This window comes from Oratosquilla oratoria, unplaced genomic scaffold (genome assembly GCF_046742065.1).
Source record: "Oratosquilla oratoria isolate Oo_2021 unplaced genomic scaffold, ASM4674206v1 SCAFFOLD209, whole genome shotgun sequence".
Lineage (NCBI taxonomy): Eukaryota > Metazoa > Arthropoda > Malacostraca > Stomatopoda > Squillidae > Oratosquilla > Oratosquilla oratoria.
This window is the reverse complement of record NW_027467561.1, coordinates 49,440-108,048: the sequence shown is the minus strand read 5'-3', so window position 1 is coordinate 108,048 and position 58,609 is coordinate 49,440. Positions and strand designations below refer to the sequence as shown.

Below are 58,609 nucleotides of genomic sequence, written 5' to 3'. Positions count from 1 at the left end.
ATTAATCCAATTGGTATAGCTTAGTGTATGTGAGGATAGAATGAATGGCCTGAGGTGAAGGTGGGACAGGGCCTGGGTTGAGTAATGTTGCCATAGGTTCTAGAAAATAATCCCCATTAGGAATCCCCCCCCCACAGAAATAATCCTCTAAAGGGAAATTACACCATTAGGAAAATAAAAAAATAAAAAACATGGAAAAAAAATTCCTATAGGAAAATATCCTCCATGAAAAAATCCACCATGGAAGAAATCCCTCTGATTGGTTGGGTAGACTTCTGTGGAGATTATGTGCCCTTGCTATATTAAAGAACTATCAACCTCTCTTGCATTTTATTAGGTCCAGATTTTCCTCTCCAAGCAAACCAGGGCCACATCTCAAGTATGTTGAACTATCACATAGTTCTTATAATTATTAGTTTTAGCCATATTAGTTTATGTGTGATTGTTGCAATTCGGTCGGTTTCACAACCCTCATACATAATCCTTCCTGGCAACCATCTGCATCACAAGATCACCTTCCCTACATTCAATATGCTGTGGCAGTTTGTCCAAACAATCCACGAGTTCCTGCAAATCCCCAATCACTAGCATTTTACCCCCATATAAAGTAACTGAGGCTTTTGAGGTTTTAGATGAATTTATGCCTGAGGAAGCAACCGATGTTTTATTGGAAAAGGATCTGTTTTCCTCATCCAAACAAATAATTCTTACTTTAGTTAAACTAATTCAAAAGAGAAAGTTCAATCTTACCTTCTTCTTGATATTTTAGATGTAATTAAAGAAAAGGCGGATTTTCGAGAGACCGGTTTTAACTCGGCCGAGTTATACTTACGTCCCTTTCGCCTTTTTAAGTTTATCCGTTATTTTCAATTGTGTAATCTTAAACTTTGTTTTAAAGAGACGTTTCTCTTTGTAGTTGGGAGTAATTGTTCCTCCGAAATTGATTTTCAGTAGTTTCAGTTGACACAAATTCTAAGCGTCTTGACTTGGCGAATACAAGTATTTGAGTGAATCCGGTGGGAGGCCACACGCAATATCTATAATTTTCGCGACCATTGTTTACTTTTCACCGACCAGAATTTTCGGTATTTATTTCATATGTTTAATTAAATTTTTCAATAGACTACAAATAATCAGTAGCAATTGATCATTAACATTATTAATTATTCAGATTTTATCCAATAATTTAAATATACATTTTATTAATGAAATTAAACTTCTAGAGTTCAATAAACGAGTTCAATATGACGTCACCTTTTACGTAATTTCTAATAGTTTTGAATTATTTTGAAGATACACACACCATCGGAAAACAAACTTGGAGATTCAGAAGACCACCAAGATTTGATGTCAATATGTGGAATATGTTTTCATAAGTTCAAGATGATTTGCCAAAAACAAATAATGCTCTGGAAGGGTGGCAGTGAAGTATCACATCACTGGTTAGCTGCTTTCATTGAAGCATTTGGACTTTCATAAAATGTATACAAAAGGAACATGCTCTGTACCGAACTCGGTATAATTAATAATTTTTCAAAAATATATTTAAACTTTTCCTCATCGTGTTTGACTGCCTTATAATTTATCCGGTGATTTTTTCTACAGGGAATATTTTTCTATGGGGAATCCTTCTGTGGAGGTATTTTTCATGATTTTTTTTTCCAGGGGGACTTCTTCCATGGGGGATTTTTCCTACAGGGGGGGGGATATTTTCCTTCGGGGGATTATTCCCTACCACTGTTACCATGGTTACTCAATGTGCATATGGATGGGATGTTGAGGAAGTGGGAAGGGGGCCAGCTGTTGTTTGTGGATGACTGCACTTATGGTTAGTTTGAGGATAGACTGAAACAATCAGAGATGGAGTTTGTAAGGAAGGATATGTGTGAGGAGAAACCTAAGAGTAGATATGGATAAAAAAAAAACAAGGTGATGAGATGTATAAAAAAGTGTTGATGGTGGTAGGTTGAATGGGAGTTCAAATGTGTTAGTGAATGGAGAAGTGGAAGTGCATTAGAGTAACAAACAAATAAATATATAGGAAGAATGAAAAGTGTCATGAAAATTACATATTTGAGGATGGATGCAAACAAAAGTTGATGTGGAAAGAGTTGTTAGAAAGGGTAGATGAAAGAATGCTGAGGTGATATGAGCATAAAGAATGAGTGAGGAAAGACAAGCAAGAAGAAATGGATAGAGTGAACTTCAGAGGAAGACTAAAAAGCTGGATGAATGGGATAAAGGAAGTATTGAATGCAGGATTAACATCTGTCAAACAGGGAAGAGAGTGTTCAAAAGGTAGGCATGAATGGAGAGTGAATGTAAATGGATGATGATATGGACATGACCCAAAGATATGTGCTTGTCCACTCCATAGATATTTTGGGTGGATTAAAAGGGTTGTTATGTATGCAAGTATTATATATGTTATAATGTTGAATATCAAGGATATGTCATCCCTTGTAGCATAGGATTAGATTAAGAGGTCAAAATACTCATTTCTTGAGGTTTGTGTTTTTTTTTTACATTGTATCTATACTCCTTGCATGAGGTAAAATCAAGTAATGTATAAAACGAAGTTCTACATTTACCTAAGATCCTCCACAAGAACCATGAATGCAATGCAAATGGTGTTGTAACAAGTTGATCAAGCTCAACAAAATATTAGGTTTACCTAGCATCTTAAAAAGGTAAGACAATGAAGTTGTGACATACAACAGGAGAGTCACCATATAATGAAGTGGGAGTATACCAAATTGAGCTGTCAGACCCTGCTTTGGAGGCACTGTGTCTTGCTGTACTGACTTTGACCTCAAGCAGTATGGCAGGGACATGGGTGATCATTCATTCTTGTAGTTTGATTTAGGAAGGACAATGAATGGGTGTGGTTTGGGTGTATAATTTTATCTAGCTACATCCCTGATAAGGGTAGGGGGAAATACCTTTGGTATGCATATAAGAACATTGTGAGAAAAGACATGGTAGAAGCTAGTCTGAGGTCACAAATCATGCATTTGTTAGAACAATATTTGTGAGATCCAATAAATATTTGTGGACTTGACTGCAACCTAATTATGATGGCATGTGTTAGTTATGATGGCATGTGTTAGTTATGATGTCATGTCATATGTAAGTCTCCCCTAGATCCAGCCCCAGGTGACCATAGTTGTCAGCTGTGCAATTGAGACTATTGCATATATTTAGTCATTTCTCTATATCTCTCTCTCTCATTTCCATTTCCCTAGAATCCTAATACTGAAGTTTTCTACTGTTTCTGTCCTTACCATTATAATTACCTGTGTTTGTGGACTCGTATCCAATCCTATCTCAATGATGTATATTATTTTTGGTTCCTTCAGCTTATCCTTGGCTTTGGCATGTTGAGGGGTTTGCAGTAGTCTGCTTTCCTGGTATGTTTAAAGATCCATTGCAGGAAGTTCACCACATTTGTATACACAACTGGGAAACAGACAAAGGATGTCCTTTAATGCAATAGAATCAAGAAGGACAACATACATAATTATTATGATAATGAATTAATGTTGACTTCCACTCTCCACATTTTGTAACACTCTTTACATGAGTAAGGCTCACAAGAGTTTGCAAGTAGAATTTAAAATTAATACAAACTGTTATGCAACTGAATACACAGGATATTCAGTGGGATAACAATTTCTATTCAGTTTGTATTCAGTTGCAAACACTTGTGAAACTTGTGTGTTCATATAGCCACCATAATCAAATGGGAAGAATTGCACAGGGACACCAACATACCTCCTGTTGCCCTTTTTGCTTGCCCCCTCTCACTAAGAGTAAACATTTAAATCTGTCAATGCTTCTATTAAGAAATTTTCCTCGGTGAAAACTGATTGGAAACTTCTGTCCATTATGTTTCTTCCTACACTTTTCAATCAACTATCAATTTAGAGATTGTTTTCTGAGTCTCACCTCACCAGTGATAAATCTGTAGAATAGTTTAGACCCACCTCTGCATTTTGTCAATAGTCCCTTTTCCTGTGTTCTCCTCTCACCAAGATTCTCATGTATTCACTTCTTTTCATTCTTTGTTTTACCAGTCTTCATGTTTCACCCATGTTTTATATTTTCTACACCACATCTCTGGTTTTCTTTGCTAGTTTCATATATGTTATTAAACTAGTAAGAAAATCCTGTTGTATCATTATTATTATTATTAAACATTATTTTTGGTTACTCCTTCATCAGAGTGATGAAAAAACTAAACAGATAAAAATATTATTTATTTTCGGTTTTCTTGCAACTACCACTGTACTTATTTATCTAGAATATGTTCAAGAGGTTTTTGTCTATATATTAAAAGCCTCTTCCCCCTTATAAGGGAGGTAGCCAGCCAAAGCACCATTCCCGAACCACGGAATCGCCCACACCTTCGTCGTTGTGCCCCAAAGAAGACGAAAATTCTGAGATATACGACAAAAGAAGGAAACCTGGTTTGTATTGAAGTGGGAGGGGAGAAATCATGGGTGTCTGAAATGAAATCTCTGCAGTGCTAGTTAAATGGAATAAGACGTATGATAAAAAAAAAAGGAAAATAGCGAAAGGTCTGACTCAAACGACGACTTGACAGCTGAGTCATCTAGCAACGCCATGCCGAAGTACGATATAAACATTGTGAAACGCCAGCGGCCATGCGGTTATACCACAATGATTCTTTCTCAGGATTCGGTAAGTACGAAAGAAGGAGTTTAAGTCAAATCTTAGATATAGAAATGGAAATGAGCAAAAATAGAAGATGGTGGGAGAATGAAATCATGGACTTAAGGAAGGAAACTGTTGAACTAATGGATTGCTTAGCGTAAGCTAACATTGAAATTTCCGACCTAAGGAAAACTAACTTGGAACTAAGAAACGAGATAAAGGAAATTAAAAATGATATAAGAGAGGTGAAGAGTGAAAATGAAAAGAAGAAAATTAATGATACTACCAATAGCGCCAACTTAAAAAAAACGAGGTAAATAGCAAAACACAAGAAATGACAGAAAAAAATAAAGAAAATTTAGGTGAGGAAAGTATCCAAAAGATTTAGAAAATGAAGGAAAACAGAAAATAAAGAAATTGCCTTCAAAGAAATAGTCCAACAACAAATGTAGGAAAATGCAAAAGGCACAATTATCAAAGTAACTAATAAAAAGGCAAATTGGATCAGAGAAGCAGTGGATAGGAAAAAATGTATTGTGTTATATGAACTAAAAGAAAAACATGGTCTGGCGAGGTACATGAGAGAAAAAGAAGAAAAAGAAATAGCAATAGCACTCCTAAAAGAAATTCAGGATGGAGCCCAGGAGGTAGAGAAGGACATCGACGATGCGTATAGAATTGGTCATTATTGTAAGGAAAGAAATCTACCTTTAAAGATAAAACTATGAGCACAAATGTTAGTAGGAAACATATTGAAAAAGTAGATAAGTTGGCAAGGAGTGAACATTACAATAAGATATGGATAAAAAGAGAAATGAGTATTGGAGAATTAGAAAAAGAGAAGACACTAAGAGATGAAGCTAAAAAGAAGAAAAAAAAAAAACGCAAAGAGAATGGAGACCGAAAGCAAGGAATTCTGTTGGAGAGTAATCGACATGAGACTGAGAAAATGGTACATCAGAATGGGAGTACCAAAGACAGAAAAAAAGATGGAGAAAGGAAAAAAATAAAAGTGGCCTATACTAACATTGACAGATTAATTTCAGGACTGAGCAAACTTAACCCATTCAAGACCAGAAAAATATGATGTCTGTCCTCGCAGGAAGCAAGGACTGACGTCATATTTTTCTGGTGTTTGATCAAACATTTTGGTGTTTTATGATTTTTTGTTTTATTTGACCAAATGACAAGAATCTTGTCATCAGAGTTGATGGGTTAATGATTACCTGTTAGAAGAAAAAAAAACAGACATAATGGGAATTGTGGAGAATAAACTAAGGGGTGCAATACCACCCATCTATGTTGGACAAGGACTATACAATTACTGGATTAAAAACAGAGACAAGAAACAGGGAAGAGGAGTCATGTTCTTGGCCAAGAAAAACTTGAATGTGACAAAAATTGCGGAGGGCAAAAGTAATGTAGAACTGATCATGATAAAAGTCGAAGACAAGGACATGAAAAAAAAAAGTTTGTGGTGACTTATGTGACCCCAAAAACAAACGCTTGGAAAGAGAACGATAATATGAAAATGGTAGAAGATACAAGGCATTCATTAAATGAGATACTAATGGGCACAGGTAACCTGGTAATTATGGAGGACTTTAACTGCAGAAAAAAATTGTTGGGAGGGCATGACTGAAAGGCGGAGAAGACTTGTGGGGTAATGTATTACTGGCCATGACCATGGAATATACAATGACACAGTGGGTCAGTGAAAACACCAGATACACAAATAATGAGGAGCCGTCGAGACTAGATTTAATATTTACAATAAAACCTGAAATTGTGGATAAAATCCAATATAAGACACCAATTGGTAAGAGTGACCATATACTTATTGAAACTGAACAAAGGAAGAAATATTCATGGAGAGAAATGAAAAGCATAGGAAAGGAAGATTGATGTACAGCAAAACGGACTTTGGAAAACTGAAGAAATTCCTTTAGAATGTAAATTGGGAAAATTTTTACATGGAAGACACAAAAGTGGAAGAGAAATGGGATATCTTGATGGAAAATTACAATGAAGGGGTGAATATGCATGAACCAAGACAAAAGCAGCTAGAGAGTGTGTACATTAAATGCTGGTTCAACAGAAGATGCAGTGAGGCAAAAGACAGGAGGGACAGGGCTTGGAAAAGATGGAGAAAAGATAAAAAGAATAAAATAAAAATGGAAAATGGCAAGTATATATGAACTATAGAAATGAGTATGTAAAAGTGTAAAGAGAGGTAAAAAGGACCTATGAAAAAGACATTATAGATAAATGCAAAGAGCATCCTAAGCTATTCTATCGATACGTCAATGGCAAACTTAGAAATAAACAGGAAATGGTGAAACCATGCCAAGGGAATATAGAATGCACAGAAGATTTAGAAATGGCCGAAGTCATGAATAATCACTTCAAGTCTGTTTTCACAAGGGAGAAGGCACAATATTGGGGCAAAGAAATGAAGTGCGATCTCCCCCCCCCCCATGAGCAAGATAATAATAACGCAAAAAGAAATAATAGAACATCTATCAAACCTTGATGTCAGAAAATCGCATGGCCCGGACGGAATTGCAAATTGGATTCTAAAGGAATGCAGAGAACGACTAATGAATAAAATACATAACATAATAAGTTGCTCACTTAAAGAAGGAATAATACCATAAAACTGGAAAAATGCTAACATTGTACCAATACATAAAGGAGGGAACAAGGAAAAACCAACTAACTATAGACCAGTCTCACTAATAAGCACTATAGCCAAAATTTGTGAGAAAATTATCAGGAATAGATGGGTAAAACACCTGGAAGAAAATAATATAATAAAACCAAGACAATTTGGGTTTAGACAAGGAAGATCATGGACCACAAACTTAATATTCTTTTACTCACGACTAATAGACATAGTGCAAGAAAGGAATGGATGGGCTGATTGTGCCTTCCTGGACTTACAAAAAGCTTTCAATAAGGTACCACACAAAACATAAAAAAAATTGAACATATAGGAGGGATACAAGGGAACCTACTAAAATGGATGGAGGACTTCCTGATTGGTAGAAAGATGAGAGTAGTACTGAGAGAAAAATACTGAGGTTGGAAGGAGGTGATCAGTGGAGTTCCACAAGGATCTATATTGGCTCCAATAATGTTTGCTATTTGTGTGAATGACATGGATGATGATGTGCAATGTTGCATGAGCTTCTTTGCAGATGACGCTAAATTGTTAAGGAAAGTAAAAACTGAAACGTATTGCAAATCACTGCAGGAAGACCTGAATAAGGTATGGAACTGGAGTCAGAAATGAGAAGTGGACTTCAATATTAAGAAGTATAGCATAATGGAATTTGGAAAAAGTAAAAATAGAATATCAGGACAATATAAAATTGGAACTAAGGAGGTAAAGAATGTGGGATCCGAAAAAGAATTTAAGAGCAAACTAGACACTGCGAGATACAAAGGTGGGACACCACAAGCAAAGGTCTCCTTCCCATAAAATACAACTAGGTAAATAAAACTAGGTAAATTCACTCCCACCTATTCCACACCCATCCACCAGCCAATTTTTCCCTCTCAGCTCTTCATGGATGGTCATCCCTGCCTCCTCCCCACTGCCCAGGCCAGAAGTAATACAGCAAAACACAGTACATCTACAACAGGGCCATTTCGTTTACATGACAACCCTCCCTCCTCTCTTGTGCAGAAAATAGAGGAGATGGGGAGAAATCTGTTTGGGCTGAATCAAAATATCATCCATACACAACCATTCTCAACTCACCCCTATTCCCTTCTTGCTCAAAGCCTCCTATCCATCTCATCCTTGGTCATCCTCTCAAGTTCATTCCATCCACCTCCACTTTCTTCACTCTTTTTGCTAATCTCATTTTTTCACTAATTCTTTCCATGTGCACAAACCATCACAATAACCTTACTGAGTATATCAGCACTATCTGCCAACTCCCTTTCTACCCCTGCTCTCCTTTTCACCTCATTTCTCACTCTATACAACCTCATAACCTCCACCAAATTTCTCACACATTTTATCTCAAACACATTTAAACTTTTCTTTTCAACCTCTCCTAAATTCCAAGTTTCCAGCCCATACAGTGTCATTGGTGTAATCACTCCTTCATATAATCTTTTCATTGCACCCATTCCCAGATGCCTATTTTTCATGACACTTTTCAATCCCCCAAGATATTACTTGCTTCCCTCTACATATTACCTTCACTTCTATTCTTCCATTTCCTGCCACATGTAACCATGAATACTTAAAACTATCCACTTCCTCTAGCCTCTCTTCTGTAAGGCTTCCAACTTGCTGCCACTCTCTCCCCTTGAACATCTCATCACCTTACTTTTACCGACGGTTACTTTCATTTTCCTCCTATTGCATACTTTCCCAGACTCTTTCACTAACTGTCTTAGACCTTCCTCTGACTACACCATAAGTGCATTGTCATCCCCCAAAAATCTGGCTCACTTTCCACTTCCCTCCATTATCTCTAACCATCTCCAATCCCCTATCCACCACACCCACTACCTCCCATACTACTCCATCTATGTACACATTCAACAGCTATGGCGACATGACACAGCCCTGATGCAGCCCCACCTTCCCCTCAACTCATTTGCTCTCTCCATTCCCTATCTTAACACAAGATTTATTATCCTCATAAAAACTCTTGACTGCCCTTAAGAGCTTTCCTCCAACCCCATATATCTGCAATACCTCCCACAGTGCCTTCCTGTCTACCCTGTCATAACCCTTCTCTAAATTCATAATGGCAATTTTTTTTTACCATTTGCCAAAAACTCCCCACAAATCTTACCACAAAAAATTGATTCATGCATCTTATACCTTTCCTAATCCCACACTGCACCTCACCAATTATTACCTCTGTTCCTCTCCTAATCCTCTCAATTTAAACCTTCCCAAAAGTATTTCCAATTGTGCTCAACAAACCAGTACCTTTAAGGATATTACATTCGCATCTGTTCCCTTTTCCTTTGTAAAGTGGAACTATACAGACCCTTTTTCAGACCTCCGGCACCCTCCACATTAAACAACCTCACTAGCCTATCCACTACAACCGTTCCTCCATTTTTCAGACACTCCTCATGACACCCATCCTATCCAGGTCCCTCACCAGCTCTCATAATTTTCAATGCTCCTTGTAACTCAACTTTTCCTACATCTTTCTTCCTCCATATTCATATATGTGTATACATATATATTTATAGGAAGTGGGAGATGGAATTCAATATTAAGAAGTGTAGTATAATGGAATTTGGAAAAAGCAAAAAAAAGAATAGTGGGATCATATAAATTGGGAGAAGAAGGAATAAAAAAAGTAGAAAATGAGAAGGACCTGGGAGTCATTATTATGAATAATATGTCCCCTGAGAAACATATAAACAAGATTTTTGGAGAAACTTATAACTTAATAAGAACAATCAAAGTGGCATTTACATACCTGGACGAAGAAATGGTGAAGAAAATACTAGTCACTTTGATAAGACCAAGATTGGAGTATGCAGCGACGACGTGGTCACCAAATACAAAAAAATGTATAACAAAACTTGAAAGAATACAAAGAGCAATTACGAAACTGGCACCAACACTCTCAGAACTATCATATGAAGAGAGACTAGCAAAACTGGAACTACAGACATTAGAACAAAGAAGAGAGAGAGGAGACTTGATAACTATTTATAGAATCATGAAAGGCATAGAAACTATTGATAGAGAGGATCTAATAAAATGGGATAGCAGAGATACAAGAGGACACGGAAAGAAAATCAAGAAGAACTGTTATAGAAGAGACCTGAAAAAGAACAGCTTTCCCCACAGGGTGATAGATGTTTGGAACAAATTAGATGAGAAAGTGGTGTGTGCAAAAACAATACACGAATTTAAAAGCAGTCTATACAAAACAAGATATAAAGACGGGACACCATGAGCATAGCTCCCCTTCCCGTATAATACAATTAGGTAAATACAACTAGGTAAATACTCCCAAATTCAAAATGACTCCTCCCTTTCAACTTAGTTTCACTTAATACTAACACATCCATCTTCCTTCTCACAAACATACTACCAATCTCTTCCTGTTTACTCTCATCTGTACCACAACCATGCACATTTAATGACCCTAATTTTAGGGTTCTAGTTGGAAATCTCCCAGACCCTCTTATGCATTGACTTCTTGTAGGATGAATATACAGAAAGAAGGATACTTAGTCCCATGACTCCATCCCACTTTGTTGTCTTTTATGACTTGCATGGGAATAACGGTGGCAGAATTCTTTCCTTCCCCTACCACAGGGTATACAGGGCAAAAGAATTGGTATAATCAAAGAAGCTGTAAAGGGCAGTTTCAAGGGAACAGCATAAAGGAGGGATAGTCATAGTACAAAAATAGCACCATTCCTCTTGGAGTAGAGATTTTACTCTAACATAGACAAATGATGTGTGGCTATAGTCTGGAGGGGTGCCCCAAAACAGTCCCTAAAGCATTGGTTACATACTACTCTGTAATTATTAATACTGCTTATAAGCAATTTCTACAATGCATAATTGAATGAATATGATAACATACTCTGTAATAGTGGCAGGTTTGCTGGAACTTTCTAAAGAGAAAAAACCAATTTAACTCACTTGGGAACTTAAATTTGTTGCATTTGTAACCCCAGCTGACGATCCCTACTATGGCAAACCGGCCAGTGAGCTTATTTTGTACAACCAAAGGTCCTCCAGAATCGCCCTGCAAGAAACACGAGGAAAAATAAATCTGTATCATCAGAAGAATTTTTGAGATATATTGGCAGAACAGACATATTTTGTGAATACATTTAAATGGGTAAGTAAAAAGTTTTGTGAGGAATGCAATTATTATAGTGTTGGGGAATATCAGTGATAGAATAGGAAATGAACCAATAGATGAAGTAGTATGGAGATACAAGGTGACAGGTAAGAATTATAGTTGAGAGATGCTAGAGATGTGTTATAAAATGGAGATGATGATAACAAATACAATGTTTAAGAAGAGAAACAAATATAAAAATGCATGGGCCAGGGTGATGGAAGGGTGATCAAGAAGTCATTAATGGACCATGTAGTGCTACCAAAAAAGATTGAAAGAGTTCTAGATGTAAATGTTCTCAGGAGAGAAAGCAGGGAATTGTCATATAATTATCTGACAGAGGAAAATTGAGAGTGGAGGGAGGCAGAGAATTGCTGAATGTGAACAACTTAAATGAAAAGGAAAAGAGGAAAGATATCAGAAGCTGAGGGCATTATGGGAGGTAGTGAAAGATAACAGAAACAGGAATAAAGATGGGTTTGCTTCAAGGAGGATGTGATAAAGTAGGGAAGATGATATGTAGGACAAGGTGGATAGAGGAGAACACAAGAGGCAGGAAATGGGGTGTGAGGGAGGTAAAGAGGATAGTAGTTGGTAAGTGAGATAGGTGTTTGATGCAGAATTTTGAAAATAAAAAATATGCAAGAAAGTGAAATGAGTAAGGGGAATATAAAAATCTCTCTGTCCCAACAAAATATTCAAAATACCAATACGTTTTCTCCCCTAAACCCTCTTAACCCCCTTAATTTTGAAAAGAGTTAACAAAAAATTCCCATGCATTCTTGGCCAATGTGATGTCATTCAGCTTAATAGAGGACCTTGTGCCAAAAGACATAAGGCAGAAATTTTTACCTTTTCCAACCTCAGCACCACCTGTAGCACTTTCTATACATATAGTAATAAGGACTGCAGCTGCAACATTACTATAAAGAGCAGAATTTTCCAGCACCCCAAGAATTTATTTCAGTATCCCACATTAAGACACATTGGTTTGAAGTTAATTCAATAACCCCCTTTCCTGTGATTGTCCCTATAGGAATTTTATTCTTGCTAATACCAAACCATTCTATTTAGCCCAGATGAAGACCTTGTGTTGGAGATAGTGATGTTTTGTAATTGTTCCAGTCAATCAAGTTGTTTCCCCTAGTGTCTCTTGCAGAAGACCTGTAGGCTCCAGGAAACCAGCAACATTCCATTATGTCCAGATCCCTTCACTCTTAGATTTTGTTGGGAATAAATCCTAACAGAGGCGTTTTTTAGAGTAGGTAAGCTATAATTACCAATTAATATAGGCATCTGTAATTATGACTGCAGTTAATCTAGTGAACTGATAGCTGTAGAATTAGGATTAAGATTATTAAAGCATATCAAGATGTATGAAATCAGTATTCTTGAATGCTTAGTGAAGAAAAGAAAGTTAAGTGACATTGTAAAGATTTCTAAAACCTATCAAGGGGATAATATATATATATATATATATGAAAACATTATACAAAAATTTTGAAGTAACAGACTTGATGCCATAGGACCAAGTATGGTTGACTACCCTCTTAAGGAATGTTGAGTTACCAATATATTATTTTCATTATTAATCTTTCAATTTCACTACTTGATGACTGCTCTATATTTGTTCTGGAGTATTAACCATCTCTAAATCCCATATATGCAGATAATCTATTACATGTACCTGTAGTCATTCTTCTCTTTATAGTGTAAGTAGTAAGTATTCCCTATACAGTATATGTAGAACTTAATCCCTATATAGTAGTTGTTTTATCTATTTAGTCTGCATAGCCACTACTTAATTGTTCTACATGGTAGTTTACATGTATCTTTCGACCTACACAGTTCCCATATATGCACTCAGTCTTGCGCTGGTGCCATATCTGTATTCCATAGGTATTCATGTATTTTATGTAACATTACCTCTAATAATTTTGCATGCAGGTTCCTCATTTATATGTAAGTGTTTTCCATTATGTTGTACTGTATTTCTTTAATGTTATATATATATGAGAGTAATTCGCTAATAGCAGCGACATCAAACCGATAATTTTTTTTTTTTTTTGTGGTTAGGGCACTGGGAAGGTAATTTACGGATGGCCGAGTACAGCGGGTTCGAATCCCGCATGCAACTGTCACAAAATAATTATCGGTTTGATGTCGCTGCTACTAGCGAATTACTCTCATATATATACATATATATATATATATATATATAATATATATATATATATATATATATATATATATATATATATATATATGTATGTATGTATACACCTATCTATATTGTTCTACCTACAAATCCCACCTGGCAACAGGGTGCCAGAATGTGTGCCATACCCTAATGTCCCTGGATGCCCAGGCCTATCCAGGCCTACGCCTGAGGCAGTGGGCGTGATGTTTTGACGTGTTTAAGTGTGTATACGTTCTTGTAAATTTTGCATTCCAAATAACTTTGACATGCATTCTAAGTGACTTCGACGTGTGCGAGCAAAATTCATATTCCAAGTGACTTCGATGTGCGCGACACCATTGACGCCTTATGGTACACGGATCTATACACAACCAGATACCTCTACGATCTCCATACCGCCTACCTAACCCCCAAGAATCATGGCTAATAACGACACCATGACTGTCTTAACGCATGCGCATCCAGTCGCCACGCCCATTTCACCGAGAGCAGCAGCAGCAGCAGTCCCCTTTTCCACCATACCCCTGCATCCAGTGTTTACACCTTCATTCCCTGTTGTGGCAGCTGTCACTGTTTGCCCTCCACAGTTCAACAAAGCGTCACCAGCAAGATGGTTTTCGTTGCTAGAGTGACAATTAGCACTAGCCAACATCAGTGTCCCCCTCACGAAGTTCCACCATGCACTCTCAAACTTGCCTCTTTGAGTGCTCAATCAGCTTGGCAACAATGTCATTAACTCCGGCGACTACGAACGATTAAAGAAGACACTAATTGATGTCCTTACCAGATCTCCACTAGAACTGTTTGATGCCCTGCTACATCAGAACAACATATGTACAACAAACCGACGGCCTTCTTTGTGAAGTGCGTAACTTCAGCAAACAACTTGGAGTCGATGATGATTTCATAAGTCTCAGATTCCTCCGCGCCATGCACGGTGATTCTCCGGATGAATTGGCCCGCGTCGCCGAGACACTCATGGCCCATGGCGTCGAGAACAGGGTTGCAAATGTGTCATCAGTGAATAGGCCAGTGTCAAGGGCCCCGAATCGTGATAGTGCACTGGTACCTACTTTATCCGTCCACCAGATGTATCATTCCCCTTAAGACCTCTGATGTTCCTACCTCTTCATATGTGGTGCGTTATTGGGATATTGGTTCAAGAGCCTGCTCTTTTTTTCGGAATTCCCTGTACTCACCAATTGTCAAATACTCAACAACTGGAAAGAACTATATGCCATCGTATAGATACGGGTGATTCAGCTCCAGTTCCATTTAAGGCAAGACCATTGATGGGTGAGAAGCTCAAGGCTGCTAAGAATGAATTCCAATTTTTGCTTAATGCTGGGATCATTCGACGTTCCAACTCACCTTGGGCGCCTCCACTTTATTTGGTTCCAAAGAAAGAACCACATTCCTGGAGACCTTGCGGAGATTACCGAGGTCTGAATAAAGTAACTGTAAATGACAAATATCCCATACTATGCTTGCGCTCTCTCACCATGTCACTTAACAATAAGCATATTTTTACTAAGACTTACAATGCGCATATCTGCAAATTCCTGTCGCTGAACAGGATATCCCTAAGACTGCGATATGCACACCATTTGAGTTTTCATACATGCCATTTGGTTTAAAGAATGCTGGTGCTACCATTCAGCACTTTATTGACACATCACTAGCTAATATGAACAATACGTATCTCGATGACGTATTGGTTGCTAGTGACTCTTGGGGAGCATATTTCCGATGTTCAAACTGTTCTTTCCATTTTGGCTAAGAACAGCATGAGACTTTCCCTCAGCAAATGTGAATTCTTCAAGTCAGAACTTACTTTTCTTGGTTACGAGATTAGTTCAAGAGGGATTAAGCCACCTAAAGAGTATGCCGCACCCATTTCAGACTTCCTTTTGTCCCAGACTTCACAGGTTTCGTCTCCCTCAGGGCGAAACCTAGGTTTCCATAGATCGATTAAAACCGGCTTTTCTTCCTATCACTAGTCGGACTCAGTTTCACATAAATGACGTCCCCGTACCCAGCGCACCCCAATGACCAATGTCACTAACTCAGCCACTTCAAGCATGACTGGCGCTGCCCGCCTGGGTACTTTGCCTCAAACAGCTCATGCCTCCGTTAGTGCCCTTGACCACTCTGTTACCTTTCCCCCTCATGCCCTTTCTCCTCCTCTCCTCCCTTTGTCCTTCCCTGTGCGACCCATTTGGGCAGGACCGTCCGCTTCCATGATCTTTCTGACTTTTCTTACTATTGACCCTTTTCCTTTTCCATACGCTCTGCTCTTGCGGGGAGGGGGGTGAGTATATGTAGTCATTCTTCTCTGTATAGTATAGTCATTCTTCTCTTTACAGTATAAGTAGTAATTATTCACTATATAGTATATGTAGTACTTACTCCCGATATAGTAATTGTTTTATGCATTTAGTCTGCGTAGTCACTACATAACTGCTCTACGTGGTAGTTTATGTGCATCTTTAGACCTACGCAGTTCCCATATATGCATTCCACCTTGTACAACGTTAGCTCTAATCATTTTGCATGCAGGTTCCTCATTTGTATATGAGTGTCTCCCTTATGTTATATTTCTTTTATGTTATAAATATATATATATATATATATATATATATATATATATATATATATATATATATATACATACATATATATATATACATATATATATATATATATATATATATATATATATAGATATATATATATATATTGATGAAGGTGGAAAAAGAAGTCACGGGTCTAGTTCCGAGAACTAGACCCGTGACTTCTTTTTCCACCCTCATCAACTTGTCACAAAATACCAGCATATATATATATATATATATATATATATATATATATATATATATATATATATATGTATATGAGTGGAAAAGGTGGAAGAGAAACGCGGGTTGGAGCGAGAGCACTATATTCCTGAAGTTTCGACTACAAGTCAGAGTGAAGAAGACTTGTAGTCGAAGAGTGAGGAATATAGTGTTTTCGCTCCAAACCGCGTTTCCCTACCACCTTTTCTACTCATCTGTCTTATCTTTATAGCAACATATATATATATGTATGTATGTATATATATATATATATATATATACATATAGCATATACATATATATATATTATATATATATATATACATATATACAGACGCTCCTCTACTTACGTTCATTCGTTTTACGTTTTTTCGATTTTACGTTTGAACTGACTGTAAAAAAAAGAAAATTGTAAAAATAAAAATTTTGAGTGAATTTTTTAGTTTAGCGCGCTCTCCGTAGTTCAAACGATACTTGCGCATGACGCTGCGTCCATTGTTTATATTGCACAAACGACAAACTGAACATGCCTTGCCTCATCATCATCATCCTCCTCCACCATCTCAATTTATGTTGCTTGAATTTAATTTATTTGAAATTAATGTTATTATTTTACAATGTTATGTATACAATTAATGATTTAGGGGTGTTTTATAATATACGGTAATAGAATTTACGGATGTATAGTACAGTAACAACTTACGTTTATTTTCAACTTACGTTCGGCCGTTCGGAATGTAACTAAAACGTAAGTTGAGGAGCGTCTGTATATATATACCAATCACGAAGAACCCACAGTCGGAATAAAAGGAAACTTAGAAGAAAGTATAATTTCTATATTTCGGCTAATAGCTATAGCCCTCTTCAAGAAAGTACAGATTACAATAACTTGCAGAGACATAAGTACAATTGAGATGTGAGTAGAAGGGGAACACACAGAGCTAAAACCGGACAAACCGTCGCGCAAGGCGGAGTCAGAGGTGAGGGGATGTGTGGGTGGAGGAGTGAGGTCAGAAGTGAAGTGGGGTGGGAACGGGGTCAGGAGCATGAAAAATCTTAACCAAACGGCTCACAGCTAGCCATGAGATTATGTCCGGAGACCATTGACCTTTGGAGATGTTCAAGTTCGGACATTCTTCGATTAAGGCTGATTGAACTATTTTTCTTCTAAAGCTACAGTTGGACTTCAACAAAATTTTGGCCTTGTCCCAGTCAAGACTGTGATTTTTTATACTGACGTGTTGAAACAAAATACCCATTAGGTTTGCCCAGGAAAATTCCGCTGTGTTTCAACACGTCAGTATAAAAAATCACAGTCTTGACTGGGACAAGGCCAAAAATTTGTTTAAGTCCAACTCCGTTAACCTAGTGTTAAAATCCCTTCCGGTCTGACCAAGGTACACTAAATCACAATCTTTACAAGGAAGGCTATACACTCCTGGGGCCTCGTTTCCCTTTAACCTTTGGTGAACATTAACAATTTGTTTGTATACAGTGTTAGGGTAACGGTAGGCAACTGCAACAAGCGTCTCACAGTTGCCTACCATTACATGGAACATGATGCATGGAACATAAGAGCATGGAACATCAGAACATAAGTGACAGAAAATCACCAAATGGCCCCAAGGCCACAGTAAGCAATGATATGATTTATGAAATGTTCAGAACAAACGATTGGAAATAAGATAAATTATTAGATATTCAGCAAAGACACATGATGCTTTGTGTTGTAATTGTACTTTTCGAGGTTCGATGAGTCCCTGCATATCAAAGGTATGTAGATTTTTGCCTCTTTGTGAACACTGTAATGTCAGAGGAGTATCCCAGTATTAACTCGGTGAGACAGTCACCTAGACTGAACTTACACCATCAACATTTACTTATCAAAAGGGATAGGAAAATATGTTGGAAGTCAAAATATTCTCCATAGTTTTTCCTATAGCACAACAAGATATTGTGTGTGCTTGTGACATAATCGGAAGCATGCTGGTGTTGCACTTGCTTAATTATGGATTCAAATCCCACACTCCTCCCTGATTCCCAGCAGTGACTTACCTGCTCCAATGGTCCAAGCACACAGGGTAAAGGTGGCAGCTATGTCTGCAGCTACATGCTTCCTGACATAGGCTACTCACCTTCTTCTTCAACAATATTTTCATTCGCATATTTCACTAGGAATGCAACATGAACTTGTATATATATATATATATATATGTGTGTGTGTGTGTGTGTGTGTATGTATGTATACATACATATATTTTTTCCTTTCAAATCCCCTCAATCTAAAATGAATACTCGTAGGTAGGAAAACTTACCAAGCAAGCGCTTCCATGTAGTGTCTCAGAACATATCATGTTTTCTGATATGGAAGATTTTTTGTAACCGGAATTCTTGTGACATGACTTTCTCGACATCACTGTGGAGGAGAGGCACATATAGCTGAGCATTAGAAAATATATTCTATGTTTATTTGTAGACAGTGAAATAAATGTATTTTAGACACTCAAACTGAGCAGGGACTGAATTCAGATCACTGAGTTAGCAGGCAAGCATGGCACCACTACACCAGCAAGCCACTGGTAGTAGAAGACATATTTGAAAAAATTAGGTAAGTTGGCAAGGAGTGAACATTACAATAAGATATGGATAAAAAGAGAAATGAATATTGAGGAATTAGAAAAAGAGAAGACACTAAGATATGAAGCTAAGGAAAAAAAACGCGAAGAGAACGGAGACCGAAAGCAAGGAATTCTATTGGAGAGCAATCAACATGAGACTGAGAAAATGGTACATCAGAATGGGCGAACCAAAGACAGAAAAAAATATAGAGAAAGAAAAAAACTAAAAGTGGCCTATACTAATATTGACAGATTTGTTTCAAGACTGAATGAACTTAATGATTACCTGTTAGAAGAAAAAAAACAGACATTATGGGAATTGTGGAGACTAAATCAAGGGGTGCAATACCACCCATCAATGTTGGACAAGAGCTATACAATTAACAGACACGAGAAACAGGGAGGAGGAATCATGTTCTTGGCCAAGAAAAACTTGAATGTGACAAAAATTGCGGAGGGCAAAGGTAATGTAGAACTGATGATGATAAAAGTCGAAGACAAGGACATGAAAAGTAGAAAGTTTGTGGTGACTTATGTGACCCCAAAAACAAGCGCTTGGAAAGAGAATGAGCATATAAAAATGCTAGAAGATACAAGGCATTCATTTAGTGAGATACTAATGGGTGGAGGTAATCTGGTAATTATGGGGGACTTTAATTGCAGAGAAATTTGTTGGGAGGACATTACAGTCAAAGGTGGAGAAGACTTGTGGGGGTAATATATTACTGGCCATGACCATGGAATATACAATGACACAGTGGGTCAGTGAAAACACCAGATACACAAGTAATGAAGAGCCGTCGAGACTAGAATTAATATTTATAACAGAATCTGAAATTGTGGATAAAATCCAAGACACCAATTGGTAAAAGTGACCATGTACTTATTGAAAATGAACTAAAGGAAGAAATATTCATGGAGAGAAATGAAAAGCATAGGAAAGGAAGATTGATGTACAGCAAAACGGACTTTGGAAAGCTGAAGAAATTCCTTCAGAATGCAAATTGGGAAAAAGTTTACATGGAAGAGACAAAGGTGGAAGAGAAATGGGATATCTTGACGGAAAATTACAATAAAGGAGTGAATAGGCATGTACCAAGACAGAAGCTAGAGAGAGTGGTTCAACAGAGGATGCATTGAGGCGAAAGACAGAAGGGACAGAGCTTGGAAAAGATGGGGAAAAGATAAAAAACCTGGAAAATAGCAAGTATATATAAAATATAGAAATGAGTATGTAAAAGTGCAAAGAGAGGAAAAAAGGAACTATGAAAAAGACACTATAGATAAATGCAAAGAGCAACCCAAGCTATTCTATCGATACGTTAACAGCCGAAGTCATGAACAATCACTTCAAGTCTGTTTTCACTAGAGAGAAGGCACAGTGTTGGGACGAAGGAAATGAAGTGCAATCTCCACCCATGAGCGAGACAATAATAATACAATATAGATAATAGAACATTTATCAAACCTTGATGTCAGGAAATGGCATAGCCTGGACAGAATTGCAAATTGGATTCTAAAAGAATGCAAAGAAGAACTAATAGACAAAATACATAATGTAATAAGTTGCTCACTTAAAGAAGGAAAAATACCAAAAGACTGGAAAAATGCTTACATTGTACCAATATATAAAGGAGGAAACAAGGAAGAACCAACTGACTATAGACCGGTCTCACTAATAAGCACTATAACCAAAATTTGTGAGATCAATGGAGTTCCACAAGGATCTGTATTGGCTCCAATAATGCCTGCTATTTATGTGAATGACATGGAAGATGATGTGCAATGTTACATGAGCTTCTTTGTAGACGACGCTAAATTGTTAAGGAAAGTAAAAACTAAAACGGATTGCGAATCACTACAGGAAGACCTGAATAAGGTATGGAACTGGAGTCAGAAATGGGAAGTGGACTTCAATATTAAGAAGTGTAGCATAATGGAGTTTGGAAAAAGTAAAAATAGAATATCAGGACAATATAAAATTGGAACTAAGGAGGTAAAGAAAGTGGGATCTGAAAAAGATTTGGGAGTAATTATCTCAAACGACTTGTCCTATGATAAACAAATAAACAAAATTGTCGGAGAATCCTATAACTTGCTAAGATCAATAAAAGTGGCATTTACATATTTGGACGAAGAAATTATTAAAAAAAATATTAGTCACACTGATAAGGCCTAGACTAGAATATGCGGCGACATTGTGGTCACCCAGTACCAAAAAGAATATAAAGAAAATAGAAAGAATCCAGAGAGCAGCCACAAAAATGGCTCCTGCACTTTCAAACTTGTCATATGAGGAGAGACTGGCTAAATTGGAGTTACCGACTCTGGAGCAAAGAAGAGAGAGAGGCGACCTACTGACCATCTATAGAATCATGAAGGGCACAGAAATACTCGATAGAGAGGACTTGTTAAATTGGGACAAGAGAAACACAAGAGGACATGGAAAGAAACTCAAAAAACATAGTTATAGAAGAGATCTGAAGAAGAACAGTTTTCCACATAGAGTGGTGGACACTTGGAACAAACTGGACGAAAAAATAGTGTGTGCAAAAACCATTCATGAATTTAAGAGCAAACTAGACACTGCGAGATACAAAGGCGGGACACCACGAGCGTAGCTCCCCTTCCCGTAAAATACAACTAGGTAAATACATAATTGTAGTTTACAGGAAAGGAGTAACATTTGTTGGGTCCTGTCTCCTACTCTCCAATTCATTATACCTAGCCTCAAATTCATGTACAGTTCCAACTTTATTTATATGCTTGATTTCCAGTTATCATATTTAGATTTTAATCGATGTGTTGTTCAAACTTAGGATCTTCTAAGCTATTCTAAGTATATATGCATCTGTATGGAAAACTGTATTTCTTCACGTCCTTTAGGCATGTGGTCTTTTGTAATTTGTTCCCATGACCTATTAAAGCCCTCCCATTCATAAGAGGTTACTTCTGTCATAGCAATCTATCCCCTTTAGTGACCTGAATACTGAAATCATTATCACCTCTTTTTCTTTGATCTTTCAAAGTTGGTAGACCCAGTGCTTTCAGTCTTTCCCCATATGGTTTATCTGCCAGGCTGTATATTTACCTAGTTGTATCTCACAGGAAGGGGAGCTAGGCTGGTGGTGTCCTGTCTTTGTATCACATGGTGTCTAATTTGCTCTTAAATTCATGTAAAGTTTTTGCACACACTATTGTTTTATCCAGTTTGTTCCAGATATTCACCGCTCTGTGTGGAAAACTGGTTTTTTTTCAGATCTCTTCTATAACTATCCTTTTTGAGTTTCTTTTCATGTCCCCTTGTATTTCTCTTATCCCAATTTAGTAATTCCTCTCTGCCAAGGACTTTTGTGCCTTTCGTGATTCTGTAAATGGTCACCAAGTCGCCCCTTTCTCTTCTTTGTTCCAAAGTTGGTAATTTCAATTTAGTCAGTCTCTTCTCATATGACAGGTTTGAAAGTGTTGGGGCCATTTTTGTGGCTGCTCTCTGGAGTCATTCAATTTTCTTTATATTCTTTTTGGTCCTGGTTGACCATAGTGTCGCAGCATACTCTAGTCTAGAGCTTATTAGTGTGATTAGTATATATTTTTTTTTTTAGCAATTTCTTCATCTAAATAGGTAATAGCCACCTTTATTGATCTTAATAAGTTGTAAGATTCTCCAACAATTATCTGTTTATCAGGGGACATGTCATTTAAGATGATTATTCCCAAGTCTTTTTCAGATCTCACTTTCTTTACTTTCTTTGTTCCAATTTTATATTGTCCTGATATTCTTTTTTAAATTTTTCCAAACTCAATTATGCTACATTTTTTAAAGTTTAAGTCTACTTCACATTTCCGACTCCATTTTCAAACCTTGTTCAGGTCTCTCTGTGATTCAAAATCCATTTCGGTATTCACTTTCCTCAGCAATTTAGCATCATCTGCAAAGAAGCTCATGTAACATTCCACATTTTCATCTATGTCATTCACATAGATAGCGAACATTATTGGAGCCAATACCGATCCCTGTGGATCTCCACTAATCACCTTCTCCCAAGCTGAGCTCTTTTCTCTGAGCACTACTCTCATTTTTCTGCCATGCAAGAAATCCTCCATCCAGTTTAGTATTTACCTTGTATCCCTCCTATGTTTTCAATTTTTTTTTTTTTTTTTTTTTTTTTTTATAAAATTTTTAGTCTTGAGTAGAAACAGATTAAGTTTGTGGCATATGATCTTCCCTGTCTGAATCCAAATTGTCTCGGGTTTATTATATTGTTTTCTTCCAGGTGTTTTATCCATCTATTCTTGATAATTTTTTCACAAATTTTGGCTACAGTGCTTGTAAGGGAGACCGGTCTGTAATTTGTTGGTTCTTCTTTGTTTCCTCCTTTATATATTGGTACAATATTGGCATTTTTCCAGTCCTTTGGTATTTTTCCTTCTTTGAGTGAGCAACTTATTATGTTATATATTTTGTCCATTAATTCTTCTTTACATTCTTTTAGTATCCAATTTGCAATTCCGTCTGGGCCGTGTGATTTCCTGACATCAAGGTTCGTTAGTTGATCCATTATTTCTTTTTGTGTTATTGTTATTTCCCTCATGGTGGTGATCGCACTTCAATTCCTTCGTCCCAATGCTGTACTTTTTCTCTAGTGAAAACCGACTTGAAGTGATTGTTCATGACTTCAGCCATTTCTAAATCTTCTGTATATTTTATATTTAAGTGGCGTAGTTTTACTATTTCCTGATTCCTGATTTTTAAGTTTACCAATTACATATCTATAGAATAAGTTGGTGAGACCATACCTGGGGTCGAAAGGGGGTCAGTAGATTGCTAGGGGGTCGAAAGGGGTCAATAAATTACTATGAGGACGAAAGGCAGTCTTTAAAATTAAATGGTTGGCATGAAATGACCCTGTTCTCTTCCCGTACTGAAAGAGTGACAATAATCAACCAACCAATATCTAAACTTAAAGAAAAACCATGTCAGTTCACTCTGAGTCGAAAATCCTCCCCATTCGGTGCATGTAGGGAGAATCTCACATACACACAACCACATCGTGAATGAACATCAAGACTGTGTAATATTATTGGCTTGAATATTACTTATAGTAATATAATAAAGAATATAAGATATCACTCTTAAAGCTATTGGTAAATTATAAATATTTTAAAACACTTATGTTTATGTATATTATGTCGTTATGTCGTCCTGGCTGTTCAACTTATACATGGATGGGGTGGTGCGAGATGTAAATGCAAGGGTAGTGGGTAAGGGATTGGAGATGGTTAAAGAAAATAGAGAAAAGTGGGAGGTGAGCCAGCTGTTGTTTGCGGACGACACTGCACTTGTGGCAGGATCGGAGGAGGGATTGAGGAAGTTGGTGGCAGAGTTTGGGAGAGTATGTGATAGAAGGAAGCTAAAGATAAATGTGGGTAAAAGTAAGGTGATGAGATGTACAAGGGGTGAAAGTGGCAGTAGACTGGAAGTGAGCATTAAGGGAGAGCGACTGGAGGAAGTGGGTAGTTTTAGATACTTGGGTGCAAATGTGGCAGGAAAAGGTGGAGTGAAGGTGGAGGTAGAATGTAGATTGAGAGAAGCGAGTAAATGCCTTGGTGGATTAAAGAGTGTAATGAGGAATATACATTTGGGAATGGATGCTAAGAGGAGACTGTATGAAGGAGTGATTGTGCCAACAGCACTGTATGGGGCAGAAACATGGAACATAAGAGAAGAAGAGAGAAGGAGTTTGAATGTGTTTGAGATGAGGTGTCTGAGAAGTATGATGGGGGTTACTAGGCTAGATAGAGTGAGAAATGAGGAGGTGAGGAGGAGAACAGGGGTGGAAAAGGAGCTGGGAGATAGGGTTGATGAAAGAATATTGGTATGGTTTGGACACATGGAAAGAATGAGTGAAGAAAGACTAGTAAAAGAGGTATGGAAGGCAGATGTGGAGGGAGTGAACATGAGGGGACGTCCTAGGATGAGGTGGATGGATGGGGTGAAGGGGTACCCAGACTTTTGGCCGACGTACATATGGCCGACGGACATTTGGCCTAATGGACATTTGGCTTAGTGGACATTAGGCCGAATGTACATTTAGCTAAGGGACGTTTGGCCGAAAAAGTATAGTAACAGCCAAGACTTTAAAGTATATTGTAAAAACTCATTTGATTAACAAGATGTTTATTGCAGAGAGGAAATTCAATTAAAAATAGTTTATTGTAGTAAAAACTGAAGGAATTCATAGTTCACTCGCTCATATAAACATGAGCGCTCATATAAACATAAGCCAAACGTCCCTTAGTTAAATGTCCATTAGGCCAAATGTCATAGTTCACTCGCTCATATAAACATGAGCGAGTGAACTGCATGTTTAAACAATAAGGTGAAGGACTGAGCTAGTTGTGTTGTTTAAGTTTGGTGAGTTCAGAATGGCAGTTACTATAAATACATACAATTCAGTATTTTAGATATCTTATTCGTAAACTGGCTAATTTTCAGATAAAAAATTCTTTGTGTTAAACACAGACAGACAGACAAATATGAGAGTGAGAGAGACAGTAAGAGTGAGTCCACTAAGTCAAATTTCCATTAGTCAAAATGTCCAATAAGCCAAACGTCCCTTAGTTAAATGTACATTCGGCCAAATATCCATTTGGCTAAATGTCCACTAAGCCAAATGTCCATTAGGCCAAATGTCCGTCGGCCATATGTACGTCGGCCAAATGTCCTTCGGCCAAAAATCCGGTCACGGGGTGAAGGGGGGTTTGGGGAAGAGGGGAATGTCTGTTGAGAAAGGACGGGAGAGGACAGAAGACAGGGGTGAATGGAGAATGGTTGTATATGGATGATGTTGTGATTGCATGAGGTGGAATGGGTGGGGGGGATGGGGGGTGAGGTAGTATGTGTGAGCAAAATTTGACGCAGCCCGAAAGGGATTTCTCCCCGTCCTCTCCTTTTATGCAATGGGGGGACGGAGAGGGGCGGGGGGTCGCCGATTTAATGAAGCGGCCTTGCTGTGGATGTGCTGTGTCTTGCGACACTGCTTCTGACCCAGGGCAGTGGACAGGGTGCAGGGATGACCCGTCACCCAGGAGGTACTCAGATAAGAGGGAGGGTGGAGGGGTGTGGAGTGTATTCAGGGATGGAATGGGTGGAAATTATTTTATGCCCTTCCCTTTTTGGCTACCTCCCTTGTAAGGGGGTAAAAGCCTTGGTATATGTATGTATGTTTATGTATATGTGAAAGTGTCTGTATAATTATTGGAACGCCGTCGCCTTGATGAATGTTGCCATTTGGCCCTTTCATAACGGATGAAAATAAAAATAGATAAATAAATAGATAAGAATAAAAGAATAGAATAAGTAAAATCAACAAACACGAAAATTGTGACTATAGTATTTTAGAATTACAATAAGTGATTTATGAGACCAAACAGTAAAGAATTAAAACAATAATATCAACAACAAAAATGATAACAATCATAATGATGATAATTACACTATTGATAACTAAAATTCTAATAATAATAATAAATAGTAATAATAATATTAGTAATAATAATAATAGCATTAATTACAATAACAATATAAATAATATCAATAAACTGACATAATTCGTGAATTAATAGTTTGGGGGTCTATAGAAAATCTTAAACTTTACTAGTATGGGGGGTCGATGAGCTGAAAAGTTTGGGAACCCCTGTTCTACAGTGTTTACTTTTTTCAACAATTTTGCATCGTCCGCAAAGAAGCTCATATAACTTTCAGTTCCTTTACCCATATCATTAATATATATAGCAAACATCATTGGGGCCAGAACTGTTCCTTGTGGAACTCCACTAATCACTTCATCCCAATTAGTGTTTGTCTCTTATCACCATTCTCATTTTTCTTTCATGCAAGAAGTTTTCCATCCACTTCAGCTGGCACCTTCTTATGTGGCACCTTATCAAAAGCTTTTTTCGGGTCTAGAAATGCACAATCGGTCCATCCATCTCTTTCTTGTATTACACCTATTAGCCTTGAATAGAAACACATTAAGTTTGTGACGCCTGATCGTCCTTGTCTAAATCCAAATTGTCTTGGATTTAGTACTTTTTTTTCCAAATGCCTTACCCATGTAATTTTGATCCTTTCACAAATATTAGCTATCGTACTTGTAAGAGAGACTGGTCTATAGTTAGGGTTTTCCTTGTTTCCCCCTTTATATATCGGTACTATATTTGCTCTTTTCCAATCTTCGGAACTTTTCCTTCTTTCAATGAACTGCTTATTAGACTATGTATTTTGTCTGTTAGTTTGTTCCTGCATTCTCTCAAAATCCAGTTTGCCATTTCATCTGGTCCATGCAATTTCTGACATCGAGATTACTCAAGTGATTCATTATTTCTTTCCTTGTTACTTCTATCTCTTTCATAGGGGGACTTTCTCCTCCCGCTCGACATCTCTAAGTTGTATGTTCTCCCTCATAAACACCGATTTAAAATGCTTGTTCATAATTTCTTCCATTTCTATTTCCTCTGTGTATTCCTCCTTGTCGTAGTTTCTCTAATTCTTGTTTGTTTTTCAGTTTGTTGTTTACAAATCTATAAAATAGTTTTTGTTGATCGTTACATTTTTCTGACATCTTTTTCGTATTTTTTCTTTTCTTCTCTGCATACTTGTACATATTGATTTCTATAACTATTATATATTTTCAATTTTTCAGGTCTTTTGTATTTCTTCCATTTTATCCAAGCTTTATCCCTTTTGTCTTTTAATTCCCTACATCTTTTGTTATATCAACACTTTACATATCCTTTTTTTTTTTTTTTTTCTTTCTTGGAACATACTTTTCCACTCCTTTATGAATTTTTGTCAAAATTTTCCATTTCTCTTCTACTGTTGTTTCCGCCTTGTGTATCCTTTCCCAGTCTGCTTTTTGAAAGAATTTTCTTATCTTATAAAAAAAATCTATGCATCAATTTTCCCTTTCTATAGTGTTCGTTTTTTCCAAGCATTTTTCCTCGTTCAGTTCCAGTTCAAGCACTATGTGGTCTCTTTTACTTACTGGTGTCTTATATTCAAGCTTGTCCACTATTTCAGGTTCTGTTGTGATGATTAGGTCCACTCTCGATGGTTCTTCCTCATTTGTATACCTAGTATTCTCTTGCATCCATTGTGTCATTGTATGTTCTATAATCATATCAAGGAGTACATTTCCCCATAGGTCATCTCCACCCTTCACTGTCATCTTTTCCCAGCAGATTTCTTTACAATTAAAGTCACCCATTATAACTATTCTTCCTCCATCTTCCATTATCTTATATAGTGTTATCCTTGTGTCTTCTAACATATTTTTGTGTTCTCTGTCTTCCCACGAAGCCGTTTTAGGAGGTACATAATTTACCACAAACTCCCTGCTCTTCCCATCCCTGTCCTCCACTTCCATCATAATCATCTCTACTCTATTCTTTCCATATGTGACATTCCTCACATTTATATCCTTCTTAGTCAGGAACATAACTCCACCCCCTTGTTTTACCACTCTGTTTCTAATCCAATAAATATATGCACCATGTCCTACACTGTTGGGTGGTAGTGGACCTTTCAATTTTGTCTCAACAATTCCCATTATGCCCGGTTCTTTTTCTTTCAGGTAATCATTCAGTTCGTTAAAGCCTGTTATTAAGCCAACTATATTTGTGTAAGACATTTTCAATCTTCTGCTACTTCCATCGTGTTTTCTGTTCCCCTTCCGTTTTTCTCTGCGATGAACCATTTTCTCACTTTCATATTCACTACTCTCCAATAGAATTTCTCTTTTTCTGTCTCTGTTCTTTTCTCGTTTTTCTTCCTTCGCTTCTTGTCTTTTTGCTTTCTCATCCTCTCTTTCCTCTTTATTCATTTCTCTTTTTATACATACCTGTTTAAATTGTTCACTGTTTGCTAGTTTCCCTGTTTTTGCTCAGATATTCTCTGCTGTTGTTTGTGACCTGAATTTGATCTTAATTGGTCTGGTCTTATCTATATTGTATTTCTCTAGTCTATATATTTCTTCTATTTCTTTCTCTGTCTCCGTTCCATCTTCTTGAACTACTTCCAATATCTTATTTACTTTCTCCTTCTCCTTTATTCTTGTAGTCCAATTTGTATTATACTTCTCTTCCATCCCCAATATAATTATACATTTCTTTTTATCCGCTAAGTCTCTAACTATATTCTCCTTCTCCCTCATCACTTTAATAATTGTGTCTTTAGTTTGATCTTTCATCTGTTGTGCCACTATATCCTTAAATACAATTTTGTTATTCTCTTGGACTTTTTTCCAACCCTGTACTTCTTTTGCTATGGACTCTTTATTCTCTTTATTATTCCTCTTTAATTCCTCATTCTCATATTTTACTTCTTTTAACTGTCTTTTTAATTCTTCTATTTCTTTAGTTAGGGTTTGGTTCTCCTTCTTTAACTCTTCCAATTTATCAACTCTCTGCGCAATCCGTGTAAGTTGACCGAACCTACTCTCCCAATGTTCGGTCATTTTCTCTAGTTTTTCTTCTAGACTTGCTAATCGGGGGAGGTTGGCATCCCCCCTTCATTAAATTCATGGAAATTATTATTTTCACTTTCCATTGTGTTGTTCTTATGTATATTTCTATCCTTAATGCTTTTAGTGATATTTTCAATTTCCCCTGCGTTATCAGCAGACCTCTTGTTTATATTTTTTCTGCCGTCAGGGGGAGCCCTTTCGTCTCCCTCCTCATTTCCTTCCATTTCCCTCAGTAATCCCTCCCCTTCTCCCCTTTCATCACCTTCCCACTACACCACGAGCTTTCCCCTTCCCTACTAATACAAAAAGCTACTCCCTCGTTGAGATCCACGAAAATTTCATTTCTTCTCCGGAGTTGCAATCTTCGCCGTGAATCCGTTTACGTGTGTGTGTATTTACCTAATTGTATTTACCTAGTTGTATTTTACGGGAAGGGGAGCTATGCTCGTGGTGTCTCGTCTTCATATCTCATTTAATCTAAACTGTTTTTTAATTAATTTATTGTTTTTGCACACACCACTTTCTCATCTAGCTTGTTCCAAATATCTATTACTCTGTGGGGAAAGCTGTTCTTTTTTTAGATCTCTTTTATAACTGTCCTTTTTGATTTTCTTTCGATTTCCTCTTGTATTTCTATCATCCCATTTTATTAGGTTCTCTCTATCAATAGTTTCTAAGCCTTTCATGATTCTATAAATAGTTATCAAATCTCCTCTCTCTCTTCTCTGCTCTAGTGTCTGTAGCTCAAGTTTGCTAGTCACTCTTCATAAGATAGTTTTGAGAGTGTTGGTGCCAATTTCGTAATTGCTCTTTGTATTCTTTCAAGTTTTGTTATACATTTTCTTATACTTGGTGACCACATTGTCGCTGCATATTCCAATCTTGGTCTTATCAAAGTGATTAGTATTTTCTTCACCATTTCTTCATCCAGGTATATAAATGCCACTTTGATTGTTCTTATTAAGTTATAAGTTTTTCCAAAAATCTTGTTTATATGTTTTTCAGGTGACATATGATTCATAATAATGACCCCTAGGTACTTCTCATTTTCTACTTTTTCTATTCCTTCTTCTCCCAATTTATATGATCCTACTATTCTTTTTTGCTTCTTCGAAATTCCATTATACTACACTTCTTAGTATTGAACTCCATCTCCCACTTCCTACTCCATCCCCATACTTTATTGAGATCATTCTGTAGCGACTCACAATCTTCTTCAGTGTTCACTTTTTTCAACAGTTTTGCATCGTCCGCAAAAAAGCTCATATAACTTTCAATTCCTTTATCTATGTCATTAATGTATATAGCAAACATTATTTGGGCCAGAACTGTTCCTTGTGGAACACCGCTTATTACTTCATCCCATTTTGAGTGTTTGTCTCTTATCACTACTCTCGATTTTTCTTTCTTGTAAAAAGTCTTCCATCCATTCAAGCATTTTGCCCTGTATTCCTCCTTCAGTTTCTAATTTCTTAAGTAACTTCTTATGTGGTACTTTGTCAAAAGCTTTTTTTTTTATGTCTAGAAATGCACAATCAGCCCATCTATCTCTTTCTTTATTATATCTATTAGCCTTGAATAGAAACACATTAAGATTGTGACGCATGATCGTTCTTGTCTGAATCCAAATTGCCTTGGATTTAGCACGTTGTTTTTTTCTAAATACCTTACACATCTACTTTTGATCATTCTTTCACAAATTTTTGCTATTGTACTTGTTAGAGAGACTGGTCTATAGTTAGTACGGTCTTCTTTATTTCCCCCTTTATATATAGGTACTATATTTGCTTTTTCCAATCTTTTGGAACTTTTCCTTCTTTCAAGGAACTGTTTATTATGCTATGTATTTTGTCTGCCAGTTCATTCCTGCATTCTTTCAAAATCCAGTTTGCTATTTCATCTGGTCCATGCGATTTTCTGACATCAAGATTACTCAAGTGTTTCATTATTTCATTCCTTGTTACTTTTATTTCTTTGATAGGGGGGACTTTCTCCTCCCATTCGATATCTCTAGGTTGTATGTTCTCCCTTGTAAACACCGATTTAAAATGCTTGTTCATAATTTCTGCCATTTCTATTTCCTCTGTGTATTCAACTCCTTGTAGTTTCTCTAATTCTTGTTTGTTTTTCAGTTTGTTGTTTACAAATCTGTAAAATAGTTTTGGTTGAGCTTTACATTTCTCTATGATTTTTTTTCGTACTTTCTCTTTTCTTCTTTGCACACTTGTACATTTTCATTTCTATAACTAGTATATATTTTCCATTTTTCAGGTCTTCTGTCTTTTTTCAATTTTGTCCAAGCTTTATCTCTTTTGTCTTTCAACTCCCTACAATTTTTGTTGTACCAGCACTTTATATATTCTTTTTCTTGCTTTTGTCTTGGGACATACTTTTCCACTCCTTCTTTATGATTTTTTTTTTTCAAAATATTCTATTTGTCTTCCACTGCTGTTTCCTTTTTGTATATTCTTTCTCAATCTTTTTTTTTGAAAGAATTCTCTTATTTTATCAAAAAAAAATTTTTCATACATCAATCTTCCTCTTCTATATTGTTCATTTCTTTTCAGGTATTTTTACTCATTTAGTTCCAGTTCAACCAATATGTGGTCACTTTTACTTATTGGTGTCTTATATTCAATCTTTTCCACTATTTCGGGTTCTGATGTGGTTATTATGTCCAGTCTCGATGGTTCTTCTTTACTTCTATAACTAGTGTTCTTGTGAATCCATTGCGTCATTGTATGGTCAATAATCATATCAAGTAGAACATTTCCCCATGAGTCGTCTCCACCCTTTACTATCATCTCTTCCCAGCAGACTTCTTTACAATTAAAGTCGCCCATTATAACTATTCTTCCTCCATCTTCCATTATCTTATTTAATGTTATTCTTGTGTCCTATAACATTCTTTTATGTTCTCTCTCTTCCCACGAGGCCGTTTTTGGAGGCACATAATTTATTACAAACTTTCTGCTCTTCGTATCTCTGTCTTCCACTTCGATCATAATCATCTCTACTCTATTCTTTCCATATGTGACACACCTCACGTTTATATCCTTCTTAGTCAGGAACATAACTCCACCCCCTTATTTTGTCTCTCTGTTTCTAATCCAATAATTATATGCACCATGTCCTACACTGTTGGGTGGTAGTGGACCTTTTAATTTTGTCTTAACAATTCCCATTATGTCCGGTTCTTTTTCCTTTAGATAAGCATTCAGGTCGTACAAGCCTGTTATTAATCCATCTATATTTGTGTAAGACACTCTTAATTTTCTGCTACTTCCATTGTATTTTCTGTTTCCCTTTTGTTTTTGTTTTTCTATTTTTTTTTTTTTTTTTTCTGTTATGGTCCATTTCCTCACTTTCATATCCACTACTATACATTAGAATTCCTTTTTTTCTGATTCTGTTCTTTTCTCGTTTTTTTTTTCTTAGCTTCTTGCTTTTCGATTTTTCCTCCTCTTTCCTCTATATTCATTTCTCTTTTTATCCATACCTTTTCATATTGATCACTGTCTGTTAGTTTCCCTGTTTTTGCTAAGATATTCTCTACTGTCGTTTGTGACCTGAATTCAATCTTAATTGGTCTGGTCTTATCTGTACTATATTTCCCGAGCCTATTCATTTCTTCAATTTGTTTCCCTATTTCAGGTTCATCTTCCTGAACTAATTCTAATATATTGTTTACTTTTTTTTTCTTCCTTAATTCTCGTAGTCCTGTTTAAGTTATACTTCTCTTCCATCCCTAATATAATTATACATTTCTTTTTATCTGCTAAGTCTCTTACTATATTCTCCTTCTCGCTCATTACTTTAATAACTGTATTTTCAGTTTGTCGTTAAATACAATTTTATTGCTCTCTTGGACTTTATTCCAACCCTGTGCTTCTTTTGCTATGGACTCTTTATTCTCTCTATCATTTCTCTTTAATTCCTCATTCTCATCTTTTACTTTCTTTAACTGTTTTTTTCAATTCTTCTACTTCTTTAGTTAGGTTTTGGTTTTCCTTCTTTAATTGTTCCAATATATCAACTCGCTGTGCAATCTGTGTGAGTTAACCTAGCCTACTTTCCCAGTGTTGAGCCATTTTTTCTAGTCTTTCCTCTAGCCTTGCTAATCGGGGGAAGGTTGGCATCCCTCGCTTCATTAAATCCATTGAAATTACTATCTTCACTTTCTATTTTATTGTTATTTATATTTCTAAACTTAATTATTTTACTGAAATTATTCACTTCTCCTGCGTCAGCTGAGGACCTTTTGTTGACTTTTTTCCGTCAGGTGGCGCCCGTGCGCCTCCTCCCTCATTTCCTTCCACTTCCCTCAGTAATCCCTCCCCTTCTCCTTTTTCATCACCTTTCCACTACACCACGAGCTTTCCCCTTCCCTATAAATACAAAAAGGTACTTCCTCGTTGTTGAGATTCACGAAAATTTCCCTTCTTCTTCGGAGCTCCAATCTTCGCTGTGAATCGGTCTGTGTGTGTGTGTGTGTGTGTGTGTGTGTGTGTGTGTGTGTGTGTGTGTGTGTGTGTGTGTGTGTGTGTGTGTGTGTGTGTGTATTTACCTAGTTTACCTAGTTGTATTTTACGGGAAGGGGAGCTATGCTCATGGTGTCCCGTCTTCATATCTCATTTTATCTAAACTATTTTTAAATTCATGTATTGTTTTTGCACACACCACTTTCTCATCTAACTTGTTCCAACTGTCTATTACTCTGTGAGGAAAGCTGTTCTTTTTCAGATCTCTTCTATAGCTGTCTTTTTTTATTTTCTTTCCGTGTCCTCTTTTATTTCTATCATCCCATTTTATCAGATTCTCTCTATCAGTAATTTCTATGGCTTTCATGATTCTGTAAATAGCTATCAAATCTCCTCTCTCTCTTCTTTGCTCTAGTGTCTGTAGCTCAAGTTTTGCTAGTCTCTCTTCATATGATAGTTTTGAGAGTGTTGGTGCCAATTTTGTAATTGCTCTTTGTATTCTTTCAAGTTTGTTTTTTTTGTTTTTTTTTTTACATTTTGTTTTTTGTTTTTTTTGTGCTTGGTGACCATATCGTTGCTGCATATTCCAATCTTGGTCTTATCAGGGTGATTAGAATTTTCTTCACCATTTCTTCATCCAGGTATGTAAATGCAACTTTGATTGTTCTTATTGAATTATAAGTTTCTCCAAAAATCTTATTTATATGTTTCTCAGGTGACATATTGTTCATAACAATGACTCCCAGGTCCTTCTCATTTTCTACTTTTTTTTATTCCTTCTTCTCCCAATTTATATGATCCTGTTATTCTGTTTTTGCTTTCTCCATATTCCATTATACTACACTTTTTGGTATTGAACTCCATCTCCCACTTCCTACTCCATCCCTGTACTTTATTTAGATCACTCTGTAGTGATTCACAATCTTCTTCCGTGTTCACTTTTTTCAGTAGTTTTGCATCATCTGCAAAGAAGCTCATATAACTTTCTATTCCTTCATCCATATCATTAATATATATAGCAAACATTATTGGGGCTAGAACTGTTCCTTGTGGAACACCGCTTATTACTTCATCCCATTTTGAGTGTTTGTCTCTTATCACTACTCTCATTTTTCTTTCTTGCAAAAAGTCTTCCATCCATTTAAGCAGTTTGCCCTGTATTCCTCTTTCAGTTTCTAATTTCTTAAGCAACTTCTTATGTGGTACTTTGTCAAAAGCCTTTTTTAGGCCTAGAAATGCACAATCAGCCCATCCATCTCTCTCTTGTATTATATCTATTAGCCTTGAATAGAAACATATTAAATTGGTGACGCATGATCGTCCTTGTCTGAATCCAAATTGCCTTGGATTTAGCACGTTGTTTTTTTCTAAATACCTTACCCATCTACTTTTGACAATTCTTTCACAAATTTTTGCTATTGTACTTGTTAGAGAGACTGGTCTATAGTTGGTAGGGTCTTCTTTATTTCCTCCTTTATATATAGGTACTATATTTGCTTTTTTCCAATCTTCTGGAACTTTTCATTCTTTCAAGGAACTGTTTATCATTCGATGTATTTTGTCTGCCAGTTCATTCCTGCATTCTTTCAGAATCCAGTTTGCAATTTCATCTGGTCCATGCGATTTTCTGACATCAAGATTACTCAAGTGTTTCAATATTTCATTCTTTGTTACTTCTATTTCTTTCATAGGGGGACTTTCTCTTTCCATTCGATCTCTTCATGTTGTATGTTCTCCCTTGTAAACACTGATTTAAAATGTTTGTTCATAATTTCCGCCATTTCAATTTCCTCTGTGTATTCAACTCTTCCTTGTCTTAATTTATCCAAGTCTTGTTTGTTTTTCAGTTTGTTGTTTACAAATCTGTAAAATAGTTTTGGTTGATCTTTACACTTTTCTATGATATCTTTTCCATATTTTCTCTTTTCCTCTCTGCACGTTTGTACATATTCATTTCTATAACAAGTATATATTTTCCATTTTTCAGGCCTTCTGTCTTTTTTCCATCTGGTCCAAGCTTTATCTATTTTGTCTTTTAACTTCCTACAACTTTTGTTGTACCAGCATTTTACATATTCTTTTTCTTGTTTTTGCCTTAGGGCACACTTTTCCACTCCTTTTTTTGTAAATGTTTGTCAAAATATTCCATTTCTCTTCCACTGTTGTTTCTTCTTTGTATATTCCTTCCCAGTTTTCTTTTTGAAAGAATTCTCTTATTTTATCAAAGTTTGTTTTTCATACATCATTCTTCCTTTTCTATATTGTTCATTTCTTTTCATGTATTTTTCCTCATTTAGTTCCAGTTCAATCAATATGTGGTCACTTTTACTTATTGGTGTTTTATATTCAATCTTTTCCACTATTCTAGGTTCAGATGTAATTATTAGGTCTAGTCTCGATGGTTCTTCATTTCTATATCTATTGTTCTCCTGTAGCCACTGTGTCATTGTATGGTCAGTAATCATCTCAAGTAAAGCGTTTCCCCATGAGCCGTCTCCACCCTTTACTGTCATCTCTTCCCAACAGATTTCTTTGCAATTAAAGTCGCCCATCATAACTATTCTTCCTCCATCTTCCATTATCTTATTTAATGTTAGCTTTGTGTCCTCTAACATACTTTTATGTTCACTCTCTTCCCACGAGGCTGTTTTCAGAGGCACATAACTTATCACAAACTTTCTGCTCTTCTTATCTCTGTCTTCCACTTCGATCATAATCATCTCTACTCTATTCTTTCCATATGTGACACACCTCACGTTTATATCCTTCTTAGTCAGGAACTGCACCCCTTTGCTTTGTCTCTCTGTTTCTAATCCAATAATTATATGCATCATGTCCTACACTGTTGGGTGGTAGTGGACCTTTTAATTTTGTTTCTACAATTCCCATTATGTCCGGTTCTTTTTCCTTCAGATAATTATAATCATTCAGCTCATTCACTCCTGTTATTAATCCATCTATATTTGTGTAAGGCACTCTTAGTTTTCTGCCATTTCCATTGTGTTCTCTGTTTCCCTTTTGTTTTTCTCTAGTATGTCGAATTTCCTTACTTTCATATTCACTACTCTCCAATAGAATCTCTTTTTCTGACTCTGTTCTGGTCTCGTTTTTTTTTTTTTTTTTTTTCTTAGCTTCAAGTATTTTATTTTTTTCTTCCTCTCTTTCCTCTTTATTCATTTCCCTTTTTATCCATACCTTTTTATATTGTTCACTTGCTGCTAGTTTCCCTGTTTTTGCCAAGATATTCTCTGCCGTCGTTTGTGACCTGAATTTAATCTTAATTGGTCTGGTCTTATCTGTACTATACTTTCCGAGCCTGAATTTCTCTTCGATTTGTTTCATTATTTCTGGTTCATCTTCCTGGACTAATTGTATTAAACTGTTTACTTTTTCATTTTCCTCTTTGATTCTTGTGGTTTTATCTGGGTTATGTTTCTCTTCCATTCCTAATATGATTATACATTTCTTTTTGTCTGCTAAGTCTCTTACAATATTCTCCTTCTGTCTCATTACTTTGATAACTGAGTCTTCAGTTTGTTCTTTCATTTGCTGTTTAATTATATCAGTAAATGCAACTTTACTATTTTCCTGTATCTTCCTCCACCCCTGTGCCTCTTTTGCTATTGTTTCTTTATTGTCTTTATTGTTCCTTTTTAATTCTTCATTCTCCTCTTTTACTTCTCTTAACTGTCTTTTTAGTTCTTCTATTTCATCAGTTAAGTTTTTGTTCGCCTTCTCTAGTTCTTCCAATTTTTCAACCCTCTCTGCAATTTTTGACATTTTACCGAACCTAATCTCCCAATGTTCAGTCATTTGTTCAAGTTTTTCCTCCAGTTTTGCCAGTCGGGGGAGGTTGGTATCCGCCGCCCCCTCATTAAATCCTTGGAAATTATTATCCTCACCTTCCATTGAACTGCTCTTATCTATGTTTCTAATCTTTACATTTTTGTTAGTCCCATCATCGAAATCCAAATCATCGGTTCGGCGTTTGTTTACAAGCCGTCTGGCCTCTTGGACCAAGTCCTCCCCTTCCTCATTTCCTTCCATTTCCCTCAGTAATCCCTCCCCTTCTCCTTTTTCCTCACTTTCCCACTACACCACGAGCAATTTCCCCCACCCTGTAAATACAATAGGTACTTCCTTTGCTTTGGGATCCACGAAAATTTCACTTTTTCTTCAGAACGTCCTCTACGCCGTCCGTTCGATGAAGTGTGTGTGTGTGTGTGTGTGTGTGTGTGTGTGTGTGTGTGTGTGTGTGTGTGTGTGTGTGTGTGTGTGTGTGTGTGTGTTTGCGTCAGATTTGGAGTATAGGTAAGAGGGAGTAAAATAAGATAAAAAGTAGACAAAACACCATTTGATATGTGGCAACATGTCAGGTATTATTTTGATACTCAAAGGAATAACAACAACAATAGCAATAGATAAATAAAAACAAGTATTGATCTGCAAAAAACAAAGTTTATGAAGACAAATTAATCATATGTACCTTTGGTTTTGACTGTCAACAAGACAGGCGACATCTTGTTGACACCATTTTTTGTTGTTCCCCATCCCATGACTGTCGCATCTTGTCCGTAGTAATTCACCAAAGGGCTTGGAAGGCATATCGGTGCAATTTTTCTATCGCGGTTGAAGTCCACCGTAACATTGATCAGCAACAGGGCAATGTCACCGTCTATAGTCGAGCTGTCATAACTGAATATGCAAGACTCATGTTAATTGCACTGGTAGTTGAACTGCATATTAGGAAGGAGGTAAATATGTATGAACACATACATGCGCATAGTGAAACTACGTCAAGGGAATACAGAATATAAAGAAGATATAGAAATGGCTAAAATTATGAACAAATATTTCAAATCTGTATTCATAAATGAAAATACACACAATTGGAATGAAGGAAAGGGAGAAAGATCCCCCAATTAAAGAAATAATTGTGACACAGAAAGAAATAAAGGACCAAATATTAACCTTGGTGTCAGAAAATCACATGGACTGGACAAAATTGCAAACTGGATACTAAAAGAATGTATAAATGAACTAACGGGAAAATATATAAGATAATAGATTGCTCACTCAAAGAAGGAAAAGTACCACAAGACTGGGGAAATGCCAATATTGTGCCAATATATAAAGAGGGAGGTAAGGAAGACACAACAAACTATAGACCAGTCTCTCTTACAAGCACAATAGCTAAAATATGTGAAAAAGTGATCAAAAGTAGATGGACTAAACATCTAGAAGAAAACAATATACTGAATCCAAAACAATTTGGTTTTAGACAAAGAAGATCATGTACCACAAGCTTGATTTTTTTATTCAAGGTTAATAGATATAATGCAAGAAAGGGACGGATGGGCAGATTGTGCTCTCTTGGATTTGCAAAAGGCGTTCGATAAAATACCACACAAAAACTATTAAGAAAACTTGAAACGACAGGAGGTGTACAAGAAAAATTATTGAAATGGATGGAAGATTTCTTGCATGGGAGGAAAATGAGGGTTGCACTTAGAGATAAAAACTCGTCCTGGGAAGAAATGATAAGTGGAGTCCCACGAGGTTCAGTATTAGCTCTGATAATGTTTGCTATATATATAAATGACATGGATGAAGGTGTTGAATGTTATTTGAACTACTAAAGAAAGTAGAGAAAAAACCTGAATCACTATAGAGAGACCTGGACAAAGTCTGGGAATGGAGCCAAAAGTGGGAAGTGAACTTCAACATCAAGAAATGTAGTATAATAGAGTTTTGAAAAAAAAAGTATAAAAAAAATATATATATCAAGAAAATATCAAATCAATACAAAGAAAGTAAAGAAAGTCCCGAAAAGGACCTAGGAGTAATTATCACCACAGACATGTCCCCAGACAAGCAAATAGGCAAAATAATCGAAGAAACCTACAATTTACTAAGATCAATAAAGGTGGCTTTTAATTACTTGGATGAAGTAATGGTAAAAAAAAAATATATTAGTCACACTGATAAGACCAAGATCAGAGTACGCTGCGACACTCTGGACAGCCAGTAAAAAAAATATTATATATATATTTATATCATATATATATATATATATATATATATATATATATATATATATATATATATATATATATATATATATATATATAAAGAAACTAGAAAGAATCCAAAGAGCAATGACAAAGATGGCCCCAGCACTTTCAAAGTTGACATACGAACAAAGATTGTCTAAACTGCAATTACCAACCCTGGAACAAAGAACAGAAAGAGAGCATCTATTGGCCATTTACAGAATCATGAAAGGCATGGGAGTCCTTGACAGAGAAGACTTATTAAAGTGGAATAAAAGAAAAACAAGAGGACATAAAAAGAAACTCAAAAAGGATAGTTATAGAAGAGATATGAAAAAATAGTTTTCCACACAGAGTGGTGGGTGTCTGGAACAAACTGGATGAAACAATAGTGTGTGCAAACACCATACACGAATTTAAGAACAAACTAGGTGTTGCGAGATACAAAGACATGTCACAACGAGCATAGCTCCCCTTCCTGTATAATACAACTAGGTAAATACACACTTTCAAAATTGACATGCGAACAAAGATTGTCTAAACTGGAACTACCAACCCTGGAATAAAGAAGAGAAAGAGCCGATCTATTGGCCATTTACAGAATCATGAAAAGCATGGAAGTCCTTGACAGAGAAGACTTATTAAAGTGGGATAAAAGGGGACATGAAAAGAAATTCAAAAAGGATAGTTATAGAAGAGATCTGAAAAAAGAATCCACACAGAGTGGTAGATGTCTGGAACAAATTGGATGAAACAATAGTGTGTGCAAACACCATACAAGAATTTAAGAAAAAAACTAGATGTTGCGAGATACAAAGACGGGTCACTACAAACATAGCTCTCCTTCCCATATAACACAACTAGGTAAATACACATAAAAACAAAAAGATCTAGATACTATTTTTGCATGGATCCAAGAATGGGGAATAAATTTTAACAAAAAATGCAAAGTACTAGAAATGGGCAATGGTGGCAAAAGACCATCCTTAAACTACTCCTTGGGAAGTGAATCCATTACAAAAACAAAAGAGGAGAAAGATTTGGGAGAGTTGATAAAAGGCAACCTGTCATGTGACAGACATATCATCAAGATTAAGGGGAGAGACATACTGAGTACTACAAATGATCAAAGTGGATGACGAAGAGATGATGAAAAAACTCATCAAAACCCTGATCCATCAAAGAGTGGAATATGTGTCAGTAGTATGGTTCCCCCACACAGTGAAGGATATAAGCAAGATCAAGAGGGTAGCAACCAAACTGGTCCCCAGCTTGGCGTATAAAACATACGAAGAAAGACTAAAAGCACTGGGTATGCCAACTTTGAAAGATCAAAGAGAAAGAGGTGATATAATTACAGCATTCAGATCACTAAAGGGAATAGATTGCATTGGAAGAAGAGATCACCCGATTAAAGATGGGAGGGCTTTAAAAGGTCACGGGGGCAAATTAAGAAAGACCACATGTCTAAAGGATGTGAAGAAATACAGTTTTCCATATAGATGCATAAATACTTGGAATAGCTTTGGAATAGCCCAAGCTCAAACAATATTTGAGTTCAAAACTAAATATGATGATTGGAAATCAAGGATATAGATTAAGTTTGAACAGTACGTGAATTTGAGGCTAGGTAGGATAAATGATTGGATAATATAAGGTGGGACCCAACGAGTATTGCTCCTTTACCTGTATACTACAATTAGGTAAATACACAGACACACCTAACAGATATATGAGCAGGATTGTGGAAGAGACATACAGACTCCTGCAGAAGACTAAAGTGATTTTCAACTATATGGATGAAGAAATAATAATTAACCTCACAGAAACACTGATCTGTCCAAGTCTAGAATATGCATCTGTGGTATGGTCCCCACATAGAATGAAGGATATAAGCAAGATCGAGAGAATTCAAAGGGCAAAAACCAAACTGGTTTCCAGCCTGGTAGATAAATTATAGGAGAGACTAAAAGCACTGGGTCTGCCAACTTTGAAAGATCGAAGAGAAAGAGGTGATATGGTTACAGTATTCAGATCGCTAAAGGTAACAGTTTACTTTGACAGAAGAGATCTCTTGATTGGGGATTGGAGGGCTGAGGTTGTCACAACTTTGCGTTGTGACACACTGCCTATTACGTCCCATCTTCTTTCGTCTCTTTTCAACCCTTTCGGTTAACACTTTCCTATGCTCTATGGAATCGCTGACACAATGCCTGCTTTCCATTTTCTTTCGTCTCTTTTCAGCTCCTTCGGCTATTACTTCTCTCACTCTATGGAACCGCTGGACATCTTGAGGCCTCTAGTAACTACGTCTTGATATTTTCCCTCTCCCTTTCCTCCAGTAATTGTTGTGCAAGTTTAGCACTAGTTAGTTACAGTGCCTTATCGAGTTTAGGTATCTCTTAGTTACTCAGGAACTTCCTCCCCCCGTCTTCCAAGATGTCCCTTCGTATGCTCCGCATCGAAGGCATCACAGATGTTATAATGTTAAGATTGAAATGTCTCAACCTTTCAGTTTACTAGTTCACCATATTACATTTTTATGCTTGTACCTTATGACTAGGATTGGTAGCCTATATTTTACCTATGTATTACCATTTGATTTTGGCTCCATTTTTTTCATTTATTAACCCCCCTGCGCGTTTGCCACTTCTTGTCTAGGCTAGTTTTGATTAGGCTAGTTAGGATCATATATCCCTCTCTCGTAACTAGTGACTACCTCAAAAGACTATTAGAAATACTTCAACTCCTGCCCAGACGTTGCGGTGCATTCCTCTCGAAACTTAGTGATCAGAAGAAAGATCACCGCAAACAGTGCACTAGACCTAATGCTTCAGAGCCCAGTATCAGGCAGTAAGCAGTAGGCATCACGCTCCCATGGGAGGACGATACACGACACACATCTTGTAAGGACCTTGTATCCTCGACATGCCATTTACATCGTTGGCCATCGCCAGTCACGTAAAAGTGATTCGTGCTAGTGTCCCGGAAACTTACTGAAACAAGAAATGTGTTTCGTGACGTTCCTACAAAGGTGCATCGGAACATGCTTGAACTGTGTTTCGCGACATTCCCCGAAATCAGAATCTACAAGTTCAATCAGAGTTCATGCCAAACTCACTCCAGTGATTCAATTAGCACTCATTAACTAAAACTTTTAGTTAATGTATAAAGCAGAAGATAGGGGAAAGGAAATCATCTGACGCGAATCCCCTCCCCGACCGCGTGTTTAGTGTCATCGACTAAGGACAGGCATGTTTCCCGCCGCCTCCTACGCGGCGCATGGATCCACGAATATCAACAGCATCCTGTTCAACCGAGGACACCCACTAATATTAAGACATCACCAGTCAGTGCCTTATTACAGGAGCGAATTATCAGAGGTATTTATTTAATTAGATAGGATTATAGCGCGCAGGGCTAGCCAGGTAGGACAACCAAATACATATGTATATCTTGCCCAGTTAGTTGATAAGTGAATTACTGTAAAAGTTCATAATATTGAGATAAAAGCTATGAATCTCAGCTGCATGCCACTGTTTGTGGAAATAATTTGAATCATAATAAAATCAGTGTAGTATGTTCTGTTTGATTAGCCTAGGTCTGTGATTTACATGAGTTTGCTTCCCTCTGAGAAACATTTCTCTGGTCATTCGAAATCGAAATTACACGCTCGGATTGAAGGGAACGTGCGTGGCCGGCCGGCGTCCCAAATTTCCTGAACTTTGGCTCTCAACTGCAGCTATCCTCCGCCAATTTCACAGTGTTTATGCACTGTCTAAAGCAGGGGTTTTCAGCCTTGCTTGGCTCATGCACCCCTTTCACCCTTTGCCAGAATGTCATTCCCCCCTCCTTTCCAAGATTGCCTGTTTCAAAAGGTGCATTCTAAATAATATGCAGATATTATCGCACAGTGTAACACTTTTCTAATCCTAAGATTAACCTGGGTCAGCACTGGTATAATTCCAGCCCAGGTGACAGGCCAGATAGGCCAGAGCCTATATTTGCTTTCCTCACTCCGTAAACTTAATGTGGTCACAATTCACCCCCAGAAAACCCAAAATTCCCCCCTGGGGGTGAATTTCACCCCTAATGAGAACCCCTGGTCTAAAGGATGTAAAAAAAATACAGTTTTTCACAAAGATGCATAAACAATTGAAATAGCTTAGAATGGGAGCCCAGGTTTGAACAATATGTGAATTCAAATCTGAATATGAAAATTGGAGATTATGGACCAAGATGGAACCGTACATGAAGTTGAGGCTAGGTATAACATATTGGAGAGTAGGAGGCAGGATCCAACAATCATTGCTCCTTTTCTGTACTGCAATTAGGTAAATGCACACACACATAATGTGTTGATGATAAATGCAAATATGAACCTAAACTGTATACTACAATTAGGCAAATCACCCCTCCCCCTCCACATGCACACGAATTTGAAGCTAGGAGATGGAACCCAACAAACATTGTTCCTTTCCTGTATATAACAATTATGTAAATACAATAGCAAAAATATGTGAAAAAATAGGAAAAGATGGATAAGACATCTCTAACAGCAAAGAATATTAATAATCCATTTTGATTCAGAAAAGGAAAGTCATGTATTACAAATCTGTTAAGTTTTTACTTGTGAGTAATCTATGTTCTGTATGAGAGAGGGATGGGTGGACTTTGTATATTTGGATATGGAAAAATATTTTGACATGGTGCCACATAAGAGAGTGGTATGGAACTTAGAAGACATAGGAAGCCTCAGTGGAAACGTACTAGAATGGATAAAAGATTTCTCAAAGGACAAACATGTGAGAACAGTAGTGAGAGATGAAAAGTCAGAATGGAAAAAAGTAACCAGCAGTGTTCCATAGGGGTCAGGTTTGGCTCCTTTAATTTCTTCATATATATAACATGACAAAAAAAATTATAGTTATGCAACCCTATTTGACGACAATGCAAAGATCATGAGGACATTAAGAAATGAGAATTGTATAATGTTGTAAAGGGACATGGATAAAGTATATAGAGTCAAGAGTGGAAAATTGATTTTAACATAAAAAAAATCAAAATATTGGAAATAGGCCAAAGTAAAAAAAAAAAAAAAAAAAAAAAAAAAAAAGACCAGCCATGGATTATCAAATGGGAAATAAAGTAAAAGAAAAAGCAAAGGACGAAAAGGACCTAGGTATAACCAGGAGAGCCCTACAATCTGTTGAAAAATACGAATGTGGCATTTCATTACATGGGTGAGGACATGATAAAGAAAATAATTGAAAGCTTGATATGGCCCAGATTGGAATATGCAACAGTGATGGTCACAATACTTAAAGCAAGGTGTAAGGAAATTTGAGAGAATTCAAAAGGCGGGTAACCAAGATGATCCCTGGTCTAAACAACATAACATATGAGGAAAGATTAAAGAAACTATGACCTCCCATCTTGGAAGAATGAAGAGAGATGACATGATAATGACAAGTAAACTGTAAATAGTTTTGGAGAAAGTGGACAAAAAGGAATTAGTGGTACAAGAAGAAAGATTAACAATAGGTCATAGTAAAAATCTGAAAAAGAAAAAAAATTATTTCAAAAAGTATAGCTTTCCACAAAAACAAAGTGTGGACTTGTGGAATAAGTTAGATGAAAACATAACCTAAGACAACACTATAAGATAATTTAAGGCATGATTTGACATATAGAGGAAAATAAATGGGATAATATGAGCACTGATTCAACCCCATAAACTACATTTAGGTAAATATAAACACACACACACACACACACACACACGATCGTCGAATTGACGGCGAAGATTGGAACTCCTGAAAAAACGCAATTTTCGTGGATTTCAACAACGAGGGAGTACCTGTGTTGTATTAGTAGGGAAGGGGGAAATATCATGATGTAGTGGGAAGGTGAAGAAAACGGAAGAAAATGAGGAAGGGGACGAATGGGCCCCGGATGTCAGAAGAAATGTCAAGAGATGCGCAGACGACAGAGGTGAAGTCGAAGAAATTCGTAAAGCCATAGAAATTAGAAATATAGATATGAGTAGCGCAATAGAAAGTGGAGATAATTATTTTTATGGATTGAATGAGGGAGGAGATGACAACCTCCCCCGATTAGCAAGTCTAGAGGAAAAACTAACAAAAATGAACGAATCATGGGAGGTTAGGTTCAGTCAACTTGCACTGATTACACAAAGAGTTGATAAATTGGAAGAACTAAAGAAGGAGAACCAAAACCTAAATAAAGAAATAGAAGAATTAAAAAGACAGTTAAAAGAAGTAAAGGATGAGAATGAGGAATTAAAGAGGAATGATAAAGAGAATAAAGAGTCCATAGCAAAAGAGGTAAGTGGTTGGAAAAAGGTTCAGGAGAATAGCAAAATTGAATTTAGAGATATAGTGAAACAACAGATGAAGGAACACACTAAGGACACATTTATTAAAGTGATGAGAGAGAAGGAGACTATAGCAAGAGACTTAGCAGATTAAAAAAAACAGTATAATTATGTTAGGAATGGGAGAGAAACATAATCCAAATAGGACTACAAGAGTAAGAGTGGAGAGAGAAAGAGTGAACAGGGTACTAAAAATATTTCAAGAAGGTGAACCAAAAATAGGTTCAGTCAACTTGCACTAATTACACAATGAGTTGATAAATTGGAAAAAAATAAAGAAGGAGAACCAAAACCTAAATAAAGAAATAGAAGAATTAAAAAGACAGTTAAAGGAATTAAAGGATGAGAATGAGGAATTAAAAAGGAATGATAAAGAGAATAAAGAGTCCATAGCGAAAGAAGTAAGTGGTTGGAAAAAGGTTCAGGAGAATAGCAAAATTGAATTTAGAGATATAGTGAAACAAAGAAAGGAACTCACTATGGACACAGTTAATAAAGTGATGAGACAGAAGGAGAATATAGTAAGAGACTTAGCAGATAAAAAGAAATGTATAATTAAGTACAAAAAAATGTATAACAAAACTTGAAAGAATACAAAGAGCAATTACGAAATTGGTACCAACGCTATCAGAGCTATCATATGAGGAGAGACTGGAAAAACATGAGTTACAAACATTAGAGCAAAGAAGAGAGAGAGGAGAATTGATAACTATTTATAGAATCATGAAAGGCATAGAAATTATTGATAGAGAGGATCTAATAAAATGGGATAGTAGAGATACAAGAGGACACGGAAAGAAAATAAAAAAGACAATTATAGAAGAGACCTGAAAAAGAACAGCTTTCCCCACAGGATAATAGACGTTTGGAACAAGTTAGATGAAAATGTGGTGTGTGCAAAAACGATACACGAATTTAAAAACAGTCTAGATAAAACGAGATATGAAGACGGGACACCACGAGCATAGCTCCCCTTCCCGGAAAATACAACTAGGTAAATACAACTAGGTAAATACATGTACACACACACACACACAACATGTTGAGCCTAAACTGTTATTCAGGTTTGTCAGCAGTAAATTAAGACACAGGGAACAAATCTCTTAGCTAACACTGGATAGGAACGTTTACAAAGAACCATTGTCAGAAGTTTCATATTTTCGTACAAAAATATTTCTGAGAGAGATGTGTAAAAATATTACCAGGTTGAATGAAATAAAAGTGAAAGAAAAGAAAGTACACAAAACATTGAAAGCAATTGACATGTGAACAATCCCAGGGTCTGATGTGATCTTGGACTGAATGATTCAAGACTTAACTGTATGCCTATTAGAGAAGGACATGGTGCCACAGGACTGGAAAAGAGCTAATGTGGCGCTAATTCATAAAAGTTGAAGGAGAACTACTGAATTGCAGACCCTCCTGGATGGGAGCTCAAACCATATACATTGCTCAATCTATGGGTAATGCTGTGGCTTTATACAGTATATATACACACCCATTGCCTTGCCCCCCAAAGTTGGGGTGCCAGCTTGTGCTGTGATGTTTTTCAACTCTGGGCAGGGACTCAAACTAATATAGCTGAATAAGCGGTCAAATGTGGAACCACTACACCAGTAACCCAGTATAGTGTGTGTACAAAGCTGATTTTGGGCACATAACCAACGACTTAGGTACACGGTTACTCACTTCTCATACATGATGATCTTCTCGACTGCGACGAAGTAGGCCCGTGGGATGTCATTGACCTTTATGTTGTGATCTGCATAACGCACGAGTAAATTATCGGGACTTATAGTCGTAAGGAGCCCACTTGCTGTGAAACTAAAATTAGAAAAGAAAAGAACAACTGTGAATAAAGGGTCCCACAATTGGAGCTGTCACATCCCCCATAAAGTATACATTAATTCATTAAGTCCATTTAACCAAGGAAATGTGCCAAGAAAATTCACTTTGAGGTTTTTGAAGGATAAAGATTCAAAAGGAATGAAAGAATTTTGAAGGAGGGAATGATAATACAATGAGTGAAGACATGAAAGAAGAGCTTCCACCATGAGGCATGACTGATGCTGTTATACTTGTTCCCCGTGCTTGGACTGCCAGTGCAGATACAGGCTACTGGTAGTTATTGTATTAGAACTCGGATCCTCCGGGGAACATCTCTTGCACACACAAGTTTGAAAATAAGTGATAAAATATGATGTTTGGCTTCATATGAGCTATCTATATACCAAGCATTTTTTCCCTTACCAGGGTGGTAGCCAAGTCAAAATGCATATACCCATTCCCATCCATTTCATTCCCACCCATTCCACACCCATCCACCACCCTTTCCTCCCTTTCATCTTAGCTCCTCATGGATGATTTTTCATCCCTGTATCCCACCCATTGCCCTGGGTCAGAAGCAATGCACCAAGACACAATACATCCCGAGCAAGGCTGCTTCCCTTAATTGGTGTTCCCCCTCTCTGTCCCCTCATACAGAAAAAGAGATGGGGAGAAATCCCCTTGGGCTGCATCAAAATATCATTCACACATTGCCACTCCCTAACCCCCCACATCTACCCCATCCCTTTCTTGCATCACAGTATCATCTATACACAGCCATTCTCCACTCACCCTTATCTCCTGCTTTCTCCCTCCCTTGCTCAACAGACATTCCCCTCTTGCTCAATGCACCTTTCAACCCATCTATCCATTCATCTCATCTTCTGTTGTTTCCCCAAGTTCATTCCATCCACCTGCCTTCCACACTTCTTTTGCTAATCTTTCTTCACTCTTTCCATTTGTCCAAATCATCCCAATACTCTTTCATTAGCCCCATCTGCCTTCTCCTTTTCCACCTCACTCTCCTCCTCACATTGTTTCTCACTCTATCCAATTTTGTAATCCCTACCTTATTTCTCAGAACAGACATTTCATTTCAAACTCCTCCCATCTACCTCTTTTAAATTCCAAATCTCTGCCCCATACAGTGCTGTCAACAAAATCATCCCCTCACACAATCTCCTCTTTGCATCCATTCCTAAATGCCTATTTCTCATGACACTTTTTAACCCGTCAAGGTATTTACATTCTTCTCTCAATTTACAACTTACCTCCACATCTACTTCTCCCTTTCCTGCCACATGTGACCCCAAATACCTAAACCAATCCACTTCCCCCAGCCTCTCTCCTTTAACCCATCAAACTCCGATGACAAGATGTCTTGTCATTTGGTCAAATAAAACAAAAAATCATAAAACACCAAAATGTTTGATCAAAGACCAGAAAAATATGACGTCAGTCCTCGCTTCGCTCGCGAGCGAAGCGAGGACTGACGTCATATTTTTCTGGTCTTTGATCAAACATTTTGGTGTTTTATGATTTTTTGTTTTATTTGACCAAATGACAAGACATCTTGTCATCGGAGTTGAATGGGTTAAGACTTACTTCCAGTTTGCTGCAATCCTCTCCCCTTGTACATCTCATCACCTTACTTTAGCCACATTTACCTTTAATTTTCTCCTGCCACATACTTTCCCAAACTCCATCACTAACTCCCTTAATCCCCCCCTCTGACCCTGCCGCAAGCACAATGATGTTAGCAAACAACAACTGGCTTATCTCCTACATTTCTCCATTTCCTTTAACCATTTCCATTCCCACACAACCCCATCCATGTACACATTGAACAGCCATGGTAACATGACACATCCCTGATGCAGCCCCACATTTACCTCACACCACTTGCTCTCTCCATTTCTAATTCTAACACAGGCCCTACTTCTCTCATAAAAAATCTTGACTGCCCTTAACAGCTTTCCTCCGATCCCATATATCTGCAAAAACTCCCACAGTGCCTCCCTGTCTACCCTGTCATAAGCCTTTTCTAAACCTATAAAGGCCCAAAAAACATCCTTACCTTTCCCTTAAGCTTTCTCACTTATCTGTCTTACCACAAAAATCTGATCTATGCAACCCCTACCTTTCCTAAACTCACATTGTTCCTCACCAGTTACTCCCTCTGTCCCTCTCCTAGTCTTCTCAATTAAAACATTCCCATAAGCCTTCCCAGTTTCTGCTCCTTGTACTCCTGCTCATTTTCCTTCTCATTTAATCAGTTTACTCGAGGTACCTCCTTAACTTCTGTCCTCCTCTTTCTCCATCTATCCACCACTCTTAATTTACTTCCCACAAATATATATATATATATATATATATATATATATATATATATATATATATATATATATATATATATATATATTCCACCGCTCCCCTAAGAACACGGACATCCAAAAAGCTTCCTACTCTTCTGAATACCACTGCATAGTCCATTAAAACCTTATCAACCACCTTTCTATCCATCATCCTCTCCCATGTATACTCGTGCTTGACTTTTTTCCTAAACCCTGTGTTAGCTATCATCAACTCTAAACATATCTATACCATTAACTCTCCACTAAGATTTTTACCTGGTCCTCCACACTTCCCAACCATTTTGTCTATTGACTCATCTTCATCTCTAGCACTGAGATCTGCCAAAACCACTACATCGACACTTCTCCCAAAACTCTCTAAGCACTTATTTAAATCTATTCAAAATGTCTCCCTCTCCTCTACACTCTTCTTACTACCAGGCCTATATGCGCTTACAAAGACCCACAACTCCCTTTCCAGTTCCACCTTCATCCACATTAACCTTGAGGAAACTTCCTTCCACTCCACCACACACTTACCTATCTCTTCCCTTACTAATATAACCACCCCTCCCTCCTTTGTCCTCACCTCACTCCCAACATCCCTCTACACTCCCAAACTCAACTTACTCCCCCCTTCCAACTTACAAAGACCCACATCTCCCCTTCTAGTTTCACCTTCATCCACATTAACCTTGAAGAAATTTCCTTCCACTCCACCACACTCTTACCTATCTCTTTGCTTACTAATATAACCACCCCCTCCCTCCTTCGTCCTCTCCTCACTCCCAACATCCCTCTACACTCCCAAACTCAAACTTACCCCTCCCTTTCAACTTAGTTTCACTTAATGGCAACACGTCCATCTTCTCTCTCACAAACATACTGCCTATCTCTTCCCTTTTACTCTCACCTGTATCACACCCATGCTTATTAAGAGTTCCAAACCTTAGGGTTCTGGATGAACTTCTTTGTAATATATATATATATATATATATATATATATATATATATATATATGTGTGTGTGTGTGTGTGTGTGTGTGTGTGTGTGTGTGTGTGTGTGTGTGTGTGTGTGTGTGTGTGTATATATATATATATATATATATATATATATATACATATATCCCTTCACAGCCTTCCTCCTTTCCCATATATCTTCAACACATCACACATCGCCTTCCTTTTGATCATGGCATATGATTTCTCTAGATTCATAAAAGCCCAAACGACATCCTCACCTTTTCCTAAAAATATTTCGCATAATCTACATTACTAAGAAATTCTGACCTATGCATCTTCCATTCCTAAACCCACACTATTCTTCCCAATTTTCCCCTCTGTTCTCCTAATTCCCTCAGAGAGCACCCATTTCCTATACCAACTACACCTAAGATACTGATCCCCTTGAAGCATATGTCTCCTTTTCCTTTGTAAAGTGAACTTATACAAACACTCCTCCAGTCATCTGGCACTTTCCCCTCCTTTAGGTACACATTAAACAACCTCACTAACCAATCCACTATAACTGTTCCATCCTTCGTCAATATTGCACCCCCAGCAATTAATCTAATTCCCATGGTGAGAAGGATTTTGGAAGATCACCCGTGAGGTGGCTCAGCCATGCAGCTTTTCCGGTACCTTTTCCCAGTCCCAACAATATCAACACATAATAGGCCTAACCATATATTCAAACTGTCCCAGATGTAACCACCACGCTGAAGACACGAGCATATTATACTATCATGCTCCACACTTTCAATCCCTAGACAAAAACACATCTTCCCTGGTTGGCTTATAGACCCAAGATGAGGCTGTTTACCTTAGAGCTGCGGGTCTTCTGCAAGAAAGACCAAAGACCAAGGACAAGGAGTTGATTAATACCCAGAAGTAGGAGGTTAAGGAGAAAAATAACTCACTCTTCCACGCAGTGGGCAGCGGTAAGGACATGCTTGTTTGTAATTATGCTTCCGCCACAGAAAGCTGCATTCTCCTTCTTCAATCCAGATTTCAAGTGGATGGTTACCTGGGGGAGAGGGAGGGAGGGGAGGTCATTCTGGGCCAACCATATTAGCGTGGCAGTGATGGAAGAAATGTTAGGAATAACAATAATTCTTGCGTGTGCCAAAATAAGCCAAATCTTTGATACAAAATTTTCTCGTGTGCTAACGAAGTAAAAGAAGTAAAAATATAGGCCTACATACGAACATGGGCCCCCTCCCTTCACCTCCTAAACCCCCAATCAACTGCCCCAGCGCAGTATGCGGTTATGAATGGTCATACCAAAGAAGTTGGTTAATTGGTTTATATATATACATATATATACATATATATATATATATATATATATATATATATATACTGTATATATATATTATATTTATTATATATATATATATATATATACTGTATATATATATATATATATATATATATATATATATATATATATATATATATATGCAATAAAAAGACTAGGAGCGTGTGTTCACAAATGCGTAAGTAGCCACTAGGAAAAGTAAACTAACGAAGCAGAGCGCTTTCGTATAATTACATCTTCAGTGCAGATACAAAGAAGGAATTTTAAAATGAAGAAACAAGGTACAGAATATATGACTTAGTGAAGAGGGCATTCGGAGAGGTAGTGGAAGAAGTACACTTGACCGACGTTTGAACCGTCCTGGTAACCAACAAGTATGGGACAACTGCTCATAATTTATATTATAATTTAAATAATTTTGAAATTTCATGAGAAATATAAATATCTAATTTGTACTAACCTTGATGAAGATTAACATTTATCCCCTTACTAGATTTTATCAAACTGCATTCAATTAAATTTCTTTCTGTTATGTTGTTGTTGTATGTGATGACTTTAGCGTTATCCCAGTCAACTGGGTGATTAAAATGGTTCATGTGGTTGAATATACCGCTAGATTGGTTTCCCTCTCTAACGTATTTCTTGCGTTGATTGATTCGTGTTTTGAGTGTTTTAGTAGTCTGATCAACATAAAACTGATTACATGATTTACAAGGTATTTTGTACACACACCCTTTATCACTATTGACAGAATTATTTAAGAGCAATTGTCTTACAGTGTTCTTATTGTTAAAAACTACATTAATGTTAAATTTATGTAATATATTTGGAATGTTTTGCAGGTTCTCTTGGTATGGTAGAATTAGCAAGTTATTCATATTGAAAGTTTGAGTTGACCTAAGGTTATAAAATGTCTTTTTAGCACGATTGTAAGCTGTGTCAAGAACATGTGTGGGGTATTGTAGCTTAGTACCAATGTCGTAAATACACCTTATTTCATCATCGATGTACTCTGGGCTGCAAATGCGTAGGGCCCTGAGGAACATCGAAGAAAAAACAGATCTCTTTACGCCATCAGGGTGTGAGGAATAATAGTGTATATATGAACAAACATTGGTTGGTTTGCGATATACACTAAACTTCAACTCACTTTCACGGCGGTAGATATTACAATCAAGGAAAGGCAAAATACCTCCACTCTCTATCTCCACCGTGAACTTAATGGAACTAACCAAATTATTAAGTTTACATAAAAAAAAACATTTATATTATCTTGAATGGGCCACAGGCATAGGATGTCATCAATGTACCGCATACATGTTATGTTGGGGGAATGATCTAACTTAAAATTTTAGTTTAAAAAAATCTATATATAAATTACTCAATACGGGGGAGAGAGGATTACCCATGCTCATGCCAAATTTCTGAGAATAATTTAATGATAAATACCTTGTAAATCATGTAATCAGTTTTATGTTGATCAGACTTCTAAAACACTCAATACACGAATCAATCAACACAAGAAATACGTTAGAGAGGGAAACCAATCTAGCGGTATATTCAACCACATGAACCATTTTAACCACCCAGTTGACTGGGATAACGCTAAAGTCATCACATACAACAACAACATAACAGAAAGAAATTTAATTGAATGCAGTTTGATAAAATCTAGTAAGGGGATAAATGTTAATCTTCATCAAGGTTAGTACAAATTAGATATTTATATTTCTCATGAAATTTCAAAATTATTTAAATTATAATATAAATTATGAGCAGTTGTCCCATACTTGTTGGTTACCAGGACGGTTCAAACGTCGGTCACGTGTACTTCTTCCACTACCTCTCCGAATGCCCTCTTCACTAAGTCATATATTCTGTACCTTGTTTCTTCATTTTATAATTCCTTCTTTGTATCTGCACTGAAGATGTAATTATACGAAAGCGCTCTGCTTCGTTAGTTTACTTTTCCTAGTGGTTACTTACGCATATATATATATATATATATATATATATATATATATAAATATATATATATATATATATATATATATATATATATATATATATATACGGTGAGATCTGGGTTTGCATGCCGAACAAAGTTTAATGTGTCAGGTTTTGCACGCGATCCAAGGGTTACCCAACCCTGGATTAAAATACAAAAAGTCTGATGATATACGTATATTTCCACCTTGATGATTTACATTTTTTTTTTTTTTTACAAGTATGTTCGTCAATCCCAAGAATTGCACAAATTCATTATACATAATATTGCTTCCAAAAAGGCACGTTGCCGTTAGAATGAAAATTCACGAAGAGAATTAATAAGAATTATTGCAAAAGAAATTAAACGAAATATTTACCGGCCACGGGTAGCCGCGAGGTACGGGTTCCGTTCCGTTGATAATTCTGGTTACATTCAAGTTGTCCGTGCCGCATTCTGTGTCAACAAATCAAAGAAAAAAGTATATGGGTTTAGGATATAAAGTAAAAACAGGAGAATAAAAGTAAATGGTAGCATATTAGAAAGTAAATAAGAAGGCCCGCCAGGAAAATATGTTTAGGTCCTTGTGGCAGGGTAGAAATTATACACCAAGTTGACTGAAGCGAACAGACCCAGGCGAACTTTACAATAATATCTAATAGATACCGTGTATGAGTTGGCCCTTGGGCATTGGTTTATGAGTGAAGATGTGTTGTGTCGCAAATAAAAGATAAAAATAGCGAGGTGGTTCGCACATAGGCCTACTTCTACTACGAGTATCCTATATCTGACACCACTACTTTTAATTCAATGGTAGCAAACTTGATTCGTAAAAAAAATTGGGTACGTTTACGGCACTTATTTCACACTAACTTAATACAAGCCGGTACTTGAAAGACATAGTTCCATGTACTAACAAAATGCGTAATAGCAGATGGTGTAAGAGGCTGGTAGAAAAGTGGGGTAGAAGACAGATGTTACATTTTATGGGTTGGGTGTTTATGAAACAATATAGCTGAACGAGTCGCCTGAGTCCGCTTTCCACCTTGTGCAGGTAATAAAAAAAATTATTTTTAAATAATAACCGGGAGCTCGAGTGTATTGCTGACATGACCCTCCTAAACAATATTGCCATGTAGACTTGTAACAACAAACCTGGTGAAAGGGTGGAGAAAATTCAATTGGTTCACGATCGTAAGATGACATCCTTTGGAGAGGATTTTAAATGTAAAGTTAAAGATCATTGGACTAAAAAAAACAACACTATATCACTGCAAAGCTCACGTAGGATCTTTCATGCGTGCTCTCGGAAGAAAATTTCTATATTATCATTCTCCTGGACAGAAGATTATAACTAAAAGAAGTGAGTTGCCATATCCATAAGTGAGAACCACAAGGGCGATTACGGTGGCTACAATGTTGATAGGAATAACAGTGGCAAGAGAGGTGACAGAAAGCTGACAGTAGGCAACACAGACAGTGATAACAGGGGCGATATTGGCGGTAGCCAGGGACATAACGCACGCAATAAAACGTCTTCGAATAATAGCGCACACAACTCAACGCACACTACTAAAACGTCACCGAAGAGAAGCAGTCAACGCACGCAACTAAAGACTACACCTAAAGAATTTAGTGCAAGATACGTGTTTACGCGTGTGAAGAGAATCGGTGCAACCAAATATTCATCGCACGCAACGTCTCCGAAGAAAGAAAAAAAAAAGATAATACTACTAGTATACAACAATGACGAGATGACTGCAGAAAAGGTATACAAGGGTATTAAAGAAACAATGGACTTAGGGTAGATAGATTATCTTTCACAAGGTTATCAAGAAAGTAAAGCAATTAGTTCTTATGTCGAGATATTAGGAATGCAACAACAGAAAGAAACTAGGAACTCTAGGAGTGATTACAGAAACAAAGTATCTGAACATAGAAGCACTTCAAGGAATGCTAGACTTGAGTGAATTGTAACAAATGGGAAACCCACAGGTAGATACCAAATGACGTGACAGGCTTGCGAACATGTGTTCCTCTCCCGGTGCCAGAGGTGCTCTGTGTAGTACTGTACTGTGAAATACTGTGCTGTGTAGTCCCAGTAGTACTGTGGTAGGCGGCGTAATCGATCACAACGTGATAACAACAGTAATCGATCATAAGTTAATAATCGATTACCAAATTGAGGACAGTCTCAATATATTTCAACCTAACACAACCGACCATACATACATATATACATATATATATATATATATATATATATATATATATATATATATATATATATATATATATATATATATATATATATATATATATATACTCTACAGGTTGGTACAAGTAATTTCTTGTGCGAATGATTGGTTGTGATTTTTTCAAGGCGCATATGCATTGCTCCTTCACGCACGTGCCCAGGTGTTTGGGGAAGTAGGGAAAGGGCGACAGTAATCGTTAAACACACACACACACACATACACACACGCACGCACGCGCGCGCACACACACACACACACAGTAGAAATACAAGGGGACACAAGAAGAAACTTAAGAAGGACAGTTACAGAAGAGATCTGAAAAAGAATAGCTTTCCACATAGAGTGATAGATACAAGGAATAAATTGAAAGAGAAAACAGTGAGTGCTAAAACGATACACGACTTTAAGAAAGAAGTGGATGCGGAAAGATACAACTGCGGGTTCCTACGAGCATAGCTCTTCTCCCGCAAGATACAACTAGGTAAATACAAACACACATACACACACATCGGTTCATAAAAATTAATATTTTCCGTTAAAGTTTATAATTTCGTACTTATAATTGGTATTGAGTTGCATTATATATAGAAAACAATTGCATCACCAGTGCTCATTTAAATGTATTATTATTCATGAACAAAAATGAATAAGTCCATAAATTAATTTTACTCAAAGACTGATTCATAAAAGAATCTTTAATTTTTCGTTGATATTCGTGATTCGTAGTATATAATTGACATTGATCTGTATAATGGAAAAACAAATGTTCACTCTACTGTCAGTCTTCGTTTAAAGTTGGGTTTATATATTATCAAACTTAAGAAATACTAAAAGTTACGGGTTACCTTTTCAGATATTATTCTTTTTTTTTTTTCGTTTTCCCAGGATTCTTGTCTGAGAGACAACACTAAAACCATGAATGTATGCATTATACTTTACAAATGTAGCCTACCAATGAATAATCTGTTTCCAGGAAAAAAAATCGATTATCGCAAAAGTAATCGATTTAAGTGAGTATCGCCTATCTCTATAGTAAATATAATCTAACATGAGCCCTATGCCGTGACCCGGGGAAACCCCCATTGTTCAAATATCTAACAATGACCTGTGCATGGTGATCTGTTATTCTGTACGTTATCTATTTGTGGAATACATATACATGCATGCATACATACATTACATATATATATATATATATATATATATATATATATATATATA

At 36.8% G+C, this 58,609-nt stretch overlaps 1 protein-coding gene across 1 annotated transcript; it reads right to left on the bottom strand.

The window, feature by feature from the left end:
* Positions 1–3,290: 3,290 nt before the first annotated feature.
* Positions 3,291–55,914, bottom strand: LOC143022865 (trypsin alpha-3-like). Its single transcript, XM_076181249.1, has 7 exons — positions 55,510–55,914; positions 52,743–52,849; positions 48,333–48,467; positions 38,680–38,888; positions 18,884–18,984; positions 11,327–11,432; positions 3,291–3,459 (listed from the first exon to the last, which is right to left on the bottom strand). Exons 3-7 carry the CDS (start codon positions 48,341–48,343, stop codon positions 3,356–3,358), a joined length of 531 nt encoding a protein of 176 aa, XP_076037364.1. The 5' UTR covers positions 48,344–48,467; positions 52,743–52,849; positions 55,510–55,914; the 3' UTR covers positions 3,291–3,355.
* Positions 55,915–58,609: the final 2,695 nt, after the last annotated feature.

What these genes read in the sequence shown, in the direction of transcription:
- LOC143022865 (XM_076181249.1), bottom strand. An exon ending in GTTGACAGTCAAAACCAAAG is followed by an intron (nt 18,985 to 38,679) that starts GTACATATGATT and finishes TCTCCTCCACAG; the next exon opens with TGATGTCGAGAAAGTCATGT. An exon ending in CAACAAATTTAAGTTCCCAA is followed by an intron (nt 3,460 to 11,326) that starts GTGAGTTAAATT and finishes TCTGTTTCCCAG; the next exon opens with TTGTGTATACAAATGTGGTG.